Genomic DNA, 72,089 nt, shown 5'->3' with positions numbered 1-72,089 from the left:
TCCAAGAAGCTGTAGCATGCACATTGATCACACCCTAATAAACCATTTCTTCAGATGGGCTAAACTAGGTTGAATAAAACCAAGGAGGTCTCAAACCTGTTGGTGAGTAAGGAGGTCCTAAGCATTTGAAGTCTTCTGCTGGTGGAAGGCAGATGAAAACAATTTATTCTAATCACCCTAAAGACAATTGAAGCAGGTGCTGTGGAACACTTAGAGCTTGGTTAGACCTCAAAGGTGCCAAAGTCATCTACTGACGCTAGAGTCATCTTGACTTTTCTTTCCATTGGATTGTGATGACTCTGGAAGAGAGAATAAGATCGATGACTTCATGCACTTCTGCCTCACTTAACTTCCATTTAAATACAAATCAAAAGATATCACTCATACCATTTTAAAATTTCTATCTCAAAGTCCTATGGAGACAGGCAAGTGATGAAGCCCCGGGTACCAGTTCAATGGGAGCTGTAGTCACAACTCTGCACACAGGTGACCCAAATCATGGGGCCATCTCCTCACTGGAAACAGTATTGGGATTCAGGAGTCCCCTGGATGTCTAAGAAGTCTTTAAAAAGATCACACTACCCTGTTTCTGGTATGAGAAACATACTAGATAAAAGTGTCCTAAAATTTTCTGTTTACTCCACCCTGACCTGACAGCAGCAAGTGGATAATCTTACCTTTATTAAAATACCAAAAACATCTTAAAAACTTCTTCATTGAAGATTTCCCTCACCATTAGGATATGGAATTTATGTATACTTGGAGAATCTAAGATCCAATAGACCTGAAAGACTAACAGCTTTTGCTACAAGAGTTATCATATTCAAATACCATCCCTGAGTGAAACAAACCAGATAAATAAAAACCAATCCACTGAAGTTGGAACTGGACACACATTTTTCTGGAAAGGCCATAGTGAAGAATTGTGCCATGAAACTGGGATTGGTTTTGCAATCAACGTTTATCTAGTCAACAAGCTAGATTTCTTTTCACGGGAGTGAATGACAGGCTCATGACAATGCTATTGTCACTTTCTAGAAAAGCTCATGCCATCATCCTCATTGCCTATGCCCCCAACTGATGAATTCAAAGAAAAATTTTATGAAGACCTGAAACCCTAATCATCAATGTACCAAAAGAGGACAAGTTTATCATTATAGGTAGATGTTCTTTCTCCTGGATTTTCTTTCTGGGTTTTGTGGGTTGGATTTATTTTAAGAGGTTTGTTCCATATGGTAGATGGGGAATGATCAGGAGACTTTACAACTCTGCCCGTCTTCTCTCTGGCATCTTGGCTGGTAGGTCTTCAGTGCTATAGTAGGCTCAGATTTCCAGACATGACAGGAAGTCCTTTGGAGGAATGGAATTGGAAACAGCAACAGAAATCATCACTTACTACTGAAAAGTTGTGCATCTTATGATCTTATCTTCCATTTAATTAAATACAAGAAAACATTTTGAAGGTATCCTCATAGCAAACAATGACATCTTATAGATTATAGGATAGTAAGAAGAAGAGACAGACAGGATGTGAAAATGATGAAGGCAATGTGTGGTGCAAAGTGCTGTACTAATCACAGATTCATTCTCTCCAGGCTAAATATTCACTTTCAACCAAAGTGGAGGTCCCAAGGTAAAATAACTCCTAGAAGATTAATGTTAAGAAATTAGAATTAAAATTCTCTGAGCAGGAACAGGTTATTACTAACAGAGGGAATGCTAAGCCAACACATATTTGGCAACAGTGGAGTAGAAAAGGAATGGGAGATTTGATGTATAGCAACATCTGGGGGCAGAACACTGGCAAGTATCAAGTCTGCATGAAGGTGCTAAATGAAAAATGAGAACTCCATAGACTTATTAGAAAATAGCTTTTTTTTCATTTCTAAGAAGGAAGCATTTATTCCAACAAGAGTAAAATGCAAGTGAAACTTAGAGAGAAATAGCATTCTTGGCTCAGTAAGAAGGCAGATGAATTGCAATGACTGGGACATTATCCTAGAGAGATGGGCTGAACACTTCTATCGTGTTCTTAACAAACCATCATCAATCAGTGTAGAAGTCATTGGCCTACCTCAGTGGAGTCAATCCAACCCTGGTTTAAGATTCAAATGAAGAGGATTTAGATGTCATTAGGTTGCTTTCATGTGGCAAAGCATCTGGTCCTTATTCTCTTCAGCTGATATTTACAAGGCAGGGAATCCATTGTTCATCCAAAATATTCCAATTTATATGAGATGAAGAGATTATTGCCCAGGAATTGAAGGATGACTCCATTGTCCATCTCTATGGAAAAAGGAATTGAGAGAGAGAGAGAGAGAGAGAGAGAGAGAGAGAGAGAGAGAGAAGGATGGGAAAGAAAGAAAGAAAGAAAGAAAGAAAGAAAGAAAGAAAGAAAGAAAGAAAGAAAGAAAGAAAGAAAGAAAAAAGGAAGGAAGGAATGAAGGAAGGAAGGAAGGAAGAAAGGAAGGAAGAAAGAAACAAGGGGAATAGAGTGTCCTGTGACAATCACAGGATTGTTTCTTTCTTAGTCATTGCTGGAAAGCTTCTTCACAGAGTCCAAATTAATAGTATGATCTACCAGAGAGTCAGTGTGACTTCAAAAAGATTTGAGGAAACAGTAAATATAGTGTTTGCTGCCCAACAACTCTAGGAAAAATGCCAGGAGCAGAACAAAGGTCTATATACAATATTCATAGATCTGACCATGGCCTTTGATACCATCAGTCACTGAGGGCTTATGGAAAATTATGTCAAAATTTGGTTGCCTAGAGAAATCCATCGGTATTGTACATCAATTTCATGATGACATGCTTTCCTGGGCTCTGGATAGTGGACAATGCTCTCAAGATTTCCCAGTCACCAATGAAGTAAAATAAAACTGTGTCCTTGTTCTCATGCTTGATAGCATTATATATTCAGTCATGTTATCAAATTCCTATCCTGAGGATGAACACAACATCAATGTCAGCTATCATACTGCCAGTAAATTCTTCAACTTGAAAAGTAAGTTGAGACTAAAGTGGAGGGAGTGTTGGTGCATGATCTTCTGTTGGCAGGTAATTGTCCATTCAAGGCCGCCGCTGCTGCTGAGATACAACAAAGTATGGATTGATTGTGTGCTGCTAATTTTGGCCTAACAATTAACACCAAGAAAACACAGGTGTGCCATCAGTCAGCACCATAACTTTTATATTTGGAACCATCAGTTACCGTAAATGGAGAAGTTTTGAGTACTGTGGATAAATTCACTTACCTGTGCAGTATACTTTTCAGGGAGGTACACATTGATAATGAGATTGACATACACACATTACCAGAGCAGCTCAATATTGGGGAGACTCCAAAAGAAAGTGTGGGAAAGTAGGCATTAGATTGACTACCAAATGGAACGTCTACAGAGCCATTGTGCTGACCTCATTGCTCTATGTTTGTGAAACCTGGACAGTCTACCAGTACCATTCAAGGAAACATGAATATTTTCTTTTTAACTTCTTAGAAAAATTCTGAAGATCATCTGGCAGGATAAAATGCCAGATACTGAGGTCTTTTCTGCCAAGCTTTCAAACGTTGGGCTGACCACATGGTACAAAAGTCAAATGTAAGTTTGCCAAAAAGCCTATTTTTTGGAGAACTCAAACAGAGCAAGTGCTCACAGGGGTATCAGAAAAAGTGAAACAGGGATACCCTGAAGATGTCTCTAAAGAACTATGTAATTGATTGTTCAGCATGGGAGACATTGGCACAGGACTGCTCAACATGGCATGCCCTCAACAGAGAGGGTGCTGTATTCTATGAGCAAAGCCGAATAGACATTACTCAAAGGAAATGCTAGATACATAAATTTAGTGTACCTACCCCAGGTGTTCCCATATACAAATTATGCCAAACCTGTGGCAGTGTATTCTGAATTCACATTGGTCTGATCAAACACAGTTGGATACATTGTAACTTGTCTCTAACATAGTGATATTGTTTTGGTTTTCTTTGATAATAAAAGACCAACTATCCAGCCAGTCATTCATTTTCACATGTAGAACCACTCTAATAACTACCGTTTCTAAATATTTGTGATATCTGGTATTGTGCTTTCCTTTCTGGTTTTCAGAACCTCCTCTTTTAGTAAACATTTTCTGATTGCTCCAGGGCTTGTTCAGTTGTCCCTTTTTAGGACTCCTGCAACACTTAAGTCTGAAGCTTCAGAATTATCTAAAATGATCTCTAAGTATTTAATGTGTGGGAATATTATCTTCCATTCAAGAAAAAAAATATGTATACATCAGGAGAATGACATAGGCATTCCTGGATTTGAGCAAATATTTGTGAATACATTGGTAAAATTTTGAGCAGATGCCAGCATGATATTATGATATACACACCTATGTATACACATTAAGCAAATCAATAATCAATTTGGTGGTAATGGGATATTAGTAAGGGGGCCATCAGGATATAAGACTATTTAAGTCCTAAAAATAAACAATTCAAGGGCAGGCTACAGTATGTGTATCTACACAACATTTATTGTGAGAGGACTTTAATGGACTTATTTTGAGCCCACAAAATGAACTGGAAGTCACAGTATTTAGTGTCTTATGTATATAATAGAGAATTAGTCCTCAAAATATGGAAGGTTATTAGAGCCATTTTTCCCTTGATCATATCATGTATATAGTTTATGTTCTGGGCACATTTTAGAAAGGGTGTTTGCCAAGAACTTGAGAGGTCCAGAGGAAGATTACTGGGATGATAAGAGGATCACTAATGTTAGAAGAACTAGGGATAGCCATCCCAGAGGAAAGAGATTCATGGAAGGTTCTCAAATAGCTTTTTAAATGTAACCTTGGTAAAATAGTGAAAGAAAATATGTTTCTTACCCTAGAAATCTAGCATACTTTTTTGTAGTATCAGAGCAGAGGATTAGATTAAGACTTTGAAGTCATTCAGAAATGTGATTTTGATCAAAAAACAATATATATTCAATTATTTCATTTCATTTCATATATATTCAATATATTCAATCAATATATTCAAAAACAATATAAATTCACTTGGGAAAGAGAAAATGATTGAATTCAAACAACTAGTTTGGACTGTCCTCTTAATTAAATAACACTTTATAAATTAAGTGTTTTAAAATTTTAACTCCTTGATCATTCCCCATCACTACACATGTGTATATATATATATATATATATATATATATATATATATATATACATACACACAAACACACATATACACATAAACAAATCATACCACAACATACAACTATTACTTCAGTTGATTCAATAAACCAACATTTTCTTGCTTCTTCCATCTTCCCTGGTGGCCTGAAGACAATACAGCTCTTAATGTAGCCAAGGCACTAGGATAAGCTATCTTAACATATGCATAATAATCCTTAAATGTGTTTTGAACCACTTTTGCTTTATGAGTTAGCATTCCTTATCTCTTTGCTCAAAAACACAATGTGTGTTTCTCACAGCATTTGGAAAGTTAGCTCCAAAAGAAGACATTGATAAATTGGAAAGAATCCAGAAATGATAAAAGGATTAGAGGATATGACCTATGGAGACAGATTATTAAAAGTACTTCATACATTCGGCCTAGAGACATGATGACAAGGGGTGGGGAATGTGATCACTTCATATAAATACTAGAAACAGAACACTATGGAAGAAAAGGAGAAATTATTTAAGGTGATTAGAGGGTGGGGAAAACAAAGAGTAATAGCTTGAAACCAGTGAAAAGTACATTTGAGTGAAAGATTCTTTGGGGGGGGGATTTCCAACAGAAAGGTAAATTATCAAATATATTGATTTTTCTAAGGGGTAACCAGAGCACCTCCAATCACTCTGCTCCTGAAAAAGGACTATACATTTGAGGTTTTAAATCAAAAAGTCCAATCTACCAACAAGAATCAAAACAAATTAACCAATAGCATGGATCATTCTAGGTTTTCCCTGTTTATGTCTGAACTGAAATCATCAAAGCAAAGAGTAAATCCCTGGAAAAGTCAGTATTAAAGGATCACTATTAATAATTCTATATTAATAATTAATTAATATATTAATAATCAATATTAATACTTTTCATTCAGTCTTTTGTGCCATCTTTTTTCCATTCTTTCCTCCTTACATTTTTCCCTATTCCTCTTCCCTCCTTTTCCTTCCCCTTTTCCTTTTTTTTACTTGTAAGTATTCTTATTAACAGTAACACAATTTTTTAAAAAACAACTTCCACAGTCAAATAAAAAGAATATTGAGCCCCCCAAAAGTACTTTCTTTCCCATTAACAAGCATCTTGGCTGATCATAGATGGTTAATTCAATTTACATTTTTGATCCATGTTTAGAATACCAAAATCTAGACTTAGGAAAAACCTCATTGACCATCTGGCCCAAGCAATAACTAAATGGTCAGTGGGGCTGTAGCCCCCACTATTACATTGTAAGCTTTTTGAGGGCAGAACAACTTCTAATGTAGTCTGATCAGTCAAAATAAAGACTGAAGCTTCTCTTGTCCCAGATTTATGGTAATGTGATCTAAGATCATATTAAAATTTAAACATTAAACATTTTAAATGCCTTATATGTTAGATCCTTCATACTCTGGAATCCAGTGACACTGGAATCCTTGCCATTCCTGAAACAAACCACTTCATCACCTAACTCCAGACATTTTCTTGGCTTCATTCACTTCTTGGCTTCTCTGACCTCTTTCAAGTCCCTTCTAATATCCATCTTTCTCTAGCAAGCCTTTTTATATCCATCTAAATTCAAGTTCCTTCACTCCTTTGATTATCTCAAATACATCTTACATATACATCTTATTTTACAGATTTATTTACATGCTATCACTCATAAGAGATATCTCTCCTTGAAAGCAATGATTAGTTTTTTCCTTTCTTGATAGTCTCAGAACTCAGCACTGAGTCAAGACCCTAATAGGCAGGTAATAATTGATGGCTGAACTTATTGATTAACTGGTCTCTGGAGAGGGGATAAGAACAAAAAAAAGAAAACTGACCAAATTTCTGATCTCAAGGACTTTACAATCTAAAAAAGAAGAATAAAGTTAGAATAAGTATGGTACTGATTAAAATGTGATAAAAAGTCTACAATAAAAAGCATGACTTAAAAGGACAAGAGCAACTTAAAGGATTGGAGAAGAGCAGGATTTTAATAGCCCAAGATAAAAGGAGAATACTACCTTTGAGGAGCATAGATCTGGAGAGTAGATTACTTGTACTAATATCCCCTGGGTCCAATATTGTTATTGACTATGTCCCACATGATTCTTGCTCTATCCTTGGAGTATGGACAGTAGGATAGTGGTTTGCAATATGGTAGACAAAGTTGGCAAATTTGAACTTTGGGGCTAAATTCAGTGTCAAATTTTGCATGGCTCTGGAGCTGATCTAATAATTTTTAATATAATTATTTTTAAAATGCGAAAAGATAGGGCAATAGTTGTCCCTCAAGTTCTTGTTTGCCAAATCATATACTGGAAAATTAAATGATACTGCAAGTCTGTCCACAAGTACCTTCCTATTTACCATTTTTATTTCACATACTCTTTCCTGAATTTTTCTGTTTAATAGTATTAATAATGTAATTAATAATTTAATCATAATAATTCAATATTAATTGTACTATTTAATAGTATAAAATATGCCACATTATTTATCACCTTACCTTTAAGGACCATGGAGTATAGGCAAACAGAAAATAAAAATAACTAATTTGATATATGGCAAATTATTGTATCAATAAAAAGTGCTATATATCAGAGAAGTATATGAACAAAGTATGAGAAAGTTTCCTTGTGGAAGTGTAGAATTTCATCTCTGAGGTAGGAACTAAAGTTCACCCTTTCTGTATAATTGGTCCTTTGGAGATGGAATGTTTAAGATGTATTTTGTAAATGGTGATACCTTGCTCGGGGTCCAGATTAAATCAAGATCTGTGACTGGTGGGAACATGATCAGATTTGTCTCTGTGCCATTACAAAGTGAATTAGCAACAATTCATTTAGCCAGGGGAGCTTAGGGCTTTCTTTTGTACTGACATGGTATTTGTAATAGTCGGAGAATGACAGGTCCTTATTTGTGCCACTTCTGCTTCTGCTGTGGATTCATTTAATGGGCAATGTTATAGATATAGTTCAATTTTATGCTAATTTATTGGTTAGTATTTATATAGTGCCTGGAATAAGGGAAAACTGGTTCAGTAGGTGTTGAAATTATTCATTCATTTATTCACCCATCCATCCATAAATTCAATTCAACAGACAATTATTAAGGAGCTCATGACATAGTAGAGAGACACCTGGTCAAGTAGGCAGGAAGAACTGGACACAAATTCTATCTCTAACACATAGGAATCATATGACTTGCCATTTAGAAAGGGCCCTTAACTTTTGTATCTGTCTATCTATCTATCTATCTATCTATCTATCTATCATCTATCTATCTATCTATCTATCTATCTATCTATCTATCTATCTATCTATCTATCTATCTATCTATCTATCTATCTATCTATCTATCTATCTATCTATCTATCTATCTATCTATCTATCTATCCAGTAGCCACTGTCAAGGCTTTAACGTATAGATGAGATGCAAAATATTGATAGAGGAAGTTCCTTTATTTAGTAGTCCCCTGCTCCAGTGAAAACATGGCTCTAGAACCTAATTTGAATGCAAAATTTTTTGTTAAGTACTAGGAAGTAGAAAAGGAAAACACTTTAAGAATGGAAATTAATTAGAAGTTATTACAACCAAAAGTTCAGTAAGTAGATGATGAGGACCAGAACAAGAAAAGTTGCTGTGTAAGTAGAAAGAAGAGAATGGATGAAAGACATGCTGCAAAAGAATAATTGACAAGAATAAGCAATCTATTCACTCCCCCATCAAATCTATTGACAAATCATGTCGATTCTATCATCATCACTTTTCTTATTCATTTTTTTCCTCCTCTGACATTGTCACTTTGGTTTAGAGCCTTATCATCTCCCAGGTCTTCTGATTGGTTCTGATTGATCTTCCTGCATCAATTGTCTCTCTTTCCTTTTTAATTTAATATATTTATTTGTTCTCCAATTACATACAATAGTAGTTTCTACCTATCATTCTTGTAATGTTTTGAATTATACAATTTCCCTCAACATCCCTTCCCTTCCACTGCGGCCCCAACAGAAGGCAATCTGATAATCTTTACAATGTTTCCATGCTGTACATGGATCAAAATTGAATGTGTTGAGAGAAAACTCATATCCTTGAGGAAAAAATAAAACAAGAGATAGCAAAATTACATAATACATAAGAAAACCTTTTTTTTTAATTGAAGGTAATAGTCTTTGATCTTAGTTTAAACTCTGCAGTTCTTTCCCTGGATACAGATGGCATTATTCATCACAAATAGCCTAAAATTGTCCCTGATTATTGCACTGATGAAATGAACAAGACCATTAAGTTTGAATATCACTCCCATGTTGCTGTTTGAGGTACAATGTTCTTCTTTTTCTGCTCATCTCACTCAGCATCAGTTCAAGCAAGTATTTTCAAGCTTCTCTGAATTCCCATCCTTCCTGGTTTCTAATAGAACAATAGTATTCTATAACATACATATACCACAATTTGTTCAGTCATTCCTCAATTGATGGACATTCACTTGAATTCCAATTCTTTGCTACCACAAGTAGAGCTGCTGTGAATATTTTTGTACAAATGATGTTTTTACTCTTTTTCATGATCTCTTCAGGATATAGATCCAGTAGTGGTATTGCTGGATCAAAGGGTATACACATTTATTTGCCCTTTTGGTATAATTCCAAATTGCTCTCCAGAAAGGTTGAATCAGTTCACAGCTCCACCAACAAAGTAATAGTGTCCCAGATTTCCCACATCCCTTTCAACATTAATCATTGTCCTTTCTAGTCATATTGGTCAAAATGAGAGGTAAAAAGTGGTACCTCAGAAATGCTTTAATTTGCATTTCTCTAATCAGTAATGATTTAGAGCATTTTTCATATGCCTGTGGATATCTTTGATTTCCTCATCTGTAAATTGTCTTTTCATATCCTTGGACCATTTGTCAATTGGGTAATGGATTGGTTTATTTTTATAAATTTGACTCAGTTCTCTATTTTTTTTAAAAAAATATTTAAGGCAATGTGGTTAAGTGACTTGCCCAGTGTCACACAGCTAGGCAATTGTGAAGTGTCTGAGGTCAGATTTAAACTCAGGTCCTCCTGACTCCAGGGCTGGTGTTGTATCCAATGTGTCATCTAGCTGCACCAATTCTCTCTATATTTTTGAAATGAGTCCTTTGTCATAAATACTAGTTGTAAAAATTGTTTCCAAGTTTACCACATTATTTTTGACCTTGGTAACAGTGGTTTTGTCTGTGCAAAAGCTTTTCTAATTTAATGTAATCAAAATTACCTAGTTTGTTTTTAATAATGTTACTCGTCTCTTCCTTGGTCATGAACTGCTTGCCTTTCCATGGATCTGACAGATAAACTATTCCTTTATCTCCTACCTTGCTTATAATATTTTTTTATGAATAGATCCTGTACCCATTTTGATCTCATCTTGATATAGGGTGTGAGATGTTGGTCTAACCCAAGTTTCTGCACTACTAACTTCCAATTTTCTCAATAGTTTTTTTTTTTTTATCAAAGAGAGAGTTCTTATTCTGGAAGCTGAACTCTTTGGGTTTATCAAACATTAGATTACTACAATCATTTCCTGCTATCTCTTTTGCACCTAGTCTATTCCACTGGTCTACCACTTTATTTCTTAGCCAGTGCCAGATAGTTTTGGTGATGGATGCTTTATAATGTAATATAATTTTAGATCTGCTAAGGCTAAGCCACCTTCTTTTGCACTTTTTTTTCATTAAATCCCTGGATATTTTTGACTTTTGTTATTCTATATGAATTTACTTATAATTTTTTCTAGCTCATTTACTGTCTCACTTTTCTAGTCCATTCTCTCCTTAGTTGTCAAACTAATCTTTCTGAATTCCAGATCTATTTCACCCTTTAACCCAATAAACTTCAGTGATTCCTATTATCTATAGGACTAACCATAAAATCCCCTATTTGGCTTTGAAATCTCATCATAATCTGACTCCCATATAATCTTCCAGACGTTTTGTACTTTACTTTTTTCACATACTTTTACAATTGAGTGACTCTAGCTTCCTCGGTTCTCTCAAGAAAACCTCAATGTACAACATTCACTCTGAATTTAGAAAGAAAGGACTTCAAACACTAAAGAAATGAACAAAGGAAAACTTTTTTAGATCTCATTCTCAGAGCAGGTGATGTTAGTTTTAGTGTGGAAAGGAACAATTTTGATTGGAAATGGCCACTATCTCCTAAAATCTGGCAAGAGAAGAAAGAAATCTGTAGTTAACATATACTCTGGATATGTATATATATATATATATATATATATATATATATATATATATATATATATATATATATGTATGTATGTATATTGCTCCTAGTTTCTCAGTCAAGGAGAATGAAATTTGTATTTATTTTTATCCCTGCACTTTAGCATAGTACCTAGCATATAGTAAGCATTTAATAACTGCTTATTGACTTGACTTATTGAGCAGAAAATAGAGAAAAAAATGTTAATAGTGAACTTTAAGATCAATAGGGCATTTTCACTGCCCCTTATGAGTGCAAGTCACCGCACTCACACACACACACACACACACACACACTCAGATAAACTATACCTGTGGGTAATAAAAGAACTGGTAGATATAAATATAAATTTATTGTTAATTATATTGGAAAGATTGTGGGGAACTGGAGAGCTGTCATGGAATTTAAGAAGAACAAATGTCCCAACTTTTTTAAAAAGGCAAAAGAATAGTCTGCCAAGAGTAGACAGTAAACTTGACTTGAATGAATTCTTGACAAAATTTTTGAACATATAATAACAGAATCAAAGAGGAAATTATGTTTGCATAGAGTGAGCATGACTTCAGAAAGAACAGGTCATGCTTGGGGCAGCTAGGTGGCACAGTGGATAAAGCACTGGCCCTGGAGTCAGGAGTACTTGGGTTCAAATCCGGTCTCAGACACTTAATAATTACCTAGCTGTGTGGCCTTGGGCAAGCCACTTGACCCCATTTGCCTTGAAAAAAACCTAAAAAATGTAAAAAAAAAAGAACAGGTCATGCTAGATGAACATTATTTGCTTGTTTAAAAGGTTTGCTCAGTTAGTAAAATGGGGGAAGGGTGTTATGGATATAGTTTTAGTGGCATTTAGCAAGATCTTTGATAAATTATCTCATTCTCTTCTTGTGGAAAATACAAAATGCTATACACTAGATTATACCATATACAAATAGATAAATTCAAAACTAGTGGAATGTCAAGAATCAAGAAGGAGTCACTAGGAGCTCAATATCATTTTGAAAGTGGAATACAAGGGGAGTGCCCCAGGGATATGTATTCAGCACTGTGCTTTTTATGTTGTTAGAAATTGTAGGATGATAATGATAATAATCACTAACATTTTTAAGGCACCTTAAGATTTGCAAAACACTACAAATATTACCACATTTTTCTCATCTAAAAGATGAGTACTATTATTATTTCCATAGAAGAAAATGAAACAAGCAGCGGTAAAGTACCAAGGTCACTCAATTAAGAAACACTACCTTTAGATTTAAATTCAGATCTTATCCCTTGACCCAGCAATTCTAAGATACTGATAAACTGTAGAACAAGTCGAAAGGGAATCTAGATTGGAGACGGACTTTGAGTTCATGCCAATAAGGGTAGAATCAATTGACAGAACAGGAAATTTTGAATCTGGAGAAGAAAAAACTTAGGTTGAAAGGAAAATAACAACTATTAAGCATTTTAAGAGCAGTAATGAGAAAGAGTAATCTGACTTGCTTTCATTGGTTTTGAGGAGAGAACAAAGAATAGGAGAAGGAAGTTCCAAAGAAGCAAATGAAGGAAAGCATTATAACAATTATAGTGGCCCAAATGTGGAATGGACTCACTTGGGAGGTAATGAATTTCCCTTCTTCAGAAGTCATCAAGCACAGTCTAGGTGACCACTTTCTAGGTAGCTTGTAGTGCGTATTTATATACATTCATCACATTTTCATATAGAAATATATTTTTATTTAGATTGCTAAATTTATACAACCTATATCTATCTGTATCTGTATAGGTAAAGATTGCAGTAAAAGATTGCTGTTTCCTTCAAACTTTGAAATTTTATGAATTTTTGGTAAAACTCTGAACTGAATTCCTATCTCTTATCTTATTAACACTATATTCTTTTTTTAAGTTTTTACAAGGGAATGGGGTCAAGTGACCTGCCCAAGGCCACACAGCTAGGTAATTATTAAGTGTCTGAGGCTGGATTTGGAAACAGATACTCCTGACTCCAGGGCTAGTGCTCTATCCACTGCGCCACCTAGCTGCCCCAACACTATGTTCTTAACAAAAATAAATGAGCTATGCTTCACAAAAGAGAGGTATCACAAGATGATAGTTTGAATTTGTGATCTATTATTTGCTATCTGTGAGTCTTTGAATAAGTTATTTATCCTAACAGACTTTCCTTTGTGAAATGAGAAAATATGCTAAAATGTAATCTCCATTGTCACTTCCAGTTTTATGAATGCTTGACTAATAAAGGTCGATGAATTTTTAGAATTCATGAAAACAAGAAAAATCTATCTGCTCATTAGATTGGTCCAGTCTACTGCAGCTCTTCTCACATTTCCTTACCTGCTTAGTTTTGTGGCCTCTCCACAGCAGCAATTCCTTTAGCACTTGCATCCTATGTTCCCAAAAGCCACTTGGAAACCCCAGTGATTCCTTCTCTGTATGCCTAGCACTCTGTTCATCTCACTCATTGGATACATAAATCGTTTTAACATATTCATCATCACTTCATGAGTATATGCCCTTTCTTCCCTACAGACCCAGGAACTTTCTTCAGTCTCTTATTTCTGTATCCTTCAACAGCACCCAATGAAGTCCAGAATACTTCATTCCAATGTTTCATGGTCTATTCCATGGTGCCACTTCCTCTGGGAAGTTTTTCCTAATCCTTCTTGACAAAAATAAATTCTCCTTCATCTAATCTCCCAGTATTTTATTTGCCTCTTATGTACTATCATATTACAATCTATAATTAATAAATCTCTATACATGTCTAATCAATTGACTCTATAAAATAATGAAGACCTTGAGAACAAGGATTCTTTCTCTCAATTTCTTTTTGCATCTTTCCTAAGCCTAGCAAATTTCTTCGAGAAACCAATAATACCTCATATTTGTTCAATGAGTGAATGAGCAATAGGTACTAATAAATATTTGCTAGTGGATTAATTAATACACCATAAAGGAATGGGTACAATACCAGTCCAACCAAACTTCCCAAGATTAATTTGAGGAGAGAGCAATAGAAATGCAGCTCCTGTATCCATCCATCTTACAAAAGATACAGAGGATCACATATTTACAATTAGGAACTTAAGATGTCATAGGGTACACCTTTCATTTTGCAGAAGAGGCAATGAAGGTGTGAAGAATAAAATGACTTAATCAGGGTCACACAACTGGCAAAAATTTGAAGCAGTATTCAAACTCAAGACTCCTTACTCCGAGTTCAATGTTCTATCATACCATGCTGCTCTTTCCCTTCATTTCATAAACTATTACATGAATTTCCTCCCTAAGAGCTAGCATCCCTTCCAGACTCAAATGTTATAATTGTCTGTCTGCTTGGATGGAGGAAACAGTCTGTCTCTTTTCTTTGCCTGCAGCATTCCATTGCTGACAGGACAGCTGACAAGGTGGCTGACATTGTGGCTATTACTTTGAGCAGTCTCTAAACAATATCATTTTGGTGGCCTTCTGCTTTCAGGGAAATTATAGGGTGCTTTCTTTTTTATGGAACAATGGCATTCATCTCCCATACCCAGGAGTCCTGAGCGGATTTCCTACCAAGCTGCAGAGACTCAGTATTAATGCAATTATCATTGTTGACGTCAATTGAGGAACCAGCAGCCTGGCTATCTCACTTCATGCTGGCACTCAGGAGAATGGAGTTATAAACACTGGTCTGGCTGTTTAGTCTGCATATGTTAAAGGAAAAAAATAACCTGCTAATTCAAAATGCATCCTGAGTAAATAAGAGCAATATTTATAGAAATGCATGGGTGACGGATCGGCTGTGAATCTGAACCGGGCGCTGATAAATTCTCATTACCTGCGTCTACCTGACAAATGAAATGACCCGCTAAGCAGCTGCTGAAAATTCAATCAGATACCTGCAAATAGCAAGCATCCCATGTGAAAAATGGAGGGGTTTGGTTAGCATCTCAGCTGGAATTGCACTACATCAGGGAAAAGATATGAGGTGGTGAGACTCAGGGTGTTTGGGTAACTATGGGATAGGAAGAAGTCTTGGAGTCCCTGCTCCCACACTTCCATCCAGCAAACTGTTAACATTTTTGTTCTGTTTCCATTTCAAAGGGAACAGTCTCTTTCTTACCTACCTCGTACACATTCCCTTCCCCTTGGGCCTACCATATGCCTAAGTGGAAAAAGCCTATATGATATAATTTAAGACCCTTCAATAGTGGTTTAGTTCCTTGCCCCAAAGAATCTTTCCTGTTCATCTGTCACTTATGTCTGAAATGCACTAAAGATGCATTTTGTTGGTTGAAAGAATATAAAGGTAGGTGAGAGAGAGATCTTGTCTTTAAATGACAAGCTAAGATTTTTTTTTTTATTTTATCCTAGGCAATGAGGGTCCACCAAAGTCTCTTGAATTCTATAACTAGCATGTAACATTCTACTGCCTAGATTCCTCAATTACTACCTATAGGTCACATAGTTTAGAATCATTGGGCATTTATTCTTGAGTAGACATTAGCTCATGAGTCCTTTATAATATGAATTACTATATACTTATAGGCATAAGGAGAGAGAAAAGTGAGAGAGAGACAGAGATAGAAAGAGAAACAGAGGAACAGGGACAAAGACAAAAAGAGACAGAAAGAGACTGACAGACATATAGAAGGACATAGAGACACACAGAGACAGAGTCAGACAGAGAGACAGAATGAGAAAGACAGAGACAGAAAGATAGAGACATTGAGGTCTTTGAGTTTCCTTTCCAAGTTTTGATCTAGGACCACTGTGATTATTTAATTCAGAGGCAGGCTACTATTATCATCTGGGAAAGATATGAAAACCTATATTTCCACAGAATTACTCATTTTGTTCATATTTGGTCCTAATTTTCCCAATTCCCTCCCTTAAAAATTTGTTAACAATTCCCTTCACCCCTCTTTCCACACACACTTACATACAGCTACAACATGCTCTCACACCAGTGAGTGTAGATTCTTTCGTGGGAGTAATTATGGATATTTCACTCGGGTGCATAGCAGCTCCTAGGGGAAGTAGGCAAATAAGCAGTAGGGTTTAAAAGAAAATAGTAATCCTGACCTTATACCTCTGAAAGTACACTCTTTAATGATAAACTCTGTTCATTCATAGGCAGTTGCTCAGTACAATGGACAGAGTGCCAGGCCAAGCATTAGGAAAATCCAAGTTCAAGTCTGGTCTATGTCACTCACTAGCTATGTAACTATGGACAAGTCAGTTAATGTTCATTTGCCTCACTTTACTCATCTATAAAATGAGCTGTAACAAGCATTAATATCTTTCCCAAGAAAATTTCAGAAGGTAGCTTGAAGAATCAGACATGACTAACAATTAATAAGTAAACCACAATCACAATTTATCATTTAATATTTTTTTAGGTTTTTGCAAGGCAATGGGGTTAAGTGACTTGCCCAAAGTCACACAGCTAAGTAATTAGTGTCTGAAGTCTGATTTGAACACAGAAATGCCTGACTCCAGGACCAGTGCTCTATTCACTGCGCCACCTAGGTGCCTCCCTCACTTAATACTTACAGGAGAAACACTGGTAAAAATGGAACAAGGTTAAAAAATTCAGTCAGAATCTGTTTGGGAAAGGGTATCACAGGTCCCCTAGTCCAACTTCATAACTTTATATTTTGATTCATCCTTTGCTTTTCCCTTTCAACCCTCATGGTTATTTGCAAGTCTTTTTCTTCCTGCTGTTCTTAAATCACTTGTTTCCATTTTTTAAAAAAAATTTTACTCACGTAGTCTCTACTGTGATGGAGGCCCACATCATCCCTCATATGGACTATTGGAATAGTCTTCTATTGGTGGAATTCAAGACGTCCTTCAAAGCACAGCTCAGAAGACTCCTCTCATCAAAGGTCATTTTTGTTATACTCAGCACAGAATTCTCTTGCCCTTGAAATTCCTTAGTATTATTTTCGTTTCTACACTGAAATTATCTGTAATTTTGTGAAGAGAGGGAAATTCTAGGTGATGGAACTCCCTCTACAATTCAGATCAGTACCTTCCCTCCAACATATAATCTTATAGAGTGGTCTAGAGCATTGACAATTTAAGTTATTTGCCCAAGGTCAAAGATGTAATATTAAGACTCAAACTGAAATATTCCTAATTTGGAGGCCAACTGTCTATCCTCTAAACCACATGACAGTATTTTGCATGTAATCTATACATATTTTATATTTCCTATTTTTGGGTTTATATCATAAACACACTCACATTCTAGAACGTGAGCCTCTTGAGAGTAGTGAGGATTTATTTATTTATCCTTATATTTCCAGAATTTTACAAGGTAAGAATATAACAAAAATCCCTGAAATTGAATTGAATTGCATCTCTTCTACAATATCTCTAACTTGTGACCATTCAACTTCTGGAGGAAGATCTCTGATGATGAGAAATTTACTAACTTTGAGTTGTAAGTTATTAAAAAAATCTCCAATTGTTAGAAAATTGGAAATATACAGCTTCCACCCATCACTCCCTAGTCTTCCCTCTGGGTTCAAGCAAAAGAAGACTAATAACCTCTTGATAGTTTTCAAAGTATTTGAATTCACTTATTACATAGATTAATTGTTCCTTATATAACAGAATCTCTAGGTCCTCACCATACTGGTTGGCCTTAGGACATGTTCCATTCTGTTAAAGTACTTCTCAAAATGAAATGTCCAAATTGGAATGTCTGAATTTAATTGTGGTCAAATTAGGGTAGTGTTCACTACAATCTCTTCCCTTGTTCTGATCACAGCCTATTAGCCACTTTGGATTATCATGTTCACTTCACTTAGGATAAGTTTGTGATTACTACAAGCTCTAGTTCACTTGCACACTACCTATTATCTAACCAACTCTACTTCATACCATATGTGAGCAGTTGATTTTTTTAAACTAAAGTTTACTTCTTTACATTTATTATTTTTTTGTCTAGAAAATAATATTTGTATTGCTCCTTTCTACTGGAATATACTTAATAGTTTGAATGGAATGTTCAGGGTGGATGAGCACAGAAACCTTTCCAGGTCTGCTCATCCACCTTTGGTATCTACTCAATTCTTACTTGTGTCTCCAAGAAATTGTATCATGCATAATGGTCACACAACAATAAACCATCTCAGCAAATGATCTAAACCAAGTTGAAGGTTATCTACAGATCTGAAAGCTGTCAGTGAATTAGAAGGCTGTCTATCCCAAGCATACAAAGACTTCCCTCAGCAGAATGATCAGATGAGAATAATTTCTTCCAAAGGCCATGAAGACAGTTGAAGTAGGTTCTATGGAGTGCTTAGAGGTTGGTCAGACATCAAAGAGTCAAGTTATCTTGACTTTTGTCTTGCCACTGAACTTTGTTGGCTTTGGAAGAGAAAGTGGGGCAGATAACTTTGTGCAACTCTGTGTCATTTAAGTCCAGGTAAAGACATCATCCTTGATGTCATTGGTCATCTTCTTCAAAAATGAAGTACAAATTACAACTGCTTACTGAATCCAGACCTAATATGGAAAGGAAAATTATACAGAGACTACATGTGTTTCCATTTTGTATGTATTTTCTTTTTAAGGCTAATAAGATATACACAATGTCCCCCAGTTTTGCTCCTAATCAAAAGGCTTTCTGTCCTCAGTAACCTTGAATTAGAAAATAGTAGTTGGAACATTTAGGTTGGAACATTTAGGACCATTTGGAAAATGATAGATTGGAATGTTGGAATTTTTGATTTTCTGAGGAAAAATGAAATGAACAGAATAAGGAAAACAATTTATACAATAGCAACAATATTTTTAAAGTCAAAAAAGCACAAAAGACATAGGAATTCTGATCAACTCAATGACTAAGCATGATTCCAGAGGACTCATGATAAAATATCTTAAATATCTTCAAAGAAAACCTGATAGACTCAAATGGAGGCACACTTTCTTCTCTTTCTTTCTTTTCAATTCTTACTTTCTTTTTCTCTTTCTGGATCGGACATGGCTAATGTGGGAATTTTTTTTTACATGACTGTACATAGTTTAATGGTTTTTGTTTTTCTTGCCTTAATAGGTAGGGCAAGAAGAAGGAGAAAATAAGAATTTAAAACAAAAGTAAATTGAGTTTTAGAAATAGAATCATCATGTAGCAACTAGGAAAAGATTCATAGATAACTTTTGAATATTGCTACGATTTTTTAAATAAGTGTGTATCTAATATCTAGAGAACTTTAAACTGAGACAAAATATGCGATTGATAGTAATGGAGCAAGGATGATGATGAAAATGACAATTTTAGGAAGTTCTTGATTATCTATAACATAAAGTTGATTCAATTCAATTCAGTTCTCCAAAGCTGCTATATTTGTTGGATAACCTAAAGATTGTATCCACTCCATCTGTAGAAAATTTTACATTTTATTTTAATAACTTCGGTTGGAAATATTTTTAATGCATTTCCTTTTCCTCTATCTTTTAAAACAGAGGATATTGAAAATTGATGATCATCACAGAGAATGATTAATTTAAGTCATTCCAATTGATTTCAATTCAAGTCAACATAAATTTATTAAAAATTGCTTCTTATGACACTGTCCTGTTAGATAAGGATACCAATAGGGGATTGTGAAAAGACTAAAATTTTTACTTATCAAAAACTACTTCAGACTGTTGTGCTTTTAGATATCTTGTCATTGGGTGTTTTGTCTTTCTGTGTGTGTGTGTGTGTGTGTGTGTGTGTGTGTGTATGTGTGGTTAGTTGGTTTGACTTTTATCTCTTCTATCACTGTCCCATGATCAGCTTGCAATCTAAAATTTATTGGGAAATTAAGTAGGCAAAGATTTTGGAACTCTGTGTTAAGGGAGAGTAAATAGGATCTTTGTGAAGAACTGGATTTCTTCCTTATTAACAAAGTATATGAATTTTGATCTATGGATTTGGGGATGAAGATTTTGTCTATTGAGCAACTGTTTCTTTTTTTTTGGGGGTTGGTCTTATTTCTTGGCTCTTGGTTGTGTTCCACATAGCTGAAGTTGCCAAATAACTGAATCATATACTCTGAGAATCAGTTCCAGATATGTGAGATATTTAATTATGTTCAGCCATATTATTGTATAGGAACCACAACTTCTCAGGGTCTTCATTTTTTCCTCCATATAAGAGCAAGGGTCTCTATAGCATCAGAATGAATGATCTTTAATAAGTTAAATGGCTTCTGAGGATATCTGCTATCAAGGTTTAGCTGCTGAACAGAAACTGGGTCTTTCTGGGAGGCTCACCTGGATACCTAACCCGGGGTCTTTCTTTTTCAAGTGACTGAGATAAAGGGACAGGTCAACGAAGAGAGGAAAAGGCCCGTGTGAGCGGGGCTGCATGGTAGGGAGGGAGGAGGAGGCCAGTGAGGAGGAAAAGAGATAAAACAGTTCAAGGTTGTATTTTTCTGACTTCATTCTTGTGATGTCGACCTCGCCCTTTATGACAAGGTCTGGGGAAGATGTAGTTTATGAGGTGCTGCAAGTGTGATAAAGAAGCTATGAGGTGAGCACGGGAAGGGTTAGGTGTCCTTGAGGATTGGATGGGCTTGAGTACTCAGTAAGGATTGATGTTATTAAATTGAATTATTATTATTAGCACTTAGACAATGTGAAGAAAAAAAGAGGAGGAGAAAGGAAGGAGAGCTAAATTAAAACTGAACATGGCCTGTCCTAGGAGAGACTTTCTAGAGCTGCTGCTGACCTATAAAGTTGGCACTGAATCTCTAGGGAATATTCTTGCAACTCCCTGGATTTTTCACAATCCCATTAGATACCCCCTCTAGTAGTTTAGAATCCAATTTATATTCTATCCTGGTCTATGAGAAAGTAGCTATATTTCCTAAAACTAACAACCATCTCTTCAAATTCCTTGGTTTATTCACTGTCCTGTGAACAGTCTTCTTCTGTCCCTTTGTTCTTTGTGTTTACATATTCACTCACAACTTCTCTGCCCAGCCTAAGTCCCAGGCTCTTAAGTTCCTACTTTATCCCCCCATGAAGCTTATTCAGACAACTGCAGTCCGTGAGGATCTCTCCCTTTACAGAGCTGAGGAAAATGCATTACAATCTAAAACACTCAACTACTTAGACAGATCAAAATTGGGAAAAGAGAGTCAAGAGAAATGTGAACTATATGTTAGTATTTGAAGATCTTCTTTATATTGAAGTACTTAAAACAATAGACATTAATCTCATTTCTTCTTCCAGGTCATGTTCATGATTGATCATCAATATGGCATATCTGGTAGGTATGATGAGGCATGTCTTATATAACAGCATGCTTCAGATGGGTAACTGGCATGAAGTACATTATGAAGTACTTCAACCTTCACAACGTTGCTAAGGGCCAAACATATAAACTTGAGGGAACAAAAGATTGAGGTAAAAAGGTAAAAAAGGTAAAAAGCATCACCAATCAAGGTTTTTGTTTCTTAAGCTCCAACTATGTGTTTTGAGTACTACAGGGATGCCAAGATATAAAAACCCTGTATCCTCAGAAAGCTCATAATATATAGGACACAATGCATGATAGCTTATGGTTAAAAAAAAATCTTAGAGTATGGCTGAGGCCATAAATGTTTTTTTTTATGTTTTTTGCAAGGCAATAGGGTTAAGTGGCTTGCCCAAGGCCACATGGCTAGGTAATTATTAAGTGTCTGAGGCTAGATTTGAACCCAAGTACTCCTGACTCCAGAGCCACTGCTTTATCCACTGTACCACCTAACTACCCCAAGGCCACAAATTTTGATGAGGAAGTTGAAGGAAAGTAAAAGTAATGGAAGTGGAGTGGTTGAGGAAAACTTCCCAGAGCTTCATTACAACAAAGTCTATTAAAAAAATCTTTATGCTTTCATTTTCAAATTTAGAATTTGACAGCTTACAGAAATTAGGTAGGGAAGAGAGCTTAGAGGAAAACTTCTCCATTGCACACTGTGCTTTTAAGAATCTACTTCAACTGGTCATGATGCTGACCTCTGATTCACATGGGCTCTGTAGACAGGATACACAAACTCCTGTTTCATATTAATAGATTGAAGTTCATGAATGTCCTTCATTTCTGTTCATTTCTCATAAACAATAGATCACCCTGACACCTGTAACTCCACCCAAAACATTCACATATAAATGAATTTGGCCTTATCATATATGCCTGAACTTTCTGAGAATCACAGAATGTCAGAGTCAGTAGATAACTTGTTGCTGGGTCAAATCAATCACATCTAACTTATTGTGACTCCATTTGGGGTTTCCTTAGCAAAGATACTGGAGTGGGTAGTCATTTTCTTCTCCAGATCTTTTCACAGATGAAGAGTTTTTAAGTTTTAAGAGTTTTAAGTGACTTGTTCAGAGTCACACACAGTGAGTGTCTGAGGTAAGATTTGAACTCTGGTCTTCCTTATTCCACCCTTAGCATTCTATCCACTGCACTATTTAGAAGAGCACTTGAAGAGCAGCTAATTCAATCTCCTCCTTTTACCAGTCAAAAAATAGAAAATGGAAAGGGCTTATCTGAGTTTACATAGCCAATTAGGAGGAGAGTAAAGACTGGTCCTTATGTCACCTGATTCCCAATGCATGACTCTATCCTTCTCAAGTCCTACAATAAGTGATATGACAATGAGGTCCTTGTCACTGGTTGCTCAGTGATTAGAACTGTGTGCTGATGAAGCCTACTTCATTAGTTTGGATCAGGAAAGGATTGACAAAATGTGATAAAAGTCACTTGACCACAGATTGATGATGAATCCAGTCATAAACTGATTTCCAAACTCAGGCATAGATTGATTTTAATACCAGACACAGATGAAAATCCAAGTGTTACAGAACCCCAAGCTCATCCAGAAAATGACATCTAGCATAAGTCATCTGTTGAATTCCAAACCATCTAAACCATAAGACTGATACTGCCTCATAAAGTGTGATATAGTCTCAAGAGGGATCCTGCAAGGTGGGGATGACTAAGTACAGCCCATTGTACTGTTGCCTGTCTTACACAGAGGGTTATTTACATAATATTTGAATGCCTGTAGGTAAATAATTTCATCTGTCTGAACCTCAATTCCTTTATCTATTAAATGATGTTAATAGAACTTCTATTACTCACCTTACAATGTTGTTCTATGACAAATGCTTTAAAATTGAATTCCTATTCCTATTATAAGATAAAATATAGTTTAGTAATACCCTGGCATCTCAGATGGTTAGATTTTGATGACCTTGGAGATATGAATCACTACGTTCAGTGCCTAAATATACTGTTCACCAGTAGAGAAAAGACTTTCAATGATAAGTCTGAAAATAATAGGGAAGGAAGAAGATGAAAAGAGCAAGAAAAAAAGAGGAAGAGGATATAGTGTGAAAGGAAACAAAGGAGAAAGAGGAAAGGAGGAAGAGAAAACTCAGACTAGCAGGAAGGACAAAGACTCAGGATAATTAGGATCTTGTACTTATGACCTCTCAATGTTTCCATTTCAGTAGACAATACAGAAAGAAGTCAGACTCCTTTCAAATGGCATAACAATTTTAAGTTCATTTGTATTAGAACACAAAGAGATCATTGAGTTCATCCAGTGCAACTGATTGATAACATGTCCAAGGCATGTCTTCTCAGTTTGCATCATTCAGCACTGTCCTGGATGCCAGTCACTATTCCAGATACGGGGTTGCAAAATTTGCAAGGTTCCTTGAGGCGGGAGGTATAATTAAAACTAAGTCTTGGAAGGAGCTTGGGTTTCCACGTGGCAAATTAAGGAGGAAGAGTATTCCAGGCTGCAGAATCACTGAGGAAGGAGACAATGCTATTTATGGTGAGCAACAAGGAAATTCGGCTAGAATATACACTGCAGGAGGGGGAGTCATGGGGCAAAATGTAGAAAGAAAAATTGGAGGCATATTGTAAAACACTTTCAATAGCAAATATATAACCATCTGTTTTATTTCCTAGACAGTAAGAGTCATGAAAATTTCTTAAGTAATGCAGTACCTTAATAAGATCTATATTTTACCAGCTTTGGGGAGGATGGGTTAAATAGTCATTCAATCAATAAATGTTTATTTTGTCTGGTCACTGAAACCAAATGACTCTGAAAGAGAAGGTAAGGCTGGTGACATACCACAGCACCCCTGCACTCAAATCCAATTCATATACTTGTCATGGCCTCACCTCCTCTAATGTCTTGGTCTTCAAGAACAAAGGACAAAAACATCACCATCATCATTTATAAATCACCATGTTCCAGATCCCGTTCTAAGCCCTGAAGGCAAAATTTCCTGTCCTCAAGGAACTTAGAATCAAATGGGGAAGACAAAACATAGAAGGAATCTGGAACAGATCCCAGGGGATACATGGGAAAGGACCATCTTCTTCTGTGGAATTGAAACCAAGCAGAGTTGCAGATGAGAAGTGAAGAATGAACTGGAAAGTCTCATCCTGACCTCTATAAAAGAAACATTTGAGAAGAATTTGGCATGAGGGAATTTATTTTAATTTCTTATGAATGTATGCCTTTTTACATCTCAGAACATTTATGCTAATTTTGTACCCCTCATATGTCTTCTAGAAAATGAAAGTAAATCAGTCACTATTGGCACTTCATCTTGGGCTCTGTGTGGAGACATCAACTTCTTCTGACCTAACAAGTCTTCTGAAGTTTACATAATAAAGAGATATTAGCTGGGATAGTATGGTAATGTGGGAAAGAGTTGGAAGTAGAAGACAAAATGGAGAGAAGGAAGTCTGTTATATTGGACAATGTTTAGATGATGTCACCAGGAGCCATGAAAGTAAATTGGCAACTAAGCTTTTCACCTCAGGGTCTGTGGATGTTGAATATAAAATTAAGTCTTCAGAGTTTATTGACAACTTTTCAGGAAAAGGTGAGCTGTTGACAGATTTAATAAAACAAAAAAACATTCTGTTTAAAAATATTGCCTACTTAGAACCAAGAAGTATAACCAATAGTTATAAAGATAGAGAGAGATATAGATAAGTTAAATTTGGGTCAGTTACATGAATATACATATATGTATGTATGTATGTGTGCATATATACAACCACATATATGATTATACATATATGGATATCCATATATGCATAATCTCCCAACATTCAACTTATCCAGAATAATTCACCTCTAAATACCCAGCTCCCTTCTCTACTGGGGAAAGAGAATTGAAAATATTTGAATATTGGCAAAGAGAAGGTATCTGGGCTGCAAACCAATATTCTCCATTAAAGTCCGAGATTTAAAGATCCATTTATCAAAACCTTTGGTGTGTGCCCAAGTCTTCATGAATTAATGCACGCATGCATATGAAAATCAATGTTTCCTGCCCATATAAACACTGCAGCTCCGAATCAATCTCTCAAAGCCGAAGAGGGTTAAATATTTAAACAAGCTCTGTATTGAAATGCATTTTTAATGCCGTGAAGTCATTCTGATGAAAGATTACTCAGGAGCCTTCATTATGGAGTTTAGAGAGTAATGTGGTATTATCTGAACAGATGGCCCAGCTGTCTGTGGGCTCCGGCCCCCCTCAGGGTAGATGCAGATACCACTCCTGGAAAGTCAGCTGTTGTTAGCCAGTGGCCTCAATGGATGACTGCATACACTTCACACATTCCTACATGATAACCATGGGGGCTTCAAGTTCTGGAAATGACTTTTCCTTAAAAAGCCAAAAGCTTATTTTATTTGACTTTATACATTTTGGAAGATTTCATATTTTTATTGCCTAAGAAGATTGCTGAAGAATCTACAAGGTAAGAACCAACTAGCTCCACCACTTAGTTGACTTTAATTAAACAATATCACAAACCCTCTACTATGCTTTCTTTAATAGCTGAACAACAACCTGGTACTACAGGATTAACACTAGACTCAGGGTCAGGGGATTGAGGTTCGTATCCTGGGTATTGTTATTTTCAAGGTGACAAATAAAAATATTTAAGCTCTATGGGATTCAGTTTCTGTCTTTTCAAAAATGAGCAAGTCTACTACTTTAATAATAATAATCATAAGTACCTAAATATTAAGTTACTTTTTTTCTATTAGACCTATGAGAAAGCACTATAAGTTATCCCTGTTTTATAGATGAGGAAACTGAGCCAGACAATTATTATTATTGCCAGGGTTATACAGCAAGTACATTTTGGAGACCATATTCAAAGTCAGGTCTTCCTGAATCCTGAATCCACACCCAGCTCTCATCCCATCTTGCTACCTAGCTGCTTAGATCATAGTTTAAGAAACTATTATTTGATAGGAGCAGCTAGGTGGTGCAGTGGATAGAGCACTGGCCTTAGAGTCAGAAGTATTTGAGTTCAAATCTGGCCTCAGACACTTAGTAATTATCTAGCTGTGTGGCACTGGGCAAGCCACTTAACCCCATTGCCATGCAAAAAAAACACTAAAAAAAACCCCAAAGAACCTATATTTTGTAAGATATTTGAAAAGTTCTATATATATTATTTTGTAAGCTATAAGTATTTCTATAAATATGATTTATTGTGGCCATTACTATTTTCGGTTACACTTTTGATTCTGTTGTTTAATAAATGTTTTCCTTTTCCAGTTGGTCAATTTTACTCTTAAAGGCATTGTTTTCTTTTGTCAATTTTTCATAATTCTCCTGCATGTTCCTCATTTCTGTTTTCTATTTTTCTTCTTCTTTTCATTGATTTTAAAATTCTTTTTGAGCTCTTTCAACAGGTCTTTTTGTATTTAAGATGAATTCATAAATTCCTTTGAGGCTTCACATGTAAGCATTTTGTCACTGCTTCCTCTTCTGAGATGTTATTTTTATTGTCCTCAGAATAGTGACTTTCTAAGATTTCCAGCATTTTATAGCATCCTTTTTCCCCCCTTTTTTGCTCTTATTGATAGCTGCCCTCTGTTTCTAGGACAAAGGGAGCAGAGTCCCAAGCTTTTTGTGCTGGGGTTGGAGTTCTGGTACCTGGCTTTCCACTCTGTAATCTCATAGTTTGTTCCCTGGATTAGTATAGTCCAACTCCATCCCATGTAGTAGACCAATGTTGTTAGGCTCGAACTTTGCCTTTTGAGCTTGAGTTGGAACCGCACTGCTGGCCCACTGTATAGCTGATGAGCTGCACTAGGCTAACAGCCTCCCACTGGGTTCCCAGCTCTCCCACTTATGCTGGGCTACACTCTCCTTTTACTCACATGAGACAAACCTTTTTTGAAGTTCCTCCAAGATATCTTGAGCTGAAAAGTTTTTTCACTCTGGATTTTTGTGGGTTCTGTTGCTTTAGGGTCTGTTTAGAGGCATCATTTAAAATTATTTTGGGAAAAACTCCAGGAGCTTTCTAGTTTCATGCTATCATCTTGACACTCAATTCAATTGTTACAGGGTAATTCTATTGAAGAACTTCCCTCTAGCAGTACAGATAAGTCTTGATGTGTTACCTGATGTTAGGTAACCTATGGATGTCACAGGCAAGTATGAACATGGATGGACCTAAACCCAGGATAATTCTCTATTCATTCTTCCAGATTGCCTTTCATCATCATCATCATCATCATCATCATCATCATCATCATCATCACCATCATCATCATCATCATCATCATCATCATTTCTATTAACATTTTATTTTTTGGATGAGTCTATGATTTCATTAGTATGAACAATTTTGATCAGGAGACATCCCCAATACTATATATCAGCATTTACTGTGCAACTTATAGTCTCAGAGGTTTGATGAGGTATTTAAATAAGTCATTATCTTTTTTGATTCCAAAAATCTGTGGTTTTCTAAAATAAGGCTTGAGAGACGTGGTATGGTTTGGTGCAGTTTCAGTGGACAGCCAGCACCAGTGGCTTTCCTAGAATGTGGATAGAACTCTGGAATAGATTCTAGATTCAGGTTTTCTCATTAACATCTTATCTAATTCTGTTCTAACTTTGTGAGCCTTAGTGTTCGTTTGTTTTTAATATGCAAAATGAAGATAATAATATCTATCCAATTATTTAATATATTCATATTTTGATAAGAAAATGTCTTGAGATGTATGAAATATTACATGAACAACAGTGTTAGACTTTAACCAAGAATTTTTGGTAAAGGGAGTTGAACAGTAGTAGTACTATGACATTAACAGCTGATGATTTTTAAGTTTCCTTCAAGTTCTGTGTGTTTTATAGCTAAGGAAAAAGTGGGTGTTTAGACAAAAAATGAGTGAATTTAGGAGGTGTCAAAGAAATATTCAGATTTCATTGGCTAAATCTTAATTAAAGAAAACAAATAAGCTATTTGTTCTGTCCCCATCTAGAACTGGGCTAGCTGACTGAGTCCATTCTGACTGTTTGAATACGTCTATGAGGAGAATTCTGTTGTGGGAAGCAGCCATCTGAGTCCTAATCTATTTAAGGGTCAATTAGGTCAAAAGCAGAGGAAACACAAACTATGTAGAAGCCTCGATCAATGGGCACATGTTGTGCTTTTGCATTTGGGTGATGAACAAAACTCAGAAGGTAAATGCAGTGATTGGTCAAAGTAGCTCCATTCTTAGAATAAATATTGACCTATTGAGTCCATTTTGAAGCTTTTCTTTTTTTATTTTTTTCTGCCAACATTTTGAAGCCTGTGGATGCCAGTTCAACAAAGGATTCTGAATTCCTTCCTTTCCTTGGACCAATCCTCAAACAAGACATCGAAATCAATATTTAGACCAGTAATAACGAGGTGGTAAGAAGGGTGAAAATTAAAGATGGAAGAAAAAGGATTTAAAAAACAACAATAATGCTTGGCAGCCATCAGGTCTGAGTCTCCACATCAGAACTCCACAAATTCCACCAGGATCAAAACATCAACTCCATGAGAAATTGAAGCCAAAGCTGTTAAGTCACAAACTGACAGTTGTCATTTTCATTAGGTAATGCCTGTCATTTGCTCTGCTTGCTTATTAGCCATGGATGCTGATGGCTATTTATGTACCACAAGGGCAAATATCTGCCAAAAACCCTGCAGCACTGCAATTGCTTGGCATGAAGATGGCCACAAGTTCTGTTATTTTTCCCCTAGTGATTAACTAGCTTTTAGGTTCCACTTATTAATTACAATCACCTCCCAAGACCCCCATACAACAGTACAGCTGCATCAAAAATTCCCAACAGTAAGTCATATAGATGAAGTCAGCAACTTTTTCCTAGCCTTTTTCCCAGCTAGCTGATTAGATCAGTCTCCCATCAAGTCATTGGTTTCCTTCTAAGAAACATAAGAGCCAAGTATGGTGGCATGATTTTGGTTGCCAAATACTTAATTTAATGTCATAGAGCCCCTGCATGCTTCATCTGTTACCAACACCCTAATCCTTGTTCATTCCTTTCATTTCCCAACCTCCATGCCTTTGCTCAGGCCATTGTCTTGATTTGGAATTCTCACAGTCACTCCTTCCTAACCATCTACCCAAATTTTATCCATCCTTCAATGTCCACAAAGCTCTCCTTTGACTGTGGCAATCTTAAATAATCTCTCTTTTCTAATGACTTATTTCTGTATCACTCAATCAGCATTTATAAACTGCCTTATGATATTTATGTTTTCATGTACATATTAACTTCTCTCGCTTTGTCTGCTAGTGGCATAGTGAATAGAGCAGAGTCAAGAGGAACCAAGTTCAAGTCTGGTCTCAGACACTTGATTGTTACTAGCTGTGTGACCTTGGGCAAGTCACTTAATCATTATTGCCTCACATCCAGGAAAATCTCCAGCCACACTACATCTGGATGCTGAATCCAGATGGCTCTGGAGGAAAAAGTGAGGCTGGTGACTTAGCACTGCAGCCCCTCACTCAAATCCAATTTATGTGTTTGTCATGGCATCATCAACTTGATGTTGTGTTCCTCTTCGAGAACGAAGGACAAACATCACTTTGTCTCACTAAGTAGATCATAAATTCTTTAAATTTAAGAATAATATAATTTTCTCTTGAATACAACAAATGATGAATAAATGTATTATTAATCTCTTTACAGTCTGGTTTCTTTAGTCTTCTTCTAGGCAACTGTGTGATTTTGGGTTTCTGTTTCCTTATCTGGATAAATAGAAGGTTAAATTAAGTATTTTTTAAGGTTCTTACCAGATGTGACTGGACAATGATTCTTATGTACATCAACTTGACTGGTTAATCAATCAGTTGTTTGGTGATAATCTTGATAATGGACAGGAAAACAACACCAAATAAAATATCTCTTATTAGAAAGGAAGAAAATAGGTTATACTGTGATGATTATGGAATGATGTGAAACTGGTTAAAGAATATTGATAAGACATACTCATGGTTAAGATAGTTGATCTATTAAGTGAAACCAGGAAACAGGATGTGAAAAGATGGGTGAAGACATGTGACTATAGAATGAAGGTAGATATAGAAGTGAATCAAAGGGAAAATAGATGAATAATATATGAAGTGAATCACAAATCTGAGACAGTGATATATGATATGATAAAATAAGGGATTTCAATGATCAGAATGTTATTATCATCATCAACATCATCATAATCACTCACATTTGCCTAGCACTTTAGGGTTTGCTTTTAGTGGATTATCCCATTTGATCCTCAACACAACATAAAGAGGTAGATACTAATGTAATCCTCATTTTACAGATGAGAAAACTGGCTTAAAATGGCTTGCTAGGGTCACAGGCTTGAATGTATCTAAGAAAGGATTTGAATCTAAGCCTTCTTGAAACCAAGTTTAACACTATCAACTAGAACTCTGAAAATTACAACATTAAATAATTGTTTTGACTTATCTTAATGATAAATTTATTCTTCAAAAATAATGGAAGTCATGCAAACTTATTACTGAGAGATCTGTATATTATTTCAACCATTATTATTTCAACCATTCTGTTAAGCATTTGTAATTATGTGACTAGAATAACTAAAATCTTCATAGCATTTGCCTTAAAGATTCCACTGCAAGACAAGTATTTCAAAATGGTTAATTTCAAAAAAAGAAATGATAGCCTATACACCAAAATATTTGTAGATGATTTTTTTGTGGTGACAAACAATTAGAATCAAATCCAGAAGTCTAAGTAGTTGTATTAGAGAATTGCTAAACAAATTATAATACATGAATTCAATACAAAAGAGTTATTATACAAAAAATGGTGACTACAGATAAACATAGAAAGAGTACCATAAAGCAAGAGAGTGAAATAAACAAAACCTAGAAAATAGTATACTAAAGATTATAATAAATAGAAAAACACCAACAGTAATAGTCACAATTAAATCTTTTTTAAAAAGTATAAACAAGTTTAACAACACATAGAATTCTCCCCCCTTTTTTCAGAGTGTGGATGGGGGAGAGTCAGGAGCAAGGAAAAAGTGAATTTTTTTCCTAGATATGTTGGTGAGTTTTGCTGATATTTTCTTCTGCTTTTTTCTTCTTTATTATAAGAGATGATTCTGTAGGAAGAGATAGAGGGAGAACTGTGGTAGGAGACAGAGTAAAAATAAAATATATAAAGACTAATATTTTTTAAATAAAGAAAGCAGCTAAAGGAATTGGTTTGATTTTCATACAAGTCAAATCTGACCAACAAGAATGAACTTGTTTCTGTAGCAAAAATTATAGGAACTATGTTTGTTTGTTTGTTGGAAGGTAGGGTATCACAAAAAATTCCCTGTAGGTTTTTAAATAGAAAACAAAAGAAGAATAAGTATAGTCTCATTTATTTGACTAAAATTTTATAAGGGAAGTCAGACTAAAAGGATTGAGAACCTTTCAAGAATGAAATACAGAAAACAAAACATAGAGGAATCAGAGAAAATTTAAGGGTTATCTAATAAGACTGATATAAGTCCATAAGGAATTTATTGTCTCAATTTGAAGGTATGAAGGAAAAATTGGAATAAAAACATAGTGGAAAATAAATATTTAATTTTATAATGCTTTAAAATAATTTCTAGAATGCAGAAATTTATAGTGGATTGATGCTGTCAATTTTGTATAACTTTGCAAAAAATGTTTTTTAAAAACTATTTTGAGGTAAATAGGATCCAGTGGATGGAATGAAGATAACTGACAGAGGGGGGAAGGCAGATCAATTCTTTCCTTACTTATTTTCCAGTCCAAAAAATAAGTGATCTTTGTACTGGAAAGGGTAGAACAAAAAGGGCTAATAGAGATTCAACACCCAGGATAGACAAAAAGGAAAAAAAAACACCATCTCACTGGTTCTGAAAAATTCAAGTTCAGATGTTCTTATGTTACAAGGTAGTGAAAAAAAACTGATGGATGTGATTGCTGAGCCCCTGTCAGTGATTTTTGAAAGACTGTAGAGAATGAAAAAGTCACTATAGATCTGGAGAAGGGCAAAACATATGCCAGTGAACTTGACTTCTAATCCTGAAAAAAATATAGAACATATTTTGAAAGAGCTACTTAGCAAACATCCAGGAGAGGAAGCAATTTTCACAAAAAAGCCATATGACTTCATCAAGAATAGGTTGTGTGAGTCTAACTTCATTTCCTTTCTTGACAGCATTATTAGACTGGCAGATCAGAGGATTGCTATATTGTTCATCTTGATTTTAGCAAAATATTTGAAAAAATCTTTCAGCCATTCTCCTCAGCAATATGAAGATAAATGTGATAAATGAATAGTAAACTGTTTTCAGAACTGGTTTAATTTGAGTCAGTTCAACATTTATTTAACAAATACCTCAGAAAAGACAGAGCAAGGAGGACATTGAGTTGTGAGATGCCTTTGTTATGTGAGTTACTCACATGTGAACCTCTTTACCATCTAACTTGGAAGACATGTTCACTCTCTTCCTTTTCAGGACTCTGGGTTTATTTGTAAAAAGATGTGCCCTTGGAATTGAAGAAAGCCCAAGACTGTAACTACTGCTCTAATATGTTGTTTGAGCAAATGCTTTCACTAAAGCAATGAGACTACAGCTTATGTGTAAGTGGAAACCTTTTGATGGGGCCAATGAAGTAGTGTGTAGAAAGATAGCTAATCACAAATTTGCTCTTCAAACCCTATGCATAGTAATAATGCTCCTCTAAGAGAATTTACTAGACAGAGGGGAGTGGGAAGGGAGGGTGGAAAGACATTTTGTAACTTAAAAATACACATATGTATATGGATGAAAAAAAAAGAATTAACTTTTTAAAACAGCATATCTTTCAGTCAGGGATAGTTTGAGTTGGACAAGTAAGCTGCAAGAAGTCCTTATATAAGTAAAAGATGTTCTTAGCTCTACTACTTCATTTCATATCAGTCCATATATCTTCCTGAATTTCTCTGATTATTTCACATTTTAATGAGGGTATAATAGATTTTCTTCATCTGTAAAATAAAGGAAAAAAACGCAAATTATGGCTTTTCCAGATATAAATCTATGTCAATAAGATGCTTTTTATCCAATATACAGTTTGTGTAGCTATTGGCACTTTCTTTAATTCCTTTTTGTAATACTGAAACATTCCAGTTTGCTTACCTTTCCTCCAATATTTCCCATTGGTTCAGCTGAATTGAGTAGCTAAATGTTTCTCAGTCTTGACATTCTATCTCCTGCCACATTATTGCTTTGTCAGGGTGCCCCAGGTTTCAGAATACATGCTTTCTTCAACTTTGTCTTTTAGAATTATGAATTTCTTTCAAATTTCAGCTTAGGTAGAAGTTCCTTTGTTAAACATTCCCTGATCCTCTCAGGTTTTAGTTTATTTTTTCTCTTTTAATTATCTTATCTTTATTTACATACAGAGTATATTTATCCTGCTCTTAGAAATGAAATTATTGGAGGGCAGGTATTCTCATTTTTAAATCTGGATAATCTCTTCTCAAAACAGTGCCTATAGTATAGTATAGTATAGTATAGTATAGTATAGTATAGTATAGTATAGTATAGTATAGTAGATGCTTAAAGATATTTTTGAATTAAATTGATTAATTATTGCTTCATTTTTGCCTTCACATTTATGACTCCATGTTTTGAAAAATACATGATTTTATAAACATAAGTATTACCCTCCTTGGTACAAATTTAAACCCCTGTCCATGCTTCATTAGATGTTTTGTTTTCTTTCTTTGAGTTACTATATTCAACACCTGATGACCAACTGCCAATGATCTCCTACATTGGCATGACTGGTGTTAAAATAGTCATTGATCAAGCATCTAGCCTTTATTAAGTGCTCACTATGTGCCAAACATTGTGCTAGGTGTCGGGAAAATAATGATGAAAATGAAATGATCCTTGCTGTGAAGGAACTTACATTCTATCAAGATGGAAAAAAATACAAAGTTCTGAAAAGAGTATGTATTTTCAGTTATTCTTGATATTGCTGTTGTTTTTCAGCCATTTTTATTCATATCCAACAAGTGGTCGGATTCAGTTAGTTTACACAAGTTTGACAGAACCGATACCTAATTTTAAGTTGATTTTGGCAAACCAATTGTTATTTTATTTGAATCCCACCACTGTGCCTAATTCCTCTTGGTGCCAATTGAAATTTTCTTGGTCAAAATACTGAAGTGATTTGCCATTTTCTTCTTCAGTTCATTTTATAGATGAGGAAACTGAGGCACATAGGATTAAATTACTTGTCCAGGATCAAACAGTTAGTGTCTTAGGCTGGATTTGAACTCAGGAACATGACTCTTCCTGATTCCAATTTTTTCACTCTATCCACTATGCCACCTAGGTTCCCTTGGGTATGTCTAGCCTGGTAAGAAAGAAAGAACCAGACTTTATATTCTTCTGATATAGCCTTAATGAATTCAAGATCCCTGCATGCCATATTGCTTCATCAGAGGAGGATTTTAGTAGAGATCATGACCTTATAAATGATGACATTTAATGGCTTCAGCAATATTTTTTGAGCTCATGGACTTCCTTTCTTCTATTTTTTGTAATTATTTTGGGGGTGGATTTCATCATTTACAGATGCTCTAGCATGGGGGATTGGGCTGGAGCTGGAAGGAGTTCTGCACTGGAGAAGTGGGGGTGAGTTGGATTCACTAAAAAAATCTTATTGAGCTTTCTTCATAATTTCAGTTTCAGATCCATACACCAGGCACCTCAACCAGCTGTTCTCAACAATACAGTGTTTGAGCTTTGATTCAATTTCATTTATTTACTTTCCAAAACCAGTTGGCCTTTCCATAAAGTTGAAGTCTGGAAGAATATTCCATCCATTCCCCTGAGTGGCTATGTGAACAGAAGGGTGGTAACTAGAATAAAAATAATGGTGATACTCATGACAGTGAACACACTGAGGAAAACGCCACAATACTCCCCTCCCACTGAGAAGAACACCTACTGCTAGCATCATTTTACAGATAGGGAAATTGTGATACATACATGCAAATTAACAATGACCTATAATGTAAGACACAGCTGTGTTACTGAAAGGGTAGATTGTTAGGATAAGAAGTGGAAAAAACAAGTTCACAGTTCATTTTCCCAAAGTAAATATGACTGAACAACAAAGCGATCAGGTACAAAACAAGCTGGGGTAGTACTGTAGAACAGTAAAAATAATGTCTTTGGCATCAGGAAGCCAGGGTTCATATCCTGGTTTTATGTCTCACTTGCTGTTAGTCTTGAAATTTCACTTGTCCTTGGGGAAGAGGTGGCCTGAGTAGTCAAACTTGCTCAGCAATCTGAAAATTTGTGCAAAGGGAACTAAATCACTTTTTGTCTTTCTTTTTTCTAATTGCTGACAGTTATATGATTACAACTGACATTTATGTAGTACTTTAAATTTTACAAAGCACTTTTCATGATTTCATTTGGTCCTTAAAACAATCCTGTGAGGAAGGGTTTTCTGAGGATAAAAGTTTATCTTTGAATCCATTTTCATAAATAACCATGTTTAGGTCCAGAGAAATAATTTACTAAAAGCCAGACATGTAAAAAATTGAGAAGTAAGGTTTTGAATCCCTATCTCCAATGTCATATCAGTATTCTTTCCAATATGTCATCATACATATCATGGGAGAGCAAATCAGAGATCAATATAAACCAGAATAGTAAAGTCTTCCCAATAGAAAATAGTTTTAATTCTTTAATTTTTTTCAATATATATATGTGTATATATATATATATATATATATACACACACACACACACACACACATATATATATATATATATATATATATATATATATATATATATATATATATATTTGCCCTTTTTGCCATCACATAGAAATAACCCAATCATATTGGGTTTGTAGTCAGAGGGCTTGAGTTCAAATCTGAATCCACTGTGTAAAAACTCTGTATCTTTGTCCAAGTTTCTTCACTTATCTGAGCCTGAATTCCCTCATCTCTGAAAGAGATGTACAGTGACACACACCTGCAATGCCTTCTACTGGTGGTTCTCTTGATCGCAATAGTTCTTAACTGCAGTGGGTTAAAGCTAATTAGTTCTTAGAATTAATTCTGTCACTAATATAATCAGCCTCCAATAGTGGGCAGAGGGGGTGGGGAGATTCTTGATTCACCAGCTTGCCTAAAGAGGAATAAACTTGCTTAGATCAGAAATATAACAAGTTTAAGCTCCCAGGCTGATCAGTGCTTGGGTAGAGCCCAAGAGGCTACTACATTTTCAGTTAGGGAAAGAGAGGGAAACCCACTCTCAAAAAACAAAAATAGAATAAATGACCCTGGCTCCAAGAATATTATCCTATGAGTAATTACTATTTAATCTGTCAGTGGATTGTAATAGCCTAAATCATATTATTGTCCTCTATGTCCTCTTCCTTTTCTCACCTCTCTATTGTCAAGTCTTCTCTCCCTTTTCTGTTTTTGTTTATTCTTCTCCAGTTGTAACCCTATTACCTCTATTTCTCACTTTGAGTTTTCTCTTTCATCTTCATCTCCATGGAATTTTTTCCTAATCCTTCCTTCTGTCTTTGCCTCTGTCTCTCTCCCTCTGTTTCTCTCTTCCACTTTCTCCCTCTAACCACCCCCCCCCCCCGACAAAATCATACACACAATGCAACCCCTTTTTCTTCCTTCAACATTACACCCTGCCCTGTGCAATCATTCATGGGATTAGAGGAAGGATGTATTTGAAGAAGGCAAAGGAGAGGTTCAATGTAAATACTGTTCTCTGGGGTAGAAACCAGAGAAGGCTTCTTGGAGGGATTGACACCTAAATTAGCCCTTGAAGAAGGAAGAAAAAGGGGGAGGCAGAACCAATATGGCAGCATGAAGGCAGCATTTCCTAGAAACTCCTTCCCCCCAAACTCCAAAAGTCAACAAATCATGACTCTAGCCAAAATTTAGAAGGGTATAACACGCAGAAAGGCTGAACGATACATTTACCCAGTCCAAGAAAACTTAGAAGTTCCACAGGAAAGGTGTGTCATCAGGACCAGGGGATGGGCAATAAGCAATGTCCACAGTGCAGCCCTGCCCAACCCAGATATTACTGATAACGGCTTGAAGGCTCAATGATAGGACACTGTTACACCAAAATGAGAGTGGAGTGAGGAGCACAGGCTGCAGAATCTGCAGTGAGAATATAGAGGAAGCAGCCTGCACCCTCAGAGACAGTAAAGGAAGACTGCAGAGATTTCTCTGCTCTCCCTCGGAGAGAGCTAGCCTACACTAAGATCCAGGTTGCAATTTGGGCTACCATCAAGCTGGATCCCTCCTTATAGTTCCAGGGCAGGGGGAAGTACTGTGGTCATCTATATATCAAAGCACATGCAAGAGAGCATAAGACTTTGGAGAAATAAAGGTCCCAGTGAGGTGTCCCCCCTCCAAAAATAAACAACCCAAAGCTTTGGCAGTGCTGTCTTTGGCTGAGGAAATGAGTAAACAACAGAAAAAGAATAATATGATCATAGAGAATTGCTTTAGTCCCATGGAAGATCAATTCACATACTCAAATGATGACAAAATTGAATCTTCCATATCCAAAACCTCCAAGAGAAACAGAAAATGGTCTCAGACTATGGATGAGCTCAAAACTTTGAAAAGCAATTAAGGGAGATGGAATAAAAATTGGGAGAGGAAATGAGAGTGATGCAGAAAAATCATGAAAACCAAATCAACAGCTTGGTGAAAGATATACAAAAAAAAAATACTGAGGAAAAAAATTTGTTAAAAACCAGTTTAGGCCTAATGGAAAAAGCAAAACAAAAGGCAAATGAGGAGAAGAATGTCTTAGAAAAGCAGAATTGACCAGCTGGAAAAGGAGATAAAAAAGCTCTCTGAAGAAAATTACTCATTCAAATGCAGAATGGAACTAAAGGAAGCTGATGACTTTACAAGAAATAAGGAAGAAATAAAACTCTTCCCCACAAAAAGCCAAAAATTAGAAGAAAATGTAATGTCTCACTGGAAAAGCAACCAACTTCAAAACAGATCCAGAAGAAATAATTTAAACATTATTGGACTATCTGAAAGCCATGATCAGGAAAAGAGCCTAGACTTCATTTTTCAAGAAATAATACAACAAAATTGCCCTGAGATCCTAGACGCAGAGGGTTAAATAGAAATTCAGAGAATTCACCCATCACCTCCTGAAAGAGATCCTAAAAGAAAGAAAAAAAATTAAAGACAAAGTAAATATGTCCTAGCAATATGGGGACAAAGGGCAATTTGAGATGTGATAATAGCTACTAGTATTATGACCTCTTCCATTCCTCTTCTCTATAATCTTGCCTCATGATCTCCTCAGCCAAATTAACTTCAGTTATCTTCTTCATGCCTATAAGATCTAGTGGCCATTCTGAGTTCTAATCTCACGTTGCCTTTAGTACATCTGGACTTGGATATCTTCTCCCAAATTTAACATATACAAAACAGAAGCCATTATAATTATTCCCAAACAAAAACTTCCATGTTCTAGACTTTCTATTCATTTCAATAGGGAAATTTACTTCTTCCCATATAGTTACAATCAACTCATCATTCATATTTACCCCATACATCATTCTGTTGTTAAATCTTGCCATATCTACCTTCACAATATCTCTTGTATGTGTTCTCTGCTCTCCACTCACAAATCCTCCACCCTCTTTTAGTCCCCCATTACCCCTCTCCTGAATTATTAATAAGCTTCCTTGCCTCAAACCTCTCCCCATCCAATCTATATTCCTCTAAGCTACCAAAATGATTTTCCTAAATTCCAGGTCTAACTGTATCATCTTCATATTCCATAGGCCTGGTTCACTCCTTATTACCTTCAAGATTACATATCATGTCTTTTAGTCTTCCTTACACTAGAAACTCCCTCTCCTGACTCAAGAACTTCACATGAATTTTTCTCCCTTTACCTGCTCTTTAAGCTTCCTCATCTTGCTTTAATATTCTCTTCAAGGAGGCTTCTTTTGGTTATCTCATATGCTACTTTCTGCTTTCTGAGTTTAGTTTCCAACTTTTCTGTAGGTCTCTTATATGTACAAGGATAACTCTGAAATTACAATGCAGTTGATGTGTATTTTATCCTAATGGGACATTATTGTCACAATTATAGTTAGATTCAAGGGGAGTTTCCACTCATCCATTGAACTTTGCTATTTCTAATATTTTTTTTTCAGGATTGGATCAGGGTGTCCTTTCTCCAACCCAGATGGGTGTTCCATCTTTTTTAAATGTTGCTTTCTCACATTTCCCAGACCAAAAACAAAATGGCAAAGATCTTGGACCTGAGAAATTATAATTTCCAGGTATTGGCTGCTTCATCCTCTGCTAAACTTGTGGCAAAGGCTGTCATCATACCAAAGACTAGTTCAAAATTAGATTCTGCAAAGAGCACTTAGGCTCTTCCCCATTGGGGCCTTTCTCCTCTGAATTTTCAATCCCTTCCTTCTGCAAAGTATTGACAGCCAAGATGTCATTTCTAGAGGCATTTGGATGTGGGCTAAATGTGGGCTAAACTCAGCTATGTTAAAGGATTTGAGAAGTGTGACCCTGCTTGTGGTGTTATAGATTCTATGGGAATCAGATTGGAATGAAAGTCATGTTATTTAAAATGATCAGAAATGTTGTTCAATTAGTTACATATGCATTAGTGAATTCCATATCATAGCTTAGAATCACTGAACCTCAGGAATCTTCTAGTCCTATTAAAACCTGAATAAAAGATTCTACTGCAAACATATTGGAAAAGTGATCCTCCTGAAAACCACAGGGGAAAGGAAATCTTACCTTGTATGGAAGCCGATTAGTTCCAATTATTCACTGAGGTCAGATTAGTTTCCTTGTCATTTCTATACTTATTTCCTTAGTCAGGTATTCAATGGCATCTGTATGTAAGGATATTATGGTTTGAAGGAAGGAAGGAAGGAAGGAAGGAAGGAAGGAAGGAAGGAAGAAATAGAAGGAAGGAAGAAAGCAAGGAGAAAAATGGAAAAAGAAAGAGACCATATATTATATAAATACAATGAAGTAATGCATATTTTCATATTGGTCATATGAAAATGTATTTTTATTTTGTATATGTGTATATATGTATATACACATATGCATGCACTGTGCACATACTTGTATATAACATAAATGAGGCTGTAAGGTGTTATTATAGATAGACCATTGAACTTGGAGTCAGGATGATCTTTGTTCAAATCCAGTCTCAGATACTAACCATATGATTATGAACAAGTTCTACACCATTTTCTACCTCATTTTCCTCAGGTATAAAGTGGAAAAAAATAATAGCACCCATCTACCAAGATTGTCATGAGGATAAAATGACATGATCTTTGAAAGGGCTTTACAAATCTTAAAGTAATATAGAAATGCAAATTGTTTTTATTATAATACACATATACATTTTCATGCATAGCAGAAAGGAAAGCTTAGATGTGAGCATTGACAGGGAACTGAGAATAGCCTTAGGCAGAAGGTAACTCTTAAATGATGCTTGAAAAAATCAGAGACTTCACTAAGACAAAAAGAAAGAATTCCAGATGTGTGGTTCAAACATTGCAAAGATGCAGAATAAATTATGAGAGTGAGAAAGAGAGAGAGAGAGAGAGAGAGAGAGAGAGAGAGAGAGAGAGAGAGTAAAAATGTAAAAGAATTCAGGCATAGTTCAGATTTCTTATATTCATTTTAAATAATATCCTTTTCCAAACTTCAACTCATATCTATCCCCAGACATATCCCCCAACTCCCAAATTCAACTAAGATAAGAGCAATATTTTCCAAGAAGTTTGGGTTTACTTTTCCTGATAAAGTATTGAAATTCTCCTTGATATTTAATAGACCCAAGGCATTAATTTTACCCTTTCTGGTTACCTAAGGAAAAAAATTGAAACCTAATGAAGGCTATTGCTGCTTCTCCACAGACTTGAGTAGTAGAATAGCATGACTAAAACATAAGTGGAGAAGCTTCAATCATTTAAATCACTGTTATATCCAGGGGTATACTCATAAACCATTAATAACTGGCTCTCCAAAAAGAATAAAAAATTGGGGACATACTCATAAGATTAATCTACATTACTCATATATTCTCTGCCATTTTTTAAAAATCTAGACAATCTTAAATCAATCGAGCCCTTATTTGTAGGTTAACTGATTTCCAAGGTGTAATGCTCACACTGAAAATTTAACAATCAGTTCAGATTTTAACTGGTTCTGTTATATCCTTGACTAAATCCTTAACGAGTACCCTTTCCATTATGTGACTTAATAGATCTCATTTTCTTAAGTGTTGATGATATCTAAGGGTCTCCTTACTTTCTACTTACAAACTTGAAAAGTTCAGATTGGTGTGAATTGGGACTTACCTAAAACAATTAGTGCAACCAACAAGATTGAATTGGCATGCCCTCATTGACTTGGGTGAATTTGAGCCCAGAACAACTTCTGTGCTTCAAACTATGCTTCTATTGGAGGTGGGTACATAACACTACTGAAAGGTAACTTGAGGACCAACTGTCTAAAGGCATTCAGTAGTTAGCAATGTGCTGAGTGTCTTTAGGGACTATGCCTTAAAAATGCTAAGATTTTCCTTTTGTTGAATTTGAATTTTTTTATTTGATAATAACAGTGTTCTCCAGATCCCCTGTCTCTGTTTAGATAATCCCTCTCTTAATACTGGAATTTTGGAATTGTTTAAGAAATGTATAGAAGGAACTCTTTAATCCTTTTAATATGACATTTATTTGAGAAGACATTAATAACTAGTCCATGTAGGCCTTTTTGGTACTCTTTAGTGAAAAGCACTGAAGGATTTAACTGAAAAGACAATGCTAGATCTTCTCCAAGATTCCAAAAATCCTTTCACAATTGGAGATATGGACAAACAGGTCAAATGAACCCTAGTCTATTTGCTAAGCAAGGAAGGAAGATGCTATTCAGTTGTTTTTCAGTCATGTCTGACTGTCCATGACCCCATTTGAGATTTTCCTTGCAAAGATAATAAAGTGGTTTGTCATTTCTTCTCCAGTCCAGTTTAAAGATGAAGATGAACTGAGGCAAAGAAGGCTAAGTGACTTAACACACAGCTGATGTAGGATTTAAACTCACAAAGATATTTCTTTCTACTCCATATCCAACTCTATTCACTGAACCAGCTACCACTGAGAAAGGTACTGCATTGATTAAAAATGTATAAAAGGAGATATATTCTATACTTTCCCTCTTGTGAACTGAAATTATTCCTCTTTGAGAAATATAGGTACAAGTAAAGAGAGGAACCCAGAAAGTGAATCTCAGTCTAGAATAGCAGGACAGCAGCAACTACTGAAATAGTTGACAAAGAATAAGGGTACATCTCCATTATCAGAATAAGGGTGCAGAGTACAGGTCCCAAGAATGACAAAACCTATGCCAACACATCATATGAGAAGGGCAATAGTTGAAGTATTAATGGTAGCTCGCAAGAGTTATATAACCTAGGGAAGCAGCAATCATAGATTGGTAGTGATACTGAACCCCCCAGCCCCCAGAACAGGCCTAGGTAGAATTCTGTTCCCAATAGTGAAAGTAGTTTCAACTCTGCTGGGTTCCTTATCAGAGTAACATTGATCAGGCTTGCCAAAGCAGGATGGAAACTAGCCCCAACAGAGGGGACAGTTGGAAGTAAATTCAGCAGTAAAGGAAAAGAGAGGGAACCTCAGTGGAAGCAGATAATAGTGTGGTCTTAGCAACAACAGGAAAGAGTGAGAGTGGAGTGGGACTCAGCAGGGTAGGCAGTGAGATTGGTAGAAACTTGAGCCCCATTGCCACTGGACAGAAGCAAGTGGTCACAACAGTGGCAGAGTGGGCACCTCCATAAACCCCAGGAAAATGATTATAGCATATGAGTACTGTAATCTACGAAAGATAGGACCCTTCCCCCTAACTGTACTGCTGCTAGTAGATTACTTTGTAGTCATTGCATAATTCCATTTCATATGAAATTGGAGTACCAAGGAATAGTGATGTTATAAGTTGGTTTAACTTCAAGCAGGTATGGACTATCCACTAGGTTCCCCTTAAAGAGAGCAGTCTCTCAGCAGAGACCTCCAAAGGAGTAAGATTTGAGATCTGACTTGAAAGGCTTCCCAGGTAGGTAGACATTCTGACTGACAAGTAAGGTAATGTTAAGTAGAAGGTGACAATGGCCATTTTTAGTGCTAGGACAGACAACATACAATGGAATAATGACTTATGTAGCTACCTTACTAAATATGACCCTGACCAGTGCTAAGCATCAATGACTGCACCAAAATTGTTATCTGATAGACCATAAATGTTCCTGGGAATGCTCTTCCTCCTCTTTACTGCTTTATATCAGTCTCCCTACCAAGAATTACAGAAATTTAGTACCATGGACTACATGGATCAGGTAATTTAAGTCCAGGAATCATTCCTTATAAAGTGTGAGTGCATGGGGAGGGAATACTTAGGTTTTCTGATTTTTACTCTCCAGATACTATCACCTCAGGGTTCTGTTACATCATCATTTTTATTGTTGTTATTTGTTATTTGTAGGTGTTATCTGTTATTGATTGTTGCTGCTGTTAGTTGTTCATTGCTATGTTGGTGGTGGTATTGTTGTGACTGCTGTTGTTGTTTCATTAGGTGTGGGGCTGCTGTCTTTCCATCCCTACTGTACGGTTGCCTACAACAGGTTTCTTGTATCCCCAGGATTACAAGATATTCAGTATTGAAACCAAAAACTTTTGGAACGGTAGTAAGTTCTCAAGAGTCTTTTTAGAATGTGACCATCAAAAGTTGGGATGTGGTAGAGTTACACAAGACAAGCTCATGAGGGTGTTGTTATATTTGCTTATCTGCTTTCTTTTGGTCTGTTTTGCTTCATTTTATTTTTCCTTTACATGAAACTGAAATAATTCTTGAGTCTGAATAAACTCAGAAGATTAAAGATCTGGGAGAAAACATAGGAAGTTAACTGAGTTCTTCTCAGAAACAACCTTAAACCCAGCTGATTTTGGAGTTATAGAACCTACAAAAAGATGAAGTGAAACAAGTTTTCAGATTAAAATAAATTAGAAGGACTTCAGGAAAGGTCTGTCTCACTTGAGTAAAAAGGGAGTACAATCCAGACAATACTGTCAGGGCAGGCCAGTGGGAGGCTCTTAACTAAGCTCAAATCAGCGATCAAAAGCTCAGTCTTGATTCAACAGTTCAGTGATATATCTGTAAGCTTTCCAGCTCTAGAGTAAAAGGCAAATTGCCAGCCCTAGAACTCAGGTTAAAACTGGCACAATTAATCCAAACCATTTAGCAGAGTCACTGAGCTGCCATCATCTGTAGCCCCAGCACATAAAGACAGTGACCAACCAGATCCCTGGTACCCAGTAAAAGAAGTTTCATATAGTGCCCCTCTGCCCCAAGAGCAGAGCTCAGTGTTAAAAACCACAATATTGAGCAAAAATGAGCAGGAAACAAAAAAGAGTCCTGACCATAAAAAGCTACTATGGTGTCACGGAACATTAAAATGAATACTCAGGAGATGACAATATTGTCAAATGCCTACATGTGATGTCTCAAATGCTTCAATGCTCAAAAGTCTTCTTGAAAGAACTCAAAAATGTATTTTAGAAGTCAAAACAAGTGAGGTAGAAGAAAAACTGGGAAAAGAAATGAGATAAAAACAAACTAGATAATTTCAGTTACATTAAATTTAAAAGCTTTTGCACAGACAAAACCACTGTAACCAAAATCAAAAGAAATGTAGTAAATTGGGAAATAATTTTTACAACAATATTTCTGACAAAGGACTCACTTCTAAAATATACAGAGAAATGAGCCAAATTAAAAAAAAAAAGCAAGTCATTCCCCAATTGATAAATGTTCAAAGGATATACAAAGGCAATTTTTAGATGAGGAAATCAAGGTGATCCATAGTCATATGAAAAATTGCTCTAAAGCACTACTTATTAGAGAAATGTAAATTAAAGCATCTGTGAGGTATCACCTCACACCTCTCAGATTAGCCAATATGACCAGAAAGGACAATGATCAATGTTGGAAGGCATGTGGGGAATCTGGGACACTAATATATTGTTATGGAGCTGTGAAATCATCCAACCTTTCTCGAGATCAATTTAGAATTATTCCCAAAAGGCAAGAAAATGTGCATACCCTTTGATACAGCAATACCACCACTGGGTCAGTACCCTGAAGAGATGATGAAAAAGGGTAAAAACATCACTTGTACAAAAATATTCATAGCAGCTCTGTTTGTGGTGACAAAGAACTAGAAATCGAGTGAATGTCCAACAATTGGGAAATGACTGTGGTATATGTATGTGATGAAACACTATTGTTTTATTAGAAACCAGAAGGGAGCAGTTAGGTGGTGCAGTGGATAGAGCACTGGCCCTGGAGTCAGGAGGACCTGAATTCAGATCTGGCCTCAGATATGTAATAACTGCCTAGCTGTGTGACTTGAGCAAGTCACTTAACTCCATTGCCTTAAATATATATTTTTTTAAAATCCACTGAAGAAAAGAACTTTTTAAAAAGTAGTATTGATGAAATGGAAAGAGGGGGTACAAAAACTTAACTGAAGAAAACAATTCCTTAAAAATTAGAATAGAGCAAGTAGAGGCTAATGACTCTATGAGACATTAAGAATGAGTCAAACAAAATAAAAAGAATGAAAAAAAATATGAAAATGATAAATCCCTCAGTGGAAAAGCAACTGACTCAGAAAATTGATTTAGGAGAGATAATTTAAGAATTATTGAATTATCTGAGAGACATTATCAAAAAAAAACATTGAACAGTATTATTCAAAAAATTATCAAGGAAAACTGCCGTGATATTCTAGACCCAGATGGTAAAATTATCATTGAAAGAATCTACTGATCAACTCCTAAAAGAAATCCCAAAATGAAAATTCCAAGAAATATTATAGCCAAATTCCAGAATTATCAAGTCAAGGAATAGATACCACAGGAAGTCAGAAAGAAACAAGTCATGTTTGTGGACACAATAAGGATTATACTTAGCAACTTCTATATTAAGGAAACTGGGCTTGGAATATAATTTTCTAGAAGGGAAACGAAATAGAATTACAAGCTAAAATCAAATATTTAGTAAACTTAGCAAATCTATCAAGGGAAAAGATAGACATTCAACTAAATAGGGGAATTTCATACTTTTCTGATGTTAAGTCGAAAGATGAACAGAAAATTTAATCTTAAAACTCAAGTCTTAAAGAAGCATAAAAAAGTAAATATTGAAAGGAAAAGAGCATGTTCTTCAACGAAGTTAAACCATTTTTATCCCTACATGGGAAGCTGATACATGTAACTCTTGAAAACAGTATCTTTTTAGAACAGTTAGAACAGGAGTATACACAGAGAGAAGGTATGGATAAAAGTTGATTTTGATGTGATGATAAAAAAACAATTATGGGATGAAAAAAGGATTATACTAGCAGAAGGAAAAAGGAGGAAAACAAAATAGGGTAGATTACATCACATGAAGAAGTACAAAACACAATTACAATTTAGGGAAAGAAGAATGTTGGGGTGAATATTGTTTGAACCTTACATCTCAGTAGGTTATAGAAATACAGTGTACCATAAAGGAAAGTAGGAGAGGAAAGGAGAAACAAAAGGGAAGGGGGCTGATAGAAGGGAGGGCAGACTGAAAGAGATGGGCAGACTGAGGGGAGGGCAGGTTGAGAGAGGAGGGAGAGGGCAAAAGGAGAGAGAAATACTGTGATAAATAGGATGGAGGGTAATCCACAGTAAGCAGGTACAACTCTGAATGCAAATGGCATAAATTTTCCCATAAATTGGAAGAAATAGATATCTGAATGGATCACAAATCAGAATAATACAATGTTTTTTATAAGAAAAACAACTGAAACAGAGAAATACACAAAGAATAAAAGTAAAAGATAGGAGAAAATATATTATGCTACAGGTGAACTTTAAAAAAAAGCAGGGGTGGGGGTGCGGCTAGGTGGAGCAGTGGATAAAGCACTTGCCCTGGAGTCAGGAGTACCTGGATTTGAATCCAGTATCAGACATTCAATAATCACCTAGCTGTGTGACCTTGGGCAAGCCACTTAACCCCATTTGCCTTGCAAAAACCTAAAAAAAAAGAAGGGGCAGCAATTCTATTCTCAGACAAAGCAAACAAAAATATAAAAAATAAAAAAAGACAAGGAAAGAAGCTACAATATTGCTAAAATATAACATAGACAATGAACTAGTATCTTAAACCTATATGCACCAAGAGGTAAAACTTCCAAATTGTTTGAAAGGCAGTTAAGAGAATTACAAGACACAGACAGCAAAACTATATGAGTGAGGGACCTCAACTTCCCTCTCTCAGAACTAGATAAATCTAACCACAAAATTAAAAAAGAAAGACGTTAAGGAGGTGAATAGAATTTTAGAAAATTAAAAATTATATACTCTGAAGAAAACTGAATGAGGTTTGAAAGGAATAAACCTTTTTCTCTTTTTTGTATTTATTTATTTTCATCCATTTACACATGCTTATTTTCAAGCTAAAAAATTTCCTTCCACCCTCCCTTCCCACTCCCTTCCCATCAGTGGTGAACAGTCAGGTTAGCATTGTACATTCACATTTTGTTAAACATGTTTACAGATTAGTAATTTTCAGTGTGAGGAATTAGGATTAAGGGAAAGAGATACATAAGAAGATAATTTTTTATAAAGTATTCATTATATTCTGAAGGGGTTTGTTTGTTTGTGTGTGTGTGTGTGTGTGTGTGTATGTGTGTGTTGTTTTGTTTTTCTTCTTTTGGATGGAGACAACATAGTCCATAGATGGGCTATACATTTGTCCTAGCTCTCTGAATTTCTGAGAGGAGCTGCTTCCTATTCAATTACCATTACTTGTTTAGCCATTCCACAATTGATGGGCATCCCCTCATTTTCAAATTTTTTGCCACTACAAAAAGGGCTGCTATGAATATTTTGGAACATGTAGGACTTTTTCCTTTTTTATATTTCTTCTGGATATAGACCTAAAATTGGAATTGCTGGGTCAAAGGGTATGAATAGTTTTACTGCTCTTTGGGCATAGCTCCAAATTGCTCTCCAGAAAGGTTGGATCCATTCACAATTCCAGCAGCAAAGCATCAATATCCCAATCCTCCCACCAAAATTTCTCCAACATTGACCATTGTCCATTTTTCTCATCTTGGCCAATCTGCTAGATATGAGATATACCTCATTGTTATTTTGATTTGTATTTCTCTAATCAATAATGATTTGGAGCATTTTTCCATATAATTACATATAACTTTAATTTCTTCATTTGAAAACTGTTTGTTCATATCCTTTGACCATTTATCATTTGGGGAATGGCTAGTGACCTTGTAAATTTGATGCAATTTTCTATATATTTTAGAAATTAGACTTTTATCAGAACTTCAACTGTGAAGATTATTTCCCAGCTATCTGCTTTTTCTTCTAATTTTACAGCATTGATTTTTTTTAGTGCAAAAACTTTTTAATATAGTCAAAATCATTTATTTTGCAATTTATTCTGTGATTCGTGTTTGGTCATAAATATATCCCTGCATAGAATCTGATAAATTTATTAATTTATCTGTGGTGTCACTCTTTATTTCTAAATCCTGTACCCATTTTGACCTTATTTTGGTATAGGGTGTGAGATATGCATCTAGTTTTTGCCATACTATTTTCCACTTTTCCCAACAATTTTTGTAAAATAGTGAGTTCATATCCCAGAAGCTGATATCTTTTGGATTTGTCAAATAGTAGATTGCTGTAATAATTTACTGCAACTTCTTTTGAACTTATTCTAATCCACTGATCTATTACTCTATTTCTTAACCAGAACCAGGCAGTTTTATTGACTGCTACTTTATAGTACAGTTTGAGATCTGGTAGAGCTAGGCCAATTTCCTTTACATGTTTTCTTCATCAGTTCCTTTGCTATTTTTGCCCTTTTGTTGCTTCAGTTAAATTTTGTTGCTATGTTTTCCAGCTCAGGAAAGTAGTTATTTGATAGTTTCATTGGCATGGCACTATGTAATTTAATTTGGGTAGATTGTCATATTTATTATATTACCTCAACCTAACCATTAACATTTGACATTTTCCCAATTATATAGTTCTTACTTTATTTGGGTGAGAAGTGCTTTATAATTTTGTTCATACAGCTTTTGAGTTTGTCTTGGGGCAGTAAATTCCCCAGTATTTAATGCTGTCTATAATTATTTTAAATGGAATTTCTCTTTCTAACTCTTGCTCTTGGGCTTTGTTGTTCATATATAGAAATGCTGATGATTTATGTGGGTTTATTTTATATCCTGCTACTTTGCTGAATTTGTTAATTGTTTCTAGGAGTTTTTAAGATGACTTTCTCAAGTTCTCTAGGTATACCATCATATAATCTTCATATTAAATGTTTTCCTTTCTCATTGCTAATTCTAATTTCTTCAATTTCTTTTTTCTTCTCATTGCCAAAGCTAGTATTTCTAATAGTATATTGAATAGTAATGGTGGTAATGAGCATCCATGTTTCACTTCTGATTTTATAGAAATGCTCTGAGTTTATTCCCATTACACATAATATTTGTTGATGGTTTGGGGTAGATAGTATCTATTATTTTAAGGAAAACTTCATGTATTCCTAAACTTTCTAGTGTTTTTAATAGGAATGGATATTGTATTTTATCAAAGACTTTTTTCAGCATCTGAGATAATCCTATGATTTCTGTTGGTTTTGCTATTGATATATTTAATTATACTGAGCAATAATACTTTTTCTCAGTGGTATATGACACCTACACAAAATTGACCATCATGAAAACTTTACAATCAAATGCAGAAAATGAGAAATATGAAATGTGTCCTTTTCAGATCATGATGCAAGAAAAAATTATGTGTAATATAGGACCATAGAAAGATGGGTTAAAATTAATTTGAAACTTAATAATCTAATACTAAAGAATGAGTAGGTCAAACATCAAATCTAAGAAATAATCAACAATTTCATCAAAGAGAATGACAATACTGAAACATATCAAAATTTATGAGATGCAGCCAGAGCAGTACTTATGGGAAATTGTAGGTATTAAATGCTTACATGAATAAACTGAAGAAAGAATAAATCTATGAATTGAAAATACAATTAAATGAGCTAGAAAAGGAACAAATAAAAAAAATCTCCAATTAAAAACCAAATTAGAAATTCTGAAAAGATCAATAAAGATAAATAATAAAATTAAAAGAAAGAAAAATATATAAAAGTAAAATCATTTTATGAATTTAATTTGATTAAAATAATTAAGAAGAAAACCAATTTCCAAGTTGCAAAAGTGAAAAGGGTAAATTAAAGCAATAATTAGGAGCTAATTTACCCAATTGTATATCAATAAATCTGACAAACTAAGTGAAATGGATGCATATTTACAAAAAATATAAATCACCCAGATTAACAGAAAATTAAATAAAATGCTTAAATAACCATATTTTAGAAAGAATAATTGAACAATAGATTTAAACAAATTCTACCAAACTTTTATAGAAAAATTGATTCTGTATCATATAAATGATTAGAAAAATAGGCAAAGGAGTTCTGTTTTTTGAACTTTAAATGACGTGATGAGATAGTAATTAAATCCCAAGATCATTTAGCAAATGAACTTCTGAAAACATTATATACCTATATATTACCCATTTATTGATTTATTTTTACCAACAACATGCAAAGATAGTTTTCAACATTTATTCTTTTGGGAGCTTTTGAGTTCCACTTTTTTCTATCATCCTCACTTTCCTCCCCATTGTAGCAAATAATCTGATATTGATTTTACATTATAGATTGTACAATCATGTTTAACATTTCATATTAGTCATGTAATGAAATAATATTAGAACTTGAGGGGGGATCCATGAAAAATAAAGGAAAAACATTTTAAGAAGTTAGTATGTATGTTTAGTTAAGTATGATTTGTTTTGCATGCAAAAACCAGTTTTTTTTCTCTAAATGTGGGTGGTAATTTTCACAACAGGTCTCAGAATTGTCCTTTGATCACTGGACTTCATCGAAGAGATTCATCCATCATAGATGATCATTATGATTTATTGCCATTTCTCTTGGTTCTGCTCACTTCATTCAGCATCAATTCATGTAAGCCTTTCTATGATTCTCTAAAGTATAACTGCTCATAATTTCTTACAGAATAATAGTACTCCATACCATTCATATACCATACCTTGTTCAGTCATTCCCCAGTTGATGAGCATTCACTCAATTTCCAATTCCTTACCACTACAAAAAGAGTTGCTATAAATATCTCTGGACATGTGGGCCTTTTCCTCTTTTTGTGAACTCTTTGAAATACAGTCATGGTAGTATTATTAGACCAAAGGTAATGCACAGTTTTATTATTTTCCAATTGCTTTCCAAAATGGGTTGGATATTAACAACTCCACCAATTGTGTATTAGTGTCCCAGTTTTTCCACATCCTCTCTGACATTGATAATTTTCCTTTTTTTTTGTTTTATTAGTCAATGTAATTAAGTGTATGGGGTACCTCAGAGTATTTAAATTTGAATTTCTCCAATCAAAAATGATTGGGAGCATTTTTTCATTTGATTATATATAGTTCTAATTTCTTCATCTAAAAACTGCCTGTTCATATCCCTTGACATTTATTAACTGGAGAATGATGTGTATTATTATAAATTTGACTCAGTTTTTTATGTATTTTAGCAGTGTCCTTCATCAAAAACACAAGTTGTGAGAATTGTTTCCCATCTTTCTGTACTTTCTTCTAATTCTTGTTGCATTGGTTTTATTCATGTAAAATCTTTTACTTTTAATGGAATTGAAATTATCCATTTTGTTCTCCATTTGTAATCCATTATTCTATTCTCTATCTCTTTAATGGTCATAAATTTCTCCCCATTTCATAGATCTGACAGATAAACTAATAGACTATTTCTTGCTTTTCTAATTGACTTATGGTATCACCCTTTATTTCTACATACTCTACCTATTTTGACATTATCCTGATTTAGGGAGTGAGATGTTGGTCTGTGCCTAGTTTTTGCCATTACATTTTACAGTTTCCCAGCAGTTTTTGTCAAATAGTGAATTCTTATCCCAGAAGCTAAACTGACATTACAGTTTTTGATAGTCATTTACTATTTTTCTTTTATATTTAATCTATTCCACTGATCTGTTTCTCTATTTTTTAGCTATTACTAAACAGTTTTGATTACATTTTACAATAAAGCTTTAGATCCAGTATGATTAGACACCTTTCTTTACATTGTTTGTCACTAATTACATGAGATTCTTGATGTTTGTTCCTCCAAATAAATTTTGCTACTGTTTTTCTAGCTCTGTAAAGTAGTTTTTGATTATTTGATTGGTATGGTACTGAATAAGTCATAAGTGGAACTGTCATTTTTATTATATTAGCTAGATCTACCCATAACCAATTGATATTTTTTCTAATTGTTTAAGTCTAACTTTATTTGTATGAAAAATGTTTTGTAATTGTTTTCATATAGTTTCAGGATTTGTCGTAGATGTAGATTTCATGTAGATTCCCAAGAATTTTATGTTGTCTGAGGTTACTTTGAAAGGAATTTCTCAATTTTTAACTCTTGCTGCTGGGCTAAATTATTTTATATATAAAAATGATAATGATTTATGTGAGTTTATTTTATATCCTGGATCTTAGCTAAAGTTGCTAATTGTTTCAAAAAGTTTTAAAGTTGATTTTCTAGAGTTGACCAAATAAATTATCATATCATCTTGCAGAGAGGGCAAGTTTTGAATCCTCATCATCTGTTCTAATTCCTTTAATTTCCTTTTTCTTCTCATTGCTGAACCTAACATTTCTAATGTTATATTGAATAATAGCAGTGGTAATGTGTTTCCTTTTATCACCCCTGATCTTACTAGGAATGCTTCGGGCTTATCCTCATAACATAAAATGCTTGCTGATAGTTTTAGATAGGTACTACTTATCATTTTAAGGAAAGCTCCATTTATTTCTATACTCTCTATTGCTTTATTAAGAATAGGTGCTATATTATATCAAAGGATTTTTCAGCATCTACTGAAAAAAATCTTTTGATTTCTATTAATTTTGCTATTAATATGAATAATCATCCTAATTGTTTCCTGATCCCTAACCATCCCTGCATACCTAGAATATATCCTACCTAATCATAATGTATTATCCTAATGATAACTTTGCAAAAATTTTATTTAAAACTTTTATATCAATACTCATTAGGGAAATTGATCTGAAAAACTCTGTCTGCTTTGGCTCATCCTGGTTTAGGTATCAGCACCATGTTGGTTGTCTTAAAAGGAACTTGACAGAACTCCTTAATCACTTTTTCAAATAGTTTACTTATAATTGGACTTAATTACTCTTTAAATGTTTAGTAGAATTTTCACTTATAAATCCAACTGAACCTAGGAGATTTTTTCTTAGAAAGCTCATTCATGGCTTATTCAATTTCATTTTCTGAAATAGGAATTTATAAGTATTTTATTTTCTCTTCTGTTAATTTGGCCTTTTATATAAATATTATACATATATGTATACTTATACATATATATATATATTCATCCTTTTCACAATATATTGTCAAATTGGTTGGTACACAGTTGATCAAAGTAGCTCTTAATTATTACTTTAATTTCTCTTTATTGGTGATAATTATACCCTTTTCATTTTTGATACTGGGGAGTTGATTTTCTTCTTTCCTTTTTTAACCAAATTAACTACAGGTCTATCTATTTTGTTTTTTCATAAAATAATTTCTTACTTTCATTTATTAGTTAAAGTACTTTCAATTTTATTAATTTCTTCTTTGATTTTCAGAATTTTTAATTTGGTATTTAATTGGAGACTTTTACTTTGTTCTTTTGTTTGCTTATTCAGTTATCCACCCAATTTATTAATTTCTTCTTTTTTCTAATTTATTCATTTGATCATTTAGAGATATAAAATTTCCCCTAAGAACTGCATCCCACAAATTTTGGCATGATGCAGTTTTACTTGGATGAAATAGTTTATAATATCTATAATTTTTAGTTTGATCCACTCATTCTTTAATTTTGAGTTTTTAGTTTCCAATTAATTTGTAGCTTATCTTTTCAAGGACCTCTATTCCAAGCAATCCTTTTTTCATTATCATCTAAAATGAATGCATAAAGATATGGCACTTACACAAAATTGACTATGTACTAGGGAATAAAAATCTAATGATCAATTGCAGAAAGGCAGAAATAGTGAGTACATCTTTCTCAGATCATAATATAATAAAAACCATATGCAATATGGGGCCAGGGACATACAGACCCAAAACTAATTGGAAACTAAATAACCTCACTTTAAAAAATGAGTAGATCAAACAAGAAATTACAGAAAGAATCAATTATTTCATCCTAGATAATAAAAATAATGAAACAACATACAAAAACCTATGGGATTCACTCAAAGAGGTTGTTAGGGGATATATTATATCTTTAAATGCTTACAGGAATAAATTAGAGAAATAGGAAATGAATGAACTAAATATTCAACTAAAAATAATATAGAAAGTACAAATTAAAAACCCCCAATTAAATACCAAATTAGAAATTCTAAAAATTAAAGGAGAATTTTAATAAAAAGAAAAAGCAAAAAACCTATTGAATTAATAAATAAAACCAAGAGTTGGTTTTAGGGAAAAAAATAAAATTGATAAAACTGATCAATTTGTTTAAAAAAAGAAAGAAGAAAATCAAATTGTTAGTATCATAAATGAAAAAGTTGAACTCACCACCAATGAGGAGGAAATTAAAGTAATATTTTGGAATTATTTTGCCCAAATCTATGCCAATAAATTTGATGATCTAAGTGAAATGGATGAATATTTACAAAAATATAAGTTGCCCAGGTTAAATGAAGAGGAAATGAAGTACCTAAACAACCATTTCTTAGAAAAAGAAATTCAACATTCCATCATTGAACTCCCTAAGTAATAATCTCCAGGGCCTGGTGGATTCACAAGTGAATTCTATTAAACATTTAAGGAGCAATTGATTCCAATTATATTATCTTTGGAAAAATAGTTGAAGACAGAACTCTGCCTAACTCTTTTTATGACACCAATATGATTCTGATACCTCAAACAGAGAAAGAAAAATTATAGACCTATATCCCTGATGAATATAGATGCAAAAATCAAATAAAATCTTAGCAAAATGATTACAACAAGTTATCATTAGGATAATACATTATGACCAAGTAGGATTCATCCCAGGAATGCAGGATTGGTTCAATATTAATAAAATTGCTAGTATAATTAATTATATCAAAAAAAACCTATCAGAAATTTATATGATTATATGAATAGATGCTGAAAAGGCTTTGACAAAATACAGCACCCATACCTACTAAAAGCACTAGAATGTGTAGGAATAAATGGACTGTTCCTTAGAAAAATAAGCTGTATCTATCTGAAACTATCAACAAGCATTATATGCAATGGGGAGAGGCTAGAGCTATTCCCAATAAGATTGTGGGTAAAACAAGGATTCCCATTATCACCACTACTATTTAATATCATATTAGAAATGCTAGTTTCAGCCATGAGATAAGAAAAACAAATTGTAGGAATTAGAATTGGGAAGGAAGAGACAAAGAGCTCACTCTTTGCAGATGACATGATAATATACCTAGAGAATCCCAAGAAATCATCCATAAAACTACTGGAATCAATGAGCAATTTTAGCATAGTTACAGGATATAAAATAAAACCTCATAAATCCTCAACTTTTCTATATATGACTAGCAAGATACAGAGGGAAGAAGTATAAAGAGAAATCCCATTCAATGAAAGCTCAGACAATACAAAACACCCAGGAGTCTATTTGCTAAGGCAGACTCAGAATCTTTTTGAAAACATTTACAAAACATTTCTGACACAAATAAAATCAGATTTAAATAACTAGGCAAACAACAACTGCTCATGGATAGGTCAAGCTAATATAATAAAAATGAAAATTCTTCCAAAACTAAACTACCTGTTTAGTGCCATACCAATCAAAATTCCAAAAAATTACTTTAATAAGTTAGAAAAAGGTGTAAGTAAATTCAATTGGAGAAATAAAAAGTCAAGAATTTCCATGGATGCAATGAATAAAAGTGCAAAATAAGGTGGCTTACTGCTACCAGATCTAAAATTATATAATAAAGCATCAGTCATCAAAACTGTCTCATATTGGCTAAGAAATATAATGGTGGACTAGTGGAATAGTGTAGGTTCAACAGCAGGAAATGATTATAGTAATATGCTGTTTGATAAACCCAAAGAGTCCTGCTATTGGGATAAAAACTCTCTCTTTGATAAAAACTGTTGGGAAAATTGGAATTTAGCATGGAAGAAATTCAGATTAGACCAACACCTCACACCCCATACCAAGATAAGATTCAAATGGATACAGGATTTAGACATAAAAAAACAAAGCAAACTAGAGGATCTAGGAGTAATTTACCTGTCAGATCTAGGGAAAGGAAAGCATTAGTTTAACAAGGAAGAAATTGAGAACATCACTCAAAACAAACTAGATTGATTTTGATTACATTAAATTAAAAAGCTTTTGTACAGTAACCAAGAGCAAAAGAAATGGAGTGAACTTGGAAACAATTTTTATAACTAGTATTTCTGACAAAGGACTCATTTCTAAGCTCTATAGAGAAGTGGGTCAAATTTTTAAAAAGCAAGCCATTCCACAGTTCGCAAATGGTCAAAGGATATGTAAAGGCAATTTACAGATGAGGAAATCAAAGTCATATGAAAAATTTCTCTAAATCATTACTTATTAGAGAAATGCAAATTAAAGCATTTCTTAAGTACCACCTCACACCTCTCAGACTGGCCAATATGACCAGAAAGGGCAATAATCAATGTTGGAAGGCATGTGGGAAATCTGGGACACTGTTACATTGTTGGTGGAGCTGTGGACTCATTCAACATTACTGGAGAATTTGGAATTATGCCAAAAGGGCAACAAAAATGTGCATACCCTTTGATCCACCAATACCACTACTGGGTATATAGCCTGAAGAGATGATGAAAAAGGTAAAAACATCACTTGTACAAAAATATTCATAGCAGCCCTGTTGTGGTGGCAAAGAATTGGAAATTAAGTAAATGTCTTTCAATTGGTGAATGGCTTAGCAAACTGTGGTATATGTATGTCATGGAACACTATTGTTCTATTAGAAACCAGGAGGAATGGGAATTCAGTGAAGCCTGGAGTGATTTGCATGAACTGATGCTGAGTGAGATGAGCAGAACCAGAAACACATTGTACATGCTAACAGCAACATGGGGATGATGATCAACCTTGATGGACTCTCTCATTCCATAAGTGCATCTAATCAGGGACAATTTGGGGCTACGTGTGATGTATAATGCTATCCATATCCAGAGAAATAGTTGTGGGGTTTGAACAAAGACCAAGGACTATTACCTTTAATTTAGAAAAAAAACTGGTATCTTATGTAATCTTGCTATCTCTTATACTTTATTTTTCTTCCTTAAGGATATGATTTCTCTCTTATCACATTCAATTTGGATCATTGTAGAGTATGGAAACAATTTAAAGACTGTCAAATTTCCTGTTATGGGGGGTAGGGGGAGGGAAGTAAGTTTAGGGGGGAAAATTGTAAAACTCAAGATAAAATCTTGAAAATATAAAAATAAAATAAAATTAATGCATATATAATTGTGTCTTTTTTGCATTGAATTGTAAGGTTTTTATGCTTTAATACATGGTCAATTTTTGTGTAGAAAAAAGAATATTACTTTAGATTCCCATTCAGTTTCTCCAGAGGTATATCATATCTATATTTTCTAAAATTCTGCTTTATAGGAGAGTTCATCCCATTCACATTCAAAGTTGTGATTATTAACTATGTCTTTCCTTACATCCTATCTTCCTTCTATTTGTACTTTTTTCTCTCTCTCCTTTCCTCTTATCTCTCCTCACCAGTGCTTTGCTTCTGACTGATGTCTCTCTCAATTTGCCTTCTCTTTTATCATTCCACTTCACTTTTCTTCTCCCTTTCCCCTTTTACTTCCATATTTTTAGCTCTTGCTTTTACATTTACTCTTCTCCTTCCTTTTATCATCCCCTCCTTCACTTTTCTTTCCCCTTCCTCCTCACCTGCTCTTCCCTGTTTGGAAGAATGAATTTCTAAATTCATTGGGAAGGTATGTTATTCTCTCTTTGGGTCAAAGCTATTGAGAGTAGCATTTACTCAGTGCACACACCCTCCCTTATTTTCTGTGTGCTATGATAGGTACTTTGTGTCTCTTCATGTGATGTGATATATCCTCTAATGCTTCTGTCTTCTTTTTTCAGCATAATCATTTATGCATGACTTAATTATGTTATAACTTTTATCTACCCATACGATATGTCAGAGTTTACTCCTTTCAAATATCCTGATAACCATACAACCTTCAAGTATTATCACATAACAATCACTTCATACCAACAATTTCTGTCCAAGCGAACACCCTCAACTGTCTTACAAGAAACACTATTCTCAAAAGCCATAAACATCTTCACATCATAATCAATTTATGTCCACACTGGCTTTCCAAGTACACTCCCTCCAGCTGTCCCAATACAAAAATAACTAAACTCAAAAACTAAAGTCTGATCACATCACAATTTATAACCACATGCTCTGTCCAAGTATGGTTCTTTCAATTGTCCTAAGAGAAATACAATTCTCAAGAGTTCCAAGTCTTATCTGCTTGTGTAGGGATGTAAACAATTTAGTCTTACTAACATTTCTTTCCCTTTCCATTTATCCCCTTATGAAACTCTTGCTCCTTTGTCCTTCAGATTATCATATTGCAGGTCCTATGATCCTTTAATGGTGAAGCTGATTAAGTACTGTGTTATTCTGTCTGCACCTCCCTGGTATTTAAATTGTTCCTTTTTGACAGTTTGCAGGTTTTTTTTCCCTTTAGCTGGTAATTCTGAAATTTGACTATTCTATTCCTCTTTATTTTGAGATCTCTTTCTGGGGGTGATCAATGAATTCTTTCAAGGACCATATTATCTTCTTGTTCCAGGATATTTGGGCAGATTTCTATGATAATTTCCTGAAAAATATTGTCCAGGCTCTTTTTCTGAAGATGTTTTTCAGGTAGACTAATACTTTTTAAATTATCTCATCTAGATCTATTTTTCCAGGTTGGTAATTATTTTTCCTAAGAGGGTTCTATATGTATATATGTATATGTATATGTATATGTATATGTATATGTATATGTATATGTATATGTATATGTATATGTATATGTATATGTATATGTATATGTATATGTATATGTATATCATCTACCTATGTATATTAGTTTTCTTTTTTTCTAATTCTAATTTTTAGAATTTTAGAATTCTAATTTTTAGGGTTTTATTTTCTTCAATTAGCTTTAGTTTTTAATTTTCCTGTTTGTTAATTTTTCTTTTAGATAAATTACTTTCCTATTCCAGTAGGTCAATTTTATATTTAAAGGAGTAATTTTCATTTTATTGTTTGTCAATTTTACTTATAAAGATACCATTTTCTACAGTCAATTTTCCATAATTCTCCATAATACTCATTTATTTTCTCTATTTTATTCTCCTGCCTTCTTTGGTTTTGAGAATCCTTTTTGAGCTCTTCCAAGAGATCTTTTTAGATAAGAGACCAGATCATAAACCCTTGAGAAGCTACACATGTAGGCATTTTGACTCTGCTTCCCTCTTCTGAGATGGTGTTTTTATCATCCCTATCAGAACAGTAGGTTTCTATGAATAGGACTCTTTTTTAATTTTTGACCTTCACAGGGTGCATAGTCCAAATTTTCTTGTGCTGGAGGTAGGAAGTCTGGTCCCTTGTTTTCTCCTTCAGTGTTCTTAATGTTTCAGGCTTGCTCCCTACATAAGGGCAGCTCAATGCCACAATTTCAGGGTTCAAATCATATTCCATGAATTGAGTTTGGGACCCTCACTGCTGGCTGATGAGGCAGGACCTGAGTTGTATTGTGATTAAGAGCTTCCTACTAGCTTCCCACCTCTTCCACCTACACTGAACCATACTCTCCTTTTGCTTCCACATGGGATAGACCTTTTCCTGAAATTCCTATGAGCTATCTTGCTGAAAAGTTATTTCATTGATTTGGGGGGGAGTGGCAAAAGGTGCAGTCACTTTAGCATCTGTTTGGAGGCTTCATTCAAAGTTGTTTTGGGGAAAGGACTTCCTAACTTTGTGCCACCATCTTGGTGCCCTTAAATTTACATTGAAGTTGCTATGTGTTCCCAGAGTAGTCTTTCCTTACATCCTATCTTCCTTCTATTTGACTATCATAAGTTTCAGTTTTTTATGCTACTCTACTCAGAGCTAGTTTGGGGGATCTGTAAGTTTCAGTTTTTCCAACATGGTCTAATTTAAAAGAGGTTTGGTCAATGCTATTTTGGCCTGTGTGCTTGTCTGAGACACCCAACACACTCATTTACACTCTGGAACTGTTACCAGGTTCCTTGATCCAGCTAGTACTCCTTCTTGCCCTGAGACTCTTACCCAGAACTTCATGTGAACAATGCAATAGAGTTGTGTACAGCAAAGGATTTCCTACAATCTTCTTTAGACTAATTTTCTCTCCATCTGTGAACAGATAACCTCAAAGCTGAGACTACACAGCTAATTGAGTTGCTAATAAGGCTTGATGCTTGATCTGAGTTGCTGGACTGAATGGGACTTTCTTTCACTCTCACCACAGTGATTCAGACTTTTCTTAAAGCCCTTCTAAGTTTATTGGGGCTGTTAATTTTTTTGCCTCATTCTTTTGTTGTTTCTTGTGCTCCAGAGTTCTTATTGAGATATTATTTAATGTCTATTAGAAAGAAATTTAGGATAATTTAGATTAATGATGATCTTTACTCCACTGTCTTGGCTCTACCCTGTCCAATTATTTCTTATATTACAAAAAATGCTTTCAAAATAGAAAATTAAAAAGTCCTACAAAATACCTTCTGTGATACAAACATTGTTTAGATTGCTAAAATAGGGAGAATCAAATAAAAGAAATAAATTTATAAACAAATATCCATAATGAACAGTGATATAAAATTTTAAATGAAATATTAGTTAGCTAGTTACATATCACAAATACTATGTACTCTAACCAAGATGATTTATACCAGGAACCCAGAGTTGGTTTAAGTAGGAAATCAAAAAAGCTCTTATCAAAATACAGCACCCTTCTTTTTTTGTTAAAATAACACTAGGAAACATAGTCATCAATGGATTTTCCTTAATATAGCAAGTTGGATATATTTAAAACAAAGAGCCAGCATTGAATTTTATAGGGATAGAAGAGAATTAGAACTTTTAAAAAAGCATGGGTATGAATTTTGGTTGTGGACCAGAGCTTGAAACACATAATTATAAAAATGCAGTTATCAGGAGTAGAAATTAGAAGGCATAGTTCTTAATCTCTTCAAGGAAGAGCTTTAGAGAGAATAACAGATTTAGAATATGAAAATAGAAGACAAATGGTAGAATAGAAGCAAAAGGCAATATGTTAAACAACAAAAATATTATATAAACCAAGCAAATTTCCTTGAAAAAAGAATAATTTGTGATAGGTTACCAAGAAGAAATCAAATTACAAAATACCAAAATGAAACAAAAATAAATGAACAGAAAAACAATTCTATAGTATGTGAACTAATTCAAGAAAAATATTCAGAAAATTTTGAATATAACCAACAAAGTATTAAAGTATTATTTCATATTATTCATAAAATTCTTCAAAGAGTTTAACAGATATGTAAACATCTATGTAATGTATTTGCCAAGTAACTAGAATAAAATTATTTGAATAAATGAGAATGTCAATTAGAATAATACTGGATTATACAACTGTGATAAATATTAAAGAAGAGAATAGGATATACATTCTGAAATGCAACGTAACTCACTTTACAACCCAAATTTTCTGACCCTCTTTCCTAGTGAAAAATATAAAACTTACTGATTTGAAGCATTTTGACAAAAAAAGAAAACAAATCAAAAATCCCCTCAATATTCCCAATAGGAAAAATCAACAAAAATATACAAGTAAAATGATAAAGATAAAGTAATGAAAATCATCAGATATACAGCCTTTAAAAAAATAACATTAACTGAAGACTGAAGGGCATAAAGAGAGCTCTATACTTAATGTCAGGAATATCTTCTTTAAATCCTAACTCATCACTTTATCAGCCATGTATCTCTGGATTGGCTCCTTGGACAATCTGTGTCTCAGTTTTCTCATATGTGAAATGAGGGATTTTAAAGCCTCTAAGATCCTTTTCCACCCTAAATCTATGATTGTATGGTAAGATAAACAAAAAAGGAACACTCATAGGAAAACAAAAAAACCTAAGGTCTAAAGATTAAAGAGGTATTTAAAGAATGAGAAGACTGGAAGGCAAAAGAATTGAATAAAACTTAATCAGTCAAAACCCATACTGTCCAATAAGTGAATCAATATCTTTTGTAGGAAGGGTTATACTGTAGGAAATGTGTGGATGAGGAAAGGAAAGATAAGGGATAGAGATGAGCTAGAGATGCAATGCCTTCCCAAAGCAGAGAAGTGATGCTGTTCATACTTATCTCCTAAGAAGAATGAGGATTTAGAGAATAAAAAGAAAAGGTAATGAAAGAAAGTAATTCATACTGGGCCATTAGAATGGGAATCTTCTGGGAGGAGAAGTTAATATGTGTAAGCTTATTCAAGCCACATCCTTTGCAACTTCAGTTTCCATGTCTCTAAAACTAGGTGATTAGATTAGATGACATCTGAGACTCCTTCAGGACTAATTCTATGAAACTAAGAACGATTTAAAATGATTTCTTCTGAGGAATGTATGATCTAAAAAGAAAATGGAACTAGAATTAGAGATAACAGGTGACTAGTCCAATGGCTCCACTCATACCTCAGATGACAAGACAAATAGTCTAAGACTCTCTCCACATTCTGCATGAATCCCCCTGTAGCACATTTAGGCATGAACAAGAGGGGTATGAATGAATGAGCTGCAATTTTCATCATTGTAGGGAGCTTGCAAGTTGTTGACACACCAGATCCATTTGAGTATTTGAATAAGGCACATCTTATATTTCTCAGTCAGTTAACAGATCAGGCAATACCATTAAGGGCACTATAGCAACCTTGGAATATGGAACTTTATGATAGTCTGTCTTTCTTCTAATATTGCTTCCTCTAGCCATTTCTAATCCCTACAGTCTGCCTTACTCCATTTACACCTTTCCATCTCAAGATAATTATCTCTCTCTTATGTTGTCTTTCAAAGCTGAGTGCAATAGGTAATGAAAATTACAAGTCAAGGATTATACAAATAGAGGATAGATAGATAGATAGATAGATAGATAGATAGATAGATGATATAGAATAATATACAGCTAATAGCTAATAAAATAATGACAAGTAAATTTATATTATACTTCCTGTTATTTTCTTTGACTCTCACAGGAATAATAGGACATGGGTCTTATTGTTATCCCAATTTGGAGATGAAGCAACCTACGTTTAAATCAGTTGCCCAGGGATCACACAAATAAGGCCCTTAGTATGTATTTGAACTCTGTTGTTTCTGTCTCCAAACTTGACACTCTATCCATTGTACCACCTAGATGAGTGGATGGATGGTGCCATAAGTATTGTATTACTATTTACCAGTTGCTGGTCCAAGCAAAGAAAAATACAAGCAAGCAAAACAGGTCCTATGTCCAAGGTTATTACATTCTAGGAGAGGAAGACAACATATAAAGAAAAGCTAGACATGATGGTTGAAGAAAAGGAACAAGGCAACAAGTGAGAAGGATTGAGGTGAAGCAAAAGTAGGGACCTTCCTAAAATGCTGATGCTGCTTAATGAGTTATCAATCATGGATAATATTTTTACCCATGTTTTTCTTCCCCACTTCCCCTCAAATTGTGTGCCAATAGAAAGAAAACCACTGCTATTCTATTAAATTTTATTTTTCCTTTCAATACCCTTTCCTTAAATTCCTGTGCCTGTGGGAGGGTAGCAGGGTACTAAATTGCTATTGAAGTACCATACAATTTTGTAAAAATATAGTTAGAGAGAACATCCTAATCTTCCAGGTGTTGCAGTGGACAGAGCACTGTACCTAAAGTCAGGAAGAACTGAGTTCAACTCTGGCCTCTGACATTAACTAGCTATGTGACCAGGAGCAAATCATTTGACTCCTGTGTGCCTCAGTTTCCTCAATAGCACCTACCTCCGAGGGTTGTTGTGAGGGAAAAAATAGCACATTTGTAAATCACTTTGTAAACTCTAATGCAATAAATAATCTAGCTAGTAAATAAGAATGATAACTAACTAAAAGCATGAAGGTTAAAAAAAAGACTCCAGTATCTATCAGTATAAAAAACCCACATTCCTTCATCTAAGCTGCCTTCATATAGGTAGAGTAGGTGTGGTTTCCTGCCTTCTGGGAAGGGCCTCTGCCCTGATATTGATTAATATTGATCGAATACCTAAAATGTGCTAGATACTATGAGGGATACAAAGGAGCTTATATAACACAGTCATTACTCCCTAAAATGTTTTTAACCTTTTAATCACTTTTCATCTGGTGGGAATTGACTCTAAGCAGGACTTCACATCCTTTTCCCATGCATATGGAAACAGAAACCAGCAGTCTAAGTGTGTTGAGATGAGACAGGGTAGTGCAGTGGAGATAGTATTAGCTTCAGGAATGGCCTTTGTTCCCATTTGGCCTCTGGTACTGTGACTGGTTGTGGACCTCTTAAATGTTCAGCAAAAGGTTGGAGCAGATAAACTTTGAATATCCCCTTCAGCTCTCAGTCTATGAGACTATAGTATATGCCACATGAATAGTAGTTAGCAACCTATGAATTCACAGTGGAGAGAGGTCACTCTAGGGTAGGATAATAGAGACATTTGATTTATGTACAGCTATTGTTTTACAAAACACATTTCATATGAAGGTAGGTACTTAATAAATGATTGAACTGAATTGTATCAGATCCTTAGAAAGTGACTAAAGAGAGATGCTCCCCAAGTTGATTGTGAGTGAAAAGAGCTTGCCACTGCTTCATCAATTTGAGGGTAGAAAAAAGAAGAATTTCCCAATAGAGGAGTATCTACCATAAGGGGAGCAGCTTGTGGAGGAGTGGGTTGATGTGGTACAGATTGTTTCTGAAGGACATTAAGGCATGCAAATGAGTTATGAGTGGCCCCAAGCACATGGGTTTCTTCACTCATATGCCTCTCAACCAAGTCTCTATAAATGTGTTTCTGGTCTTCCCCATAGATACTGCATGCATTGTCAGGAGATCATGATCCATGTTTAAATGTGGATTATGATATTTTGACTTAATATCTTTAACTTCTATTGTTGTTTTGCTAATTCTTTCTTTTGCCTAATTTTGTATAAATTAGAATCATATTGGTGGGGGTTCAGGATCTATAGTTTTAAGTAATAGTAATATATTACCCTTATTACAGGATTACCTCTAAATCACTAAGAGAATTTGAATCTTAATTGCATGGTAGTGTTGTCTTTTAGGAAATAGTAAAGAGTAAGTTAGAATGATTGACCAAAACCAAATAGCAAGAATGGAGACTGTCCGTATATGGATGCTACCTTTCTTTTCTTCCTTCCTTCCTTCTTTCCTTCCTTCCTCACTAAAAATGACTTTCAGAGACTAAGAATCCTTAATCATTAATACTTTAATCTTTATACATTTGTGCTTTGCTAATTACATAGATATTGCATTCTACTCCTCAGATTATGAAATCAAAGGTTGATTCCCATCAATTAAGTTTGATATAGTGAAAAGAGCTTCAGAAACAGAGTCCAAAGAGATCAGTTTGAAAATTCTGACTCTGTTTTACTATCTCCATAATAGCACACACATTATTTAACTTCTCTGAACCTCAGTTCTTCATCCAAAAAATCAGATGATTTTTATATTTGACTCTCTGATCCCAGGAATATGTCAAATCTGTGAAATATGTCATATCAATAGAATATGTCAAATCAGTAGTAAGGTCAAGAGGAGAATTTGGCACTCCAGCCCTTTAATCCTTGACCTCGAATTCAATTCATCAGTAGGAGTTTTATTATGAAAAAAGAAGTTTTCTTCTTTGACATTTTTCTTGCTGCTGATGATTTTTCACAAGTGAAAACTGCTTTTGCTTAAACAGATGCCTGTTTCTATATTTTGCAAGCAGGAAAAAAAATCGGTAGAAATGAGTTGGGAGTGAATAAGGGGAGGAAAGAGGATGAAGGGGATGTATTGTAATATAGGGTGTGCTTAGACATAAAGTCAGGTATGAGCTGGAAGGGGGAAGGGGAACAGAATGCTCCAATTAAAAGTTATTTTTAAAATGAAATATTTACTGTAAAATTTCTAAACCAGGAATATGCAGGACTCTAACTCATTTCTCTGCAGTGACTGAGAGAATACTCCTCGCCCTCCATTCAGCTTGTGTGAGCAGTTGGAGGAGACTAGCTGCTACAGAAAATGTCCCAGATTTATCCATTCCAATTTACTGAATTCTTTCTATGTTATGTGCACCGGTGCTTAGTGTTATGGTGGAATAGAGGACTGGAGATATCATTTCTTTCCAAGGGAAGCAGCTCAAATGGGGTAAAGAAGAATAACAAAGTCACATACATGAAATTACAGTTAAGATAAAAAATTTCTGAGGTTATATCACCCTCCATGATCATATAACCAGGTATATGTTATAGTCAGGACTAGGAACTAGGTCTTTCTGAGTCCAAAGTTTGTTCTCCATCCTATGGATTTCCTCTTGCAATAGAGAGATATGCCCACTAATAACCATAATCTGTAAGAGCATCAGAGAGGGCAGCTAGGTGGTGCAGTTGATAGAGCACCGGCCATGGAGTCAGGAGTACCTGAGTTCAAATCCGGCCTCAGATGCATTATAATTGCCTAGCTGTCTGGTCTTGGGCAAGCCACGTAACCCCATTTGCCTTGCAAAAACCTAAAAAAAAGCATCAGAAAGATGCAAAATAAATTGTAAGATAAGACCTGATTTTTTTTGTGGGGGGGGGTAGGGTGCTTGGGAGAAAGGCAGGGTTATATCCTAGCAGTCTTCTCTCTGTTTTCCCTTTTCTGTGCTCTCAGTTTCTTTCATGAGATCTAGGTCACAGAAAAAAAAATATCTGATACTCATTCCCACTGAGATTTTAGGTATATAATTTAGGTACCTATGCCCATCCCCCTTCCCAGGTGGTTGTTTCAGTTTTGGAGAAGATATTGGAGAAGATAATGTTTAAGAGATCTTGAGAATTATCATGTGCATATCTTATTTAAAAGATTAAAAAACTGAGGCTTTCATAGTTTGAGACGTTTTTTTCAAGGACATACAGAAAACTAGTTAGGTAATAGAAAAGAAGACAAGAACCTAGGTCTTCTAACTTTCTGTTGATCTTCTTTCTACTATCCTACTCTGTATCTCCAGTGGTGGAATTCTGGGCACTGAGCCAGATCTGGAGGAGAGGTATTTGGGGGCCTTTCTTACACTTCCTAAATCATAACACCTAGGCAGCCACTTGTGATTAGGGGCAGCAAGGCCTCTGGGCAGCAGTTCATTTGACACCCTCTGGTTATATGGCTGAAGAACTGGTTAAAAAGATTTACAGCTTCTTGCTCTGACACAGGTCACTTCTATGGCATGTGTGTGTGTGTGTGTGTGTGTGTGTCTGTGTGTGTGTGTGTGTGTGTGTGTGTGTGTGTAGGTGCTTTTCCCCTCTCAGTCCCTTGCAAATCCCCGGAAAAAAACTCCCACATACAGCCAGCAAACATTCCGTGCCTGGCGTACGTTAGGCATCATCCAAATGTAATTGGAGTGGCTCACTTCTAATCTAGTTTGGGCTATGATGATAACTGCTTCAATTTATACAATCAGAGCTCACTGCTGAGTGACTTTGCGTTCCTCTACATCAAAGGTAATTATTATTTTTATAGTTCAATTAGCAAACATTACATTTCTGTTTTCCTTGCTAAGATGGTACTACCTAATTTAACAATAACACACTTATTCCAAAGCTGTCGTGGGGACAAGATGTTATCATAATAGGGTATCTTTTGCTGGTGTATGTGTTTGGTGTTCTCTCTCTCTCTCTCTCTCTGTCTCTTTCTGTCTTTTTCTTTCTGTCTCTGTCTTCCTCTCTCTGTCTCTATCTCTCTCTGCATCTCTGTGTCTCTCTTTCTTTGTCTGTCTCCCTCTCTGTCTTTATCTGTCTATGTCTAACTCTTGCTCTGTCTAGATAACTCTGTCTCTCTGTCTCTCTGTCTTTCTGTCTCTCTGTCTCTGTCTCTCTGTCTCTCTGTCTCTCTGTCTCTCTGTCTCTCTCTCTCTCTCTCTCTCTCTCTCTCTCTCTCTGTCTCTGTCTCTGTCTCTTCCTCCTCCCTCCCATTCCATGATGCAGGAGCTATCCATTCTATGGAGTGCTGACATCTCTAGTTTGTACCTTTTACAATTATTAGCCATATTCAGAGCTCCATATGTGGACTGTTGTGGTGGACTGTCCTCTGAACTTAGATTCAGAAAATTTGGTTTATGTTTAAATTCCCAGAATTTAAGCTTCCTGGAACATAGTAGGAACTTAATAGATGCTTGTTGATTGATGGATTGATTGCATAATAATTTTCTAATTTCTAAAGGAGATAGATACAAAATTTATTTATGCAATCTGTCTGTAATTACTGTGCAATCTCTACCTCTCATGGAGCTTGTAGTTTAGTGAATAAGACAGATATATGAAAAAAATAAACACATGAGACATGCATGCAAAGTACTGTGTGAATTCCAAGGTAGGAAGTTATTTTCAGGGATAGTTTTCTACAGAAGGGAAAATTTATTTTGGTTTTAAAGAGTTGTGAGAAATGATAAGGATGAAGAAATATGAAGTGGTGAAGTGACACTGTGTACAGTATGAACAAAAACATGGTATATAGAAAATGCCAGAAAAATACCAGAGGGTAGTAGTCATAAATTATGGAAATTTCTATGGGAAAGGACCTCAGGGCTCATCAGTTCATACCCAAGGAAGAACATCATCTAGATTATGCCAAACATGTGGCTATCCAGAATCTACTCAAAGGCTTTCAATGAGGAAAACTCATTATCTTCCAAGGCATTCTTTTAAAATTTTTAAGAACTCTAATTATAAGAAGGTAAGAGAAAAAACACACTTTCTGAAAATATTATCTTCTGCTCCCTTTTCTATCCTCTGGGACCAAACAAAGAATTCTAATACTTCTTGCATTTGAAAATTCCTTCATATTTCATGATAGCAATCATCCTCTCTCTTTCTCCTTTTTTTCTAAGCTAAAGTACCATGTAGCTAGAATGTTGACAAGAAGGAAGAGAGAAAAATAAGAAAATGATGGCAAGTAAGGAAAGGTTGTTCCAGATTGTAAAGAACAATGAATGTCAGATTTATGAATTACAATTTTACTTAATAGGCAATAGAGTGCTGATAAAGAGTTACACCTCTGCCATTTACAAAGACAAGTGATAACTAATCTCTAAAGTTCCCATTTAGGTCTAATATTATTTTTTTAGGTTTTTTCCAAGGCAAATGGGTTTAAGTGGCTTGCCCAAGGCCACACAGCTAGGTAATTATTAAGTGTCTGAGACTAGATTTGAACCCAGGTACTCCTGACTCCAGGGCTGGTGCTTTATCCACTATGCTACCTAGCCACCCCAAGTCTAATATTATATTGATGTGCTAAGGATCTAGAACCCAACTTCTAATAATTGTTTTATTTGGTGACTCAAGAGTGGAAAGTGGGGACCATTATGCTATAGTATGACATTCATGGTTCCTGGAATTACCCAGTTTTGGATTCCCTTAAGCAGTTATTTTCTTTACTAGTATGACTCTACAGAAAGCAAAATGTTCCCACAGAAAAGACCTGGCTAGGAGCCCAGAAAGGGTAAGAGCTTGCAGGGTAACTTTGGTTATAGTCTACCCATTTCTTTATTCTTTATAGGCTTCTGCAAGACTCCCCTGAAATCCAAAGGGCCTGATTGAACATTCCTGCTGCCTTTTCTTCACCAGCTTTATTAAACATGTTAAATAAGATGTTTTGCCATGTTCCTTTGGAGTCTGTTGCATTGATTATTCACAATCCACCCCCCCCCCCCCATCCTGTGGAGTTTCCTCCTCCAAACCTTGATTTATTACTCACTATATTGTTCCCAGCACAGGCCTTTTTATCACTGTCACACGTGTGGGCCAAGGCAATGAGATATGCTCTGTGGTGGCGGGGCAGAGAATGGCGAAGAAAGACCTCGTTGAACTGGGAACAACATTTTAACCCATTTTGTTGGTTTTTAAAAATTCCTTTTCTATCTTTTATTTTTGGAGTACCCAAAACTCCACTCTCTGGGCAATATTACCTAATTAACCACATTGAAATTAATCGAAGAAACCATTAGTGATTCATAGGATATCAAGGGTGGATAAGCCTCCTATTTCAAGTTCCTCATTTTGTAGATAGAGAAACTGAGCTTCCGGGGGTGGGCTAGGCGTAGTGGATAAAGCACCGGCCCTGGAGTCAGGAGTACCTGGGTTCAAATCCGGAGTACCTGGGTTCAAATCTGATCTCAGACACTTAATAATTACCTAGCTGTGTGGCCTTGGGCAAGCCACTTAACCCCATTTGCCTTGCAAAAACCTTTAAAAAAAGAGAGAGAGAAACTGAGCTTCAAAGAGCTCAATGAGACTTTGAATTCCTCATAATCAAGCACTTAGTGTGAACATGTAACAAGATGATATAGTAGATTTGTATTTGAAGTCAGAAGATCAGCATTAAGATTCTGGGTTTGTCCTTTACTAGTCATGAGATTTTAGATAGATGACTTCTTTGGACCTTGGTTTCCATATCAGAAAAATAAGGGACATAGACTTGATGACGCTCAAGGTTCTATCTAGCTCGAACTGAATAATCTTATTACCTATATTATGTATCCTAGAACTTCATTCTCTACTATCCTGTAAAACTTTTAAATAGTTTTTAATGATGGTTGATATATCCTATGAATAGT

General features: G+C 35.0%; 1 long non-coding RNA gene across 3 annotated transcripts; it reads right to left on the bottom strand.

Moving 5' to 3' along the window:
• Window positions 1–31,724: 31,724 nt before the first annotated feature.
• LOC141501048 (uncharacterized) lies at window positions 31,725–64,113 on the bottom strand. Of its 3 annotated transcripts, none has more exons than XR_012472120.1 (4): window positions 63,922–64,113; window positions 40,638–40,735; window positions 33,627–33,809; window positions 31,725–31,917 (listed from the first exon to the last, which is right to left on the bottom strand). It is a non-coding gene; the product is annotated as an uncharacterized LOC141501048 (long non-coding RNA). The 3 variants fall into 3 exon arrangements; XR_012472119.1 differs by lacking the exon at window positions 31,725–31,917 and adding an exon at window positions 36,057–36,128 and having other exon boundaries at window positions 33,622–33,809; XR_012472118.1 differs by lacking the exon at window positions 31,725–31,917 and having other exon boundaries at window positions 33,622–33,809.
• Between the last annotated feature and the right edge of the window lie 7,976 nt (window positions 64,114–72,089).

This window comes from Macrotis lagotis, chromosome X (genome assembly GCF_037893015.1).
Source record: "Macrotis lagotis isolate mMagLag1 chromosome X, bilby.v1.9.chrom.fasta, whole genome shotgun sequence".
NCBI classification, from domain to species: domain Eukaryota; kingdom Metazoa; phylum Chordata; class Mammalia; order Peramelemorphia; family Peramelidae; genus Macrotis; species Macrotis lagotis.
This window is presented reverse-complemented; position numbering and strand designations above follow the sequence as displayed.